Genomic DNA, 72,089 nt, shown 5'->3' with positions numbered 1-72,089 from the left:
GGTCACTGGCCAGAAAATTAGCAACTTTCAGGAAATGTTTGCTTTATGCTTTGAGAACAGTGCTGTATATACTGTATATATATATATATATATATATATATATATATATTATACTTGTATTTATCAACTGTCACCTTTAACAGTCTCATAATATCTTTACATTTATGAACTTGTTTTAACTTCCATGTGTACCTTTGATAACTTAAGCAGTAATTTGCCATCTCCACAGGACACCATGTTCATCAATGAGACTAAGTAATATGTCCTTTATGACACTGCAGGAAATCGAACGCAAGAAAAACAGACATGAGCGCAGCTGACATTTAGAATTCCCTCATCGCCTATCTGATCAGTCAACCTTACTTCCAAGTTGCTTTTGAAATACTGCAGTACATGTCCTGCATACTAATTAAAATTTGGATGCTGGCACTGATGCACCGTGTATTGATTGCCCGGCTGTGATGATGGAAATGGGCAGGATCTCAACAGACAAATCCCAAATCGCACCTCCATGCAGCTGAACTGTAAATCATACTGACTCGTTTCAGTTGCGTTTCATAATATTCCAAAATGCGTGGTTCATTTTTCTTTGTCAGGCCTTAAACTGGAGAATTGCATTTCTCCAACAAACCTTTTTGATTTAATAGCACGACAACGTATAGAAAATGATCACTTCTCTGATGAGAAAGCAGACATAAATACTGCATTTGTAGCAGGTTATATGGTGAAATATTTATCGCGGTACACTTTATGGCTGCAAAGGGATACATTTCGAAGATTAATAATTTTGACATTCCATTCAGAATAATTATTTTATCAAAGGGATTAATGTCATGTTTGCTCTGAGTGATAGGTGATAAACACCATGCATTATACATAAGGGCTTGTAAGAAGCTCGTTTTTTTATCTTACAAGATCTACCGAAAACATTAATTAGCAATTTTTTTAGCTAAACTGATTAAAGATTAGGATTTTATGGGGCTTTACTGCAAAAGCAACATAACTTATAGATTTACTGGCAGTTTCCTATCTTGCAAAAGCTTACACAATGTTTTCGTATGTATTCAAACTTATTTGTTCAATATAAAATCCTTTTGTTATTTTTTCTAGCTCTGCCAGATGTGACATTTTTACATTGCAGAAGCTGCTAACTAAACAATTAAAGCCTGCTTTTAGCAATTAAATATGAGAGATTCAATTCACTTTGTCTTGGATTGAAGTGGTTTGTGGAATTTTGTCACCATCTATATGTTCTATTGAGTAAGTGACCTGCTAAGGGTTTTCTTTGGATTCTGCTACTAATTTGTTGGAGTTTGAGTAGAATGTCATAGAATTTTACAGTATTTTCAAGCAGAGGGTGGCAGGGAATATCAGCTGGGATTCTCAAGTCCCTGGTAATTAATTGGGCCTTTAAGACTGGAGAAGATAAACTATCATGGGAAAACTTTTATGATCCAGCAAACCTGGAATGGATCTCATCATGAGTTTGCAGAAATCTGTTTCAGGTTTGCAGAAATCTGTTTCAGGTTTGCTGTATGACTCTTTCTGATTCTCCTATGATAGTCTATTTTCTCCAGTCTATCTGTTCATGGAGAGTATCCATAAATTAGACCCACCGTCCTAAGAAATTGATTGGTCTGTTGGTTAGTTTTCTTTTTTTTAATCATTTTCAATTTAATTTAGTACTAGATCAATGAATCCTTAGTCTATTTTTTTTCCTACATCATGGATGCATAAAAACGTGTTAGGCCTTCGGTGATACAGCTCGGTTGCTTAAGGTACAAACAGGGCTGGACCAGCGTCAGGTGGCATTATCTGAAAGGGAGTAGGGGGACCCTGGTGGGCCTTTTGACACCCTACTGGGGGTCTGCAGTAAGGACTGTCTCAGTGTAGTCACTAAGGCTTTGTACACATGCTAGATTTTTGTCGTTGGAAACGATCATAATTACATATACCTACCAGACTCGATCATTTCCAACGACAAAAGACTGAAAGATGAATGAACAATCGCTGTACATAGCACCGTTCTGTTCCATAGGGAAGGGAGGGGGAGATCGAGCTAATGGCACCCCGCTGCACTATCCTCCCTTCACTAGTATTGGGGTCCTTTGTTTTCAGTCATTCATGGACCAGGACAGATTCATAAATGACGTCGGATGGCTGCTGTACACGTCAGATTCTTGTCCAAGACAAGCCCTGAGGCTCGACTCAGCAAAGAATCATCTGACGTGTGTACATAGCCTAAGTCTTGTTTTGTAAAGAATATTGCCAAAAGAAATTGCACAGCCTGGAGCCATGTTGGGGTGCCATGAGTTTTTTTTTTGCTCAGGTGTGAATGTCTGCAAATGTTTGGTTGCACATGCACACATTTGTACTCTTTCTTTCTTCTAGTAAATCAGGCCAAATGAGTATTGAAAGCTAAACAAAAAAAAACAACAACAAAGTAAACAGTTAAATACATGACAGTCAAGTATTCTATCTGGCAAGATTTGTGCAGTTTCATGTGGGCTGCATAATGACATTTTAGGTGGAAATCAATACGAATTCTTTGTAGACCAATTACCAAATGATGTCAATATGGAAATCAATGAAAACTGCTTTATCTGATTTAAAGATATTTTTGTGCAGTTCCTCCTGTTTGCCCTAAATAAGGATAGCGAAATAGTGATACAGCAGCAGGAAAAACAGATCCTTTATATGTATTTAAACTGCACATTTAGCTATTAGCCTGCAGCTTTATTACAGAAATATGTTTTTGAGAAGAGCAAATCATGAGACATGCACAAAATAAAACTCTGTTGGTTAGCAACATTCCGAGTTGTATGAATGTATAATGAATATTCTTCCACTAATATGCCAATACAATATTCATCTATAGCTTCCTGTTTAAGGAATTCTCTTTTTAATCATGATAAGCAATGTCATTTCCAATGTTAACCATGGTGATTATTCAGAAATCAGATTTCAGCGTCTCTGAATGAGAAAACTAGTGAAATAATAATTTAGATTGATTGCAAAGGATATTGACCCCTGTGTATCAAATCTATTAAAATATCTGAAACATATAATAATTATTAATTTTATTGTTTCTATCAATAAATAAAGAATTGTATTCTGAAATAAGCCCCCTTGAAAGTGGTTGTCAAACATAACAAAATCATAATTGTTTTTTTTTAATTTGTTGCAAATTTCTAAGAACGTATATCAGCTTGAATACTCTTAAGACACAGGAATATTACAAAGAAAAGAAAATATGTAAGCAGTTCTTCAGCTACAGAATATCCCCAGGTTAGAAAGTTATATTGAGCTGGCGGTATCCATGGTAACCAAGTCTTACCAGTCATGGCCATTAGTAGGAGGACAGCAAAGGAATACAATAACTATTTCACCTTTTTTAAACAGAAATCTAAAATATGAATAGTATAGATAAAAGAATACTTGGCCTCAGCACTTTTTTTTGGTAATAAGTTACACAATAGTACAATGGTATGTGCTGAACTTGTTTTTTTTTCCTTTTCTGCTGGGAAAACTGTCAGTCAGACTTAACTCCGTGTAATGAGAGGCAGCTATTTTGTTGGGGTGACAGGGTGAAGCAGATCAAGTAAGGTAAATGTATAAAGAAGTTCATCCCGAAAGCCAAATAAATGATCAATTTAGTGAAACTCGTCCGCCCATGAATGTCTTTTCCATGGTGCCAAAGAGAATTCCAAACTGGAGGAGCTGGCGGTCATGCTGTTACACTTGCTAGTTACAAAGGAGGGAGACAGACTTAAAACAATAAACCAGCACCACCTAGCAAATAATTCTCCCTATGTCAGGCAGCTTTTTTTCTGCAGGGACTTGTTATCTTCTGTTTTAGTGCTTTGGTGGTTGCTGCCAATGCAGAGCTGCTGACAGAACTCCGGGATCGGCAGCTACGAGTCTCCATTATTATATATTTACTTTATTACCATTATATTGTCTGATTTAAAGGGGTACTCTTATGTGCATCTTCTGGGGCCACACCAACAAAACCTTGCTTGTTGAGCTCAACCTGAAAATGTTCATTAGCTGCAGTGAACAAATAATTACCAAATTTACTTTTTGTTTTTATTTGTATTTATGCATTCAATTTTGTAGCTTTTATTATTATTAAACTGTATTTATAATGTATGTATTTATATTTATAAAGCAGCAACATATTACACAGTGCTGTTTATTAAATAGGGGGTGCAAATGACAACAATGACACAGAAGGAGGTGGGGACCTTGCCCAAAAGCTTACAATCTAAGAGGTCTCCATCCCTCTGCAATCTGACTCCACAAGGATCTTCCCCATCCCTGATTTCTTCCTGGCATAGACTGGACAATGGGCACCGCCATCTTCTTTCGTCTTCTTCCAGGTTCTTCCTATGTCTAATGATCTCACCCTGCACAAGAGATAGGGTGACGCCTCCTGCGCATGCATGAGATTAGTACATATGGCAAAGAAGCAGACTCAAACCTCCTGGGATATGTGACAAAGTCCTCCAGGAGGCTGCAGGTTTCTCATTCAGTCTTTACCGCCGTGGCAGTAAAGACTGAAGGGGAGGAGGTCCTCCCCAAAAAAAAAGAAAAAGTATTTAAAAAAAAAAGATAATTTTCAATATTGAATAGGGTTAGCCATACTTATATATAATGTTATAGATGGCATTAAATGCCCGAGTTTACCTTAAAAAAGTTAGAATATTTGCAACCTGTGGCAGTTTTCCAAATTGTGTAGTAAATCTGTGCTCATTTCACCATATTCTAGTCCGAATTTAGAGAGTATCTTACATGCTCACACCGAAAGTGTACATGACACCTGAGCTGTCTCTCTCTAGGGACTTGGGATAAATTATGTCTGTAAAAGACAGAAAATGATGTGTTTATACCTTAGGATATATGATAGGCATTGAGCTCTGTCAGCCTCAGTTAAAAATGATTTTGTGGATTGAGGAAGCAAAAGCATCATGAACATTCTATCTGATAATGATAAATATGAAGGATCATCATCTTCAACTAGGCAGAAAAGTTGGTATGCAGAAAGGTAACTTTCTCATTGATTTGTCATTTTTTGAGTAGTAGACATACTACAGCAAACAATCATGGCAAGTACAGAAGAAAACATTTATAGATTTGTTCCCGTTCAGGCAGCAGCACAGCAATGCCATCAAACCTTTAGTTTCCTGGGCTGATGATGATAAAACCAATAATATACATTTTTTTTTTGATTGGTTCAAAAAACAAGATGGGTATTGCATTAGCCAATGGTAAAAGCAGCTAGACAATTCATAAGGCACTAAGCTTCATCCAGCAGTCCTTCTTACAAATAAACAATATCCAGGCTAAAGTCATCATGCAACTTGAGCTTACAGGTTTTAACAGACGTACATACCGCTTTAGCCTCACTTTTAGCCCAATCTGTTCTAACTCTTCAACTAAGCCCAGGGATTGGGCACATGTTTTAGTGGAAATGCTTGTCTTCTGAGACCAATTAGGTTTTTTCAAGAGTGGTGAACTGGTGTATGGATTCAGACCATGAGATATTCTCCTTTGAGCCTGCATACCAGCCGCTAGTCTCAGTGAAAGCTCTATTTGTAGTTACAAAAGGACCAAATCCTAGCCAGCTTTACTGTCGACTTTCTTTGTCTTTTGTCATTGTCTTAGTCAGAGCCCTTCTTCTGCATTTAATTTAGACAATACATTTATTAAAATGAGTTTTTTATTACTTTTCCCTGGAGATTTTTTTTATAATGAAATAGACAAAATTGTACTAAGCTCCAGGCTTCCTGTCTAGCTATAGTTCAGAATGAGCAGCCCCCTCCAAGCCTATGATTTCTGTCCACTTTCTCTGTTTCACAACCTTTTTCCTTTGGCTTAGTATTCTTTAAACCTTCATGCTGGAACAGCACAGCCCTCTAGGATGTACTGTATTGTCTTTACTGAATTATCCCTGCTTTTGTAGTTGAATCACAGCAATTATATTTAAGGGAAAGTTTAAAAAAAAGGTTTTCCTTTGTCCTAGCTAAACATAAAGAAAAGGAACCCCTACAAACATTTTATAATAAAACTTATAATTCTTTTCTTTGCTTACCAAAGTTACGTTTTAATAACCTTTCAACTTCCATTTAGTAGACAAGTCATTTTTCAATTTTAATATGTCTAATTTCCCCAGAGTAGGGTTTTAATAACAATAATTATTCAACATTTGCTGATTGAGATGACAGGGTAAATAATACCTAAGCATAGAACTGTCAGCCTCTAATTACTGGCAAAGTTATTATGAAAATCACACCTTGCATGATGAACATTTCTTTATTTTAAGTAGTTTGCCCTTGCTTTGTACCTGATGTATGACTAAATGGCTCTCAAAAAAATAAAATACACTGATAAACTACTGCAAACATGTAGAATATATATATTAGGGTCTATGAAGGTAAGGGGTGCAATTGCTCCGGAGTTTGATGTGGCTGACCTCTACCCAGAATCAATGATGTTTTAATGAAAAAAGATTTTTACTGAACAGTTATGGAACTGTTGGTAATGAATGTTGATAGCTGATATTTTATCCAGTTTTAATTCTTTTTATCCAGTTTTAATTCTTTCACGTCCTAATAAAAAGAAACTACCCCTTAAATTTAAGGAGGGCAAATATAATGTTGTTCCTAATTTCAAAATGTTTAACATTGGTAATAAACATTAAACAATCATGTTTTCTTGATGGTATAGGTGGTCCGCTAGGACTTATTTTGGCTCCCCCAAGGCTGAGTGTAAGAATTTCTGGTCTTTACCAGGAACTCCCAGATGAGTATTTGTATTCAACTGTATGATGCTTCTAGGTCTTAGCCACAGGTTTGCCCTTTACAACAACTGATGTCACATACAGAAAACCGTAGCATACAATTGACAGGCGAAAATCTGTAAGGCCATCTTGGAAAGATGACATTAATGCATATGCTTTCTAAAGATGGAAATCATTGTTGACAGTAAACAGACTGGGTTCCCACTGTGTGTGATCCATTTTTGAAAATAAACAGATGTTGCTGTTTGCAAAGGCATATATTGCATTAGAGCAGCCCATTCATTTGGGTGGCTTGTCCAAGATACCAAAAAGTACAGAAAAGTTGTGCCTGCTGGGTTGGGGTTCCATTAGGAGTTTTCTTCATGTTAAAATCAAATTGTTTATAAATATTTGGCACCACTCCCATCATCCAAGGCCAGATTTCTAGTGATAAATGCAATCCAGTATATATACATATTGTGTTAATCTTTTGTGTGTTACTAAAGGTTTAAAAAGTTCTTTTAAAATTTAGTGAAAATGACAACACAAAGACAAAAAAAATTAAAATTAATATTAGAAACAACCATAGCACCCTTGTTTGGGAACCTAGGTCCAAACAAAAATGTAATATATCATACAGGTAACTATTTAAATAAAAATTAAAATATAGATTAAGCAATGCTGAAATTACAGGTAATCTGGTGTCTGGAAGTGATGTCATATGACATATGACTCACTCTGCCAAGATTTAATATGTAAGAATAAGTATATATTCCATGGGATACTGCTACTATACTAGAGATTTACTACCACGACCTTGTCTGGCAGAGTTGGCCATAGTTGACCGTTTGAGTAGAAATTTATGGTGGCCTATTGTGCATGTGTATGACAGATTTAGAATATTTTATATACCCCTGTAGCACCATACTCACCCTATCCTGAACCCTAGAGAATCCAGCAGCCAATATTCCTGCACTGAAATCCCAGCAATAATAAGTAACCTAAAAAAGTCAACTTGCACTTAATGAGCAATAGCTCTATTGAATTTAAAATATTATTAACCAGCAATCTATAAAGTATTGTACTATATACAAATAAATGGGTGAATAATAAACGTTTGCACTGTATAAGTAGCATTTAATAAAATGAACCTTTTTTTTACTCCCACCATCACGCAGGAAGTGTCATTTTAATGAGCAGAAACAAAGTGGGAATATTTTGTGCATATTGTGCTAAAATGTAACCTTTCAGCATTGTTATTCCAAACATTCAGGCTTGTTATATGAGCATAATGAAAATCAGTGTCAACAAAGCTAGTTAATATTATTCATTGTAGCGGCAGTACAGAATGGTACCCCAGCTGATCTTTTTATTTCCTGTCTCCTAGAGGACTCCCTGGTCTCGCACTATATAAATCCGACTGAAGAAGAAAGTCTTTTCATTCATATTTATAAGCGTGGAGGGGGCTATTGTTTTATTGTACGAGACAGTTGTGGCTGACACATTGATGAAGTATGGATCAAACGTTGGCTGTAGGAAGATATACCAAAGAATAAAATAAAGATCAAAATGGGTCGGTTGGAAATGCTATGTACAAAACTTACTATAAAGCAGAGTTTCCATTTGGCTTGGCAGCAGGGAGTATAATCCAAAAGGCTGTGGTAATTCATGCTTGAAGTGAGCAGAAGGTTAAAACACTATTTTGGAATGAAGGTGTAGCATAAAACATTAACTGAAAATGCAAGCTTCTCTAAATTTCTTCTGCCATGTATCTTGTGCACTTGGCTGGCACTCTCGTGAAAATCCTACACTTAATTTCGCTGTCATTTTATATTTTTCATATAGATTTTAATATCATAAAGGTGCAGGCCAAGAGGTCTCTAGGTTGCAATTTCCACCCTAATTGACTTCACCGAAGTCTCATTCATTGGGGTGCTAAAGAAATGTAATTATTATATATATTTTATTGATTTTACTATTGATTTGGGTTGATTATATGCTTTAGCTAATAAATGACTGGTTGTCCTTTTACAGTGTTTTGAGGAGACGCTGGTACTGCCAGTGTCTGTTATAGATAATCTTGGAATTTGTGTTAATAATTGTTATCATCCAGCCTTGGTGGAGTTGGTTGAGATAATAGTAGGAATTATGCGTCCAATTAATTGTAGTAAATTTGGATGTAATGTCATGTTGATTCTTTAATGCTGATCTAATGTATCAAGAACAATATATCTTTTGGTGGCCCCACTTGGCATCTGTCTAGAATTTGGGCTAGTAGTCAGACATTCTGATCCTGCCCATTACCTTTTAATGTTTATTCTAAATAAACCCTCTAAATCATCTCACCATGGACAGAGGTATTGTTTTTCCTTATCAGGAGCATAAAAAGGAAGGTAAAAAACACAGTATCATGTTACAAAATAATTCCGCAAAGCATATACAAGTAATGTGTATAAAATTCACCGTAAAGGTAAACTAAGTGTTTTTTTTTTACTAGTCAGCTCTTTACTGGATAGCATTTAATTTCATTTCATGTTCATATTTACTGGACTTACAAAACTAATCTGTTGGGCGCAATATTGCCAAATTGTGCAAGTATGAACAGCTTATAGCAACACTTTATGACAAATGTTCCTTATAAGTGTCCTTGTAAGTGTTGTATTTGCCATCATCCTGTTCTTCCCTTGGACTGTAACTAATCATTGTACATTGTCCTTGGAATCTGGCTCATTCTTTGTATTTTACAGATTCCAGGAATGAATAGTAATAGCACATTTCATGGTGCATGAGAAAAAAAATCTCTTTCAAAATTTTTATGTTAGTTAAATGGCTTTGGAGCCGCTTAACCGAACAATAAATTTGCATGATGTTTAGGGGTTGGTTGGGGATCTAAATCATTTTTTCATTAAAAAAGTGAAGCCCCTTCTGTTTTTATCGCCGCAGCAATAAAGACAGACTAGGAGCACAGAGCCTGTGCAGAAGGAACTTTTTATTTAAAGGAGGAAAAAATGCTAATCTCAAGCATGCCCAGTGAGATCGAAACTCTTTTTTTCAATTTTACCACAGGCCACGTCACCCTATATCCCACCTGGGAAGAAGAGGAAAGAAGATGGTGGTGCCTGGAACTTCCTCTGCATCAGGATGCAGATGGATAACTGGACGGTGTGGGACCCAATCCAGGAAACCTTCACAGAGATCGAGGTATCTGTGTAGTAAAACTGAGTTTTTTTTGGTTAAGTTCTGCTTTAAGGAAAAAGGGAAGCCTTTGTTCTTCTTTAACAAAATATCTACCTACTAGCAATGTTTTCTTTTTTCCACTTTCATAAAGGCAGTAGGAATCCCCACTGTTAGCAAATACAGAACACATTTTGTTACCCTATTTGGGCTCACTGAAAACCATCTCAACCAACTTTCTCCAGCTAACCAACATATTTAAATATAAACTAGTGAGCAATTGTTTCTGGATGTTTTCCACCTAAAATATATTAGTGTACCATAAAACTGGATTTTATTACTAACTACAACTGGGTTGAAGAGATATCATGTAAGCTGTCCTGGAACAAAAGTGTCAACTCTCAACATTTTAAAGTGCAGACCGTGCTTAGCATCCACTGGTATGATAAGGTGACAATAAATACGTATTCATTTTTGAGCTTTCAAACTTGTTCTATATAAAAATAAGGATCAGTATTCTAGGCTTGCTTTTGCTAATAATGGTCTTAATGGGAGTTTCTCAACCAGGGTTCCTCGAGGGGATGCTGGGGGTTTCCTTGAGTAATCAGGATCAGTTTACGTGATACTAATGAATACTCTTTTTGGCAATCTGTAAGATTGGCATTCTTCCAATTGGCCAACAATGAAGGAAGTATTCTTCCTATTGACCACCAAGATCATGTACTGTGTCTTGTAATATAGTAAATATTACAGTGTTCTATCAAGAGGTTCTTCCATATTAAATGGTCAGGAAACATCGGTCTAAATAATAATATCGAACTTAAACAAAAAACTCCTTTGTTTCTTTTACAAATGATTTGCATTCCAGTGCACTTATAAAAGTTTTGAGACAAATAATTTTTTTTGTATTGTTTATGCATTTAAAATTTATGTTTTTAGATCTTTTGTACATTTTAACATTTAATAGAGAGTAACACCTACAATGTTACTTTGATGGCACAAAATGGATGAAGCCGTTTGCTTTCAATCCGTCTCTCTCTTTAATTGGAGCTCCATGGGAACAGGCAAGACAAGGAAGAGGAGGTGAGATGAATCGCTCCTCTGATCAGCTGTGTGGGTAAATTTGAGTTTGAGTTATTAGGATCTGGACACTGTAGTCTGCCTGCTTGAAATGTAAATACAAAATATGCATATACATGTTTCTAAGAGAGAAATAAAGAAAGGAAGAAATATTTTCAAAACATGAAATATTCCCTTTAGATGGAGATTCTCATTTTGTGGTAGTAAAATACATTACACGCACACTTTTAAATTCAGGAAAATGTAAATGAAAAATATTTTCCCTGAACAGACATCAAGTAACAGCAATGTCATGTACATATGGTGCAGTCACACTCCATGCACTTATTAACTGTAAATTATCATACTAAAGATGTTTTTATATTGCTTGTTATATTAGCTGTTAGCTAATTAGTTTACACAGCTTTCCAAAGTTTCATTCTTGAAACCAATCCATGGACATATGAATTGTCTAGGAAAATTAATGACACTGGGCTTGGTTTACTATAGTGCAAAGTGATGTAAAGGATACTTTAACTTTCCAGTCACGTTCTCGGTAAGATGAAAAATTGGAGGTTTGGTGATGAAGATTGGATGTTTGATATTTTGGTTGCCATTGAGCTCGGGAGTTTTACAGATTTTAAGACATGCAATACAAAGCTTTTTAGTAATGTTATTATTTTCATCATCTTGTATTTAAATAGCACCAACATATTACGCAGCACTTTACAAAGTCCAATATTGTATCAATCATTTCTAGGTATAGCATAAAGCTTATTTATGAGTGGTATTAATAAATCAGCATACTGAACAATGCCTGTGCTCAAGTACATTTTCAATTTTTTTCAAAAAAAATTGTATCAATCCCATTTTTAGAATCAAAAACTTTGCTCGCAACATGGCTCATCCTTATAGAAGCCTTAAATGCTGATCGTTGAGAACAAATCTAAAGGTGCTTCAGTACAGAAGACACTACAAATCAATATTGCGTTTGCCTATTGATTCTTCCTGCCCAACAAGCTCCCTAGTCTTCTGATTTCTAATAGGGACTGTCACAGCGCAACAAAGGATCAGATGATCATCCTAATTACAAGCTCTCCATAGGTATTAGAATTTGATGGTCAGCATGCTTTGAAAAATGATGGCACCAACAATCAGTGAAATGTAGACTGCGGTTTGAAAAAAAACTTTCAACATTCTGTCTATGAAAAAGCTCTTAGAAAAATATGTTGGTGCAATGGTAAGTTTGCTGTGTGTATAACACACCAGTCCCCAGGATTTATCAGTATTTATTATCATTATCTTCCTGGTGCAGATGATACCAAATAAATGAAATGATTCTGGTAAGCCAGATATGGAAGTTTTAAAATAATTACATAAATAAATATTTATAATATGGCATAGGCCCATACACATCTTGAGAACTTGTGTAACCAATGTCATAAGATTCAGCGGACCCTTTGTGGTGCTGGGGCAATGGCCGACAACAGTCATTACAGATGCAGAGAGTAGTAGTCATTGGACAGTTTGTTGGTGCAAACAAGAGCTGAATAAGCAGACTGAAGGTCAGATACAGACAGACAATATTTAGGGATCCTTGGGATAAGCAAAGACAAATTGAACGAACCCTACTAAGAGACATGTGAAGTACAAACCTAATGCAAAGCATGCACAGAGAGAATTTCGGGACAAACAGACCTTTATCAGCAAATAAATATGTAAATCAATTCCCAACATTCAAATTAACCGTTCTGGATTGAGATACATGTGTGCAGTGGTGAGACTTTAGTTGCAATGCTAAGTAATACCAGAAGACGATGAAGGCTGTCCGTCACACCAGGATGACCTGTAAAGCTATTCCAAAGTTTGACAGCTAGGTGAAGATTTTCCTGAACAAGTTGGGGATGATTTAAAGTTTCAAAAGAAAAAAGTTTCAAAGAAATCATTCAAAGCTTTCCAACCCACCTGTATATGCTGCCTGATTTATTTATTTTTTGCACTGAAAATAGAGCCCTGTGTATGGAATGCATTAGGATGGCACATACTTGCAGCTGATCTGAGTGTTTCTTGCTACAACTACTCAATATAATGGTTATCTCTTGAGCCATAAAATCCACTTGCAAGGATCGGTAATGCTTGCTATTGCACACATATATTCAAGAATGTACATTTCTTTGACTATTTAGGGATGAATTTTTTATATATAAAAAGTAAAAAGCTTTTCAGTAGAAAGAATATTAGCCAAGTTACAGTTACGAGTGAAATGTATTGTTCAATGGGGTTGTTTGTATTTTATTTACTTATTTTGTTCAAGACTAAAAAAAAAGTTAATAATTGTATTTTTGTCGGATAAATAAAAATATTGCAGTTCAATATTTAGGGGATATTTATTAGTGCGAGTGGATAAAGTAGTGCCCACCGTGGGAGGCTTAGTGCCCACAAAATTCTCTTTGCCTACTACAGAAGAGATAACTCTGTGTTTGTAGAAAACATATTATTATATCAATGGAGGAGCTAATTTTCACTTGGGGTAGGATATTTGTTGAAATTACTGAACGCATTCTTCTCGCCTCATCAACATAACGTAGGAAAAAGTGTTCTGTAGGGAACTAAAAATAACAACAGATATCAGTTATCAATTCAACGCAGTGGTTTTCGGGCAGGGTCAACTAGTATTTCTGTTGTAGGAGTCTTAGTTTTAATGCACATTTATATGCTTTTTGACAAAAATGGAGGGTACCCTGTATCGTAAAAACTGGATGAGATAGCAAAAAACTGGGGTCATTTCTGGATTCACCACCCAAAAATTAGTAAAAAAAACAAAGGTAAGATCTCACTCAACATAAAATGCGTTCCCCAGTGTTATGAATATTGCATGATTTGCTATTAACAGCTTACACAACAGCATAGTGCTAATTACCAAGTAAACACCTGCACATATTGCTGACACTTATAAATGCATCCTTACTAAATGGTTTTCCCTGGTACATGATTAGTTTCTATGAAATTAAATGATGGTGTATTGCTGAGAGTATTTCATCTGACACATATAAATAGTATGGGCTGGGCAGGGAAGGAATTTCTTTGTTAATCTGTCTGTGCATCGATAAGAGTTTATTATAAATGTGTGGGATTGGAGGCTGGTGGTCTTTCATCCCTTACACTCTGTACCCACATCAAACTATTTGTCCAGATTGGTATGTAAAAGGTATTGCACTGTGTCATGTAGGTCCCACTAGGTGCCAGTTGCTATGGTGCTGTAAAGATAGGGTTCTGCAATAAGAGCTTTTTAAACCTTTTATTGTGTCCATAATCATCTCTGATGTGTGGTTTAGGGAGGGGATTTCTGATCTATAATTTAGGAAGACATAAAAACACATTTTACTTTACAAGATGGCGTTATGTGTTTCTGTTAAGCAGTTCAATGGTACACATTTTAAAGTCCAAAGAGGAGAAATTCTGTTTTAAATAAAGTTTGATAACTGATTTTAAATTTCAGTATTTAGCCAATGATATATTATTTAGATCAAGCAAAAGATTCTACATCCCTTAACAGAGCAACAGGGAAATTTTAGACCTAACTAGTATGGGATTTTCAAGCATCAGACAGGAATGATTGGATAGTGACATACATTGTATAACCTTTAATTTAAATCATATATATAACATTACCTATACCAATTCACATCAAAAGCAACCCACACATGTTGCCTCCAAATAGAGTCCATCTGCGACCAGCTGACCAAAAACAATATACAGTGATACCTTGGCTAACAAAGATAATTCGTTCCGGAATCACATTTGTTAGCCAAAATCTTTGTTACCCGAAACCTGATTTCCCATGGGTTTCTATAGAAAATCATTTATTTCGTTCTGGATGCTGCCCACAATTTAAAGATAAGTTTTATGAAAATAGTAAAAAGCACAATATAAAAGGTCATAAACTCACCAAAGTCTCCCCCCAGGGGAGGTACATTATTTTAATAAATGCAATTAGGATAGATATTTGTCTCCACATATTTTTGGGCAGAGTGGTGTCAGTTACTGTATAAAATCCTCACTGTGAGTTAATCACAAACAAAGCAAAAAAAAGCTTTATGGAGCATAGACATTGGTCATTAAAGAGTTACAAAATGTTGCAGAAGAGCTTAGTCCTTAAAACTACTCCCAACCTCAGCTGGTTTAGCAAAAGATTTCTTCTGCAAGTCATGCAAACCGCCCCCCCCCATCAAGCCTCCATCCTGCACACAAGCAGCAGGGAAGCCCCGTTCCTATGTAAAGAATAAATGGTATAAATCACACCTACCTCTCAAATTCACAGCCACCATACTGACACTGGTATGAGAAGAGTTTCTATCTGTGGCACTCTGGTAGCCTCTCTCTATATAGGTCAAAGCATTTTTCTCTCCCACTTTTCTAACTTCTATGCACTTTTCTAACTTCTAATTTCTAACTTTCTACTTTTATGCAGTATATTATCAGGTGTCTTACTTCCTGGTTCCTGAGTCCATATTCTTTAGCCAAGTCCCATAAATAGTAAAAAAGAAATTGGTTAGCAGGGCCGCATTAGCCGAAAGTATCACTGTACAAAGATTTTCAATTATCATCTATTACAGTTTGTCAACAATCCTAAGATAGGTCAAATGTCAACAGAGACCCGATAGAACACTCCAATGCAAGAGTGGAAGGCAGAAGTGTAGTCAGATTAGCCAAAGTCAGGGCAGGCAGCAATCTAAAATAGTAAGGACAGTGCTCGGTATTTAAAAGTGTTATGATCAGTAAACGCAAACTGGGACCTTGAAACAGAGCCTGGAAAAACTCCTTGTTTAGGCAATCTCTTGTTTTTAGTCAGTTCTTGATATATGGGAAGTCTTGTGACAAAAGGAGACCGTGTGACCAGGAGAGAACAGAACCTACCACCAGAGGGGGAGCTGGAGAAGAGGCAGCTCAGGTGATGTTTGCACCTCTGCCAGCAGATGGAGAGCACAATATCCTTGTCCTTTGGTGTAAAGGGCAGCTCTCAGGGAGTCACATGGTTCAGACCAGGAAATAACTAAGGAATGGGACCCCTGAGCAGAGCTGTTGCAGGCTGGAAAGGAGTGCACAGAAGAAGGTGGGTGGGTGACACAGAAGAAGGCACCTATCCCTGGTCCATGTGATACAATATGTCTGCTTCTTTAGGAAGTCAGTACATTGCAAGTACATGTTTGATAAACTAAACTATTTAAAATATTAGAAAAAATAATCTAGACTGTTATGTAAAATGCCTTAACCCCCCTAGCGGTAATCCCAAGTGTGACTGGGGGTGGGAAATCTATGCAAAAAGTGGTAACCCAGAGTCACACTCGGGGTAACTTTGGGGGTCTCCTTTACCTTAGCCCCGCGCTCCAGCGGCGATAGGACGCGATCCAGTTGTGATGCCGGGACGCCTCTCTGTCGGCGGACGTGGCCGGGCGGGAAATTTAAAAGCAGATTACCAAGTAATTTGCTTTTAAATGCCGCCTGGGTCCCCGCCACCCCGCTGCTCGCATCTGCAGTTAGATGCGATGCACCATGCAGGATTTCATGGTAAATTCCGCTGGCATCACCCCTGGAATCTACTGCAGCTGCTTGCATCATTTTTCCTTTTATTTGTCATATTCCAAAACATGTTTTCATTCTGTCCTGGCTGTCAGACATGGTTATTTACCGTTCTTGTATATTTTTGCTCAACAAAATTCAAGTACATTTTGGAATTTTATGAAAATTGTTTATTGTTTATTGAAAATTATGTTTTTAGCATAAGAAAAGAAGTAAATAATTTAACATTTATATCTTTCTCTTGCTGCAGACATCTAAAATATAGTATCTGGACAGTGCAAATCTCTAATTATTCTAATGTCGGAAAAAGTAACACTCAGAGACTCAAAGGAAGTTTTCATAATTTGGCACCTCAAGTTATAAATGATCTGATGAGAATGGAGATGGGAGAGTAGGGCAAATGCTGGACTAAGAGAACCTTTGGTATTTTCCTTGTTGTTGACAATAGAAGTGAGTTTGTTTCAATTGTCACTGGGCCTTCTGTATGTGTCAGTGACTCTCCCCTCCCTTCTGGCTCTAGGTCTGGTACCAATGGGACTGGTGTGAATGAGGGCACTTAGGGTACTGATAAGGGTGGCTTTAGGAAACTAAAGCTGCTTACAAACGTGCAATAATTAACGTTGGAAACAAACGACTAATGACGGTTCATCTGATAATCCTTAAAAAAAAAAGTGCTCAATGACCCAGATGAATGAGGATTGTCGCTGGAAATGAACGACCATCCCGGCGGATCTGATTTGGCGAGGATCGTTCACAATCTATTGTGTGTATGGTCGTTCAGTGATCATGGATGGTTCTGCAGTACACTTACTCCATTACATGTCACTTCTTTCATCGGTCAAACGATCGTATCTAGCGTGTGTACATTATTGGTGGAATATATTTGAACAATCATATCGTTACAGCATGTACAGAATTGTGCAAAATACGATCGTTCAAAATAATCGTGCATAACTGTTGATCTGTCGTTAGTCGTTCGTTTTCTAACAATATTTATTGCACAAGTGTATCTAGCTTTACGCTCCTGCCCTACAGGTCAAGCAGGAAAACTTCTAAAAAGAATTAGACCAGACAAGACCTGAGCAGTTAGACTGCCATGACGCTAGGAGGAAATGTGCAGGAGGAGGGGGTGTGCAGAAACTGTCCTTCCTGCTGTCAATGAGGTTCCTCTTCAAAATAGATTTAGAAATTTATTAGATGGAGACATTGAGGAAGATAAAGAATCAATGGCAGAGTCAGAGGGTATTTCTTTGAAAAGTCTATGTGGTAGTCTTTGAAGTAGTCTGAATAGGGGTAATGCCAAGGATCAACTACTTCAATCATACTAAAGGCAAGTGGCAACCATTAATGTCACCAGCATCAAATCTGTGAGCAGCTTGTGACATGGCCTTATTTTTGCTCAGTGAATTTGATGTTAAGATTTTATTTTTGTAGGAGACCTGGCTCAGTTCTCGGACGATATTCATCAATCAAAAGGAGGTGCAGAGCGTCCTTCTGGAGTTACAGTTCCAGTTCCTTTAAAAAACAAGAAAGTGACTTGTCTGCTGATTATTGAAATGAATATGGGAGATATATGGTCATTGCCACCTTCTCCTCTATGCAACCAAAATGCAGATTTTGCTATACCAAAAAAATAGATTTTTTAGAAGGACAACATATATGATAAAGTTTTTGTGCTTCTTTGCCTTGTTTATTATATGTTTGATAGGATATGGTTTGTTTATGCTAAAAAATATATATCTTTAGACATGTGGCCTGTGATATTGATTAAGGCTAGGTATACACGTGCAATGGTTCTGATCCAATAATCAGCTCAGGGTTGATATTGAACGAGAATCTTGGGTTTGTGCAGTGCTCGTTGTCTGTTGTCCGAGCGACTGTCCTGGCGGATCCATATACAACGAATAGGGGTGAAGGGGGAGAGAGTGCAGCATGGTGCCCCTCCGTTATTCTCACCCTCCCTTCTTTATTGAGCAGAACGGGACTGTATATACAGCACTTGTTCACGCATTGTGCAGTTGTTTGTCCTTGGAAAGGATTGTGAAAGATCCTTTCCAACGACACTTATTGCACATGTGTACATAGCTCAAGTTTGACATTTATTTTTTTCTAGCGTATATATTGTAAATATGTTTTTATATTTGCAAGATGTTAATAAAAACACAATTGACACATTACTTACTCCAATGTTTGATGTGTGCTAGCCAGTGCAATTCAGTGAATGCATTTCTTATGCTTCTGTCAGCCTAGATATGACTATTAATATGGATGTAAATTTGTATCTTTCTTCTAATGCCATTCCTGAACATGTTATAGAACAGGAGAGCCTTGGACCAATGACAGATATTTTTTATTTAATACAATTTTCTTCCAATTTGTTTTTGTTTTGCCATCCAAATTTGCCTGTCAAAGCCAGTCTGGATTTTGTTTTAATGGCATTTTCCCTATTTAGACGTGAATAGGAGCTCCTTGCCAAAAACATAAATTGCATGCATGATGTTTACGAATGCCCATGCAAATGATATAAAACAAATCCTCTTTAGAAGGCTTGGAAACTTCCTGGATAGGTAATGGGGAAGTAAGTGTGTGTGCCTCCTTTCATATCCATATACGATCCTCTGGAATCTGGCTTGTCCAAGGTAGAAAGGGGCAAAAAGACTGTAACTCTTTTCCTTTTTTTTCCAGCAAAAATGAGACACTGGCCTGCACCCAATGTTTTTGTTGGTGCAAGAAATTCAGGTCTATAATCAGAAAGAGTAAATAGTGCAAATCCATGTAAATATGGTTTAGGAAGTTTCGATGAGCAATTTTGGAGGGCAAAAAATTTTAAAAAGGAAAAAATTGAAGTAATCCGTAAAAGTGAACCTGACAAGGAAAACATAACTGAACAAATAAAGGATTTTACCACACTTAAATCCATAAACAAAAAGTTTTAAATAGACCCCTGTGTATTGCAGTTGCTTTAATGTGACAGCTGCAGACTTTGTAAAACACTGCGGAAAATGTCACTGCTATAAATATAGAAATATAAATGCATGCATAAATAATATATGAATTAAACAGGCCCATTGAAATGGATGGGGAAGTCAAAATATGCATATATCATACACTTTTATGCAATGGAAAATCCCTATTCCGAACGTCTCTTTATCTTCATGCATAATGAATGAACATGAGTGCCATATAAAATACACATAAATACACATAAAACATCATATCCTGGTGTTAGATTGACCATTAGCTGTACAATTTGAAAAAAGGAATCCCCTTAGTGTTTTTTATCTTTAATGTAGGTTATGTTGAAATTCACTGATAACAAGATAAGTTTGTGTGGCTTCCCTGCTCTATTACAGAGGGAAGTATAGTTTGTAATAAAGAAGTAGACTAATGAGTAGGGACTTCTACCTCATAAGCTGTAGAAACCCTAATATTAAAACTCATAAACATCCTATTTGAATACTGATATGCAATCTAAAATTCAAGGTAAACTGGCGAATGTTTGTGTACAGCACTTTGCCAGTTGGTTGTCATTGGGCTAGCAGACAACTTGGATCTAACTAGTTGTATTTCTGGGTGTTCTGGCTTCCCTATAACTGATTGCATCTTATTATTTAACTGTTAAATTTGATTTTATGATTTTTGGCAGATGAGAGACATGGGGCAGATGCTAGGGGGCAGATGCTAGGATGCTGATTGGTTGGTCTTCTGCATGATCTGTAATGTTCTTTTTTTAAAACAGTATTTTGTATAACATGTAGATCATAATATGATATTTTAAAAATTATAATCTACAAAACATTGCGAATAAATTTTTTTTTTCAGAACTCCAAGGTTAATATAAAAATGAAGATGTAACTGAATATAACATGTTAACACCTTTGTTTCAACATATAATAGTGTGTATTTATTCTACAATACGACATATGCCCTCTGAATGTCTTTGAATAGCTGAATGACTTGTGATTGAAACAATGGATGGCTGAAGCCACTGATTGCTTTGTGTTCCCATAATATTACCGCTTGCCAAGTGGCTCACGGCCTCATTCAGTTAAGAAAAATTGCAGATTACAAGTTGGTTTGCTTGAGACAAGTTACTAATGCTCTATCCTGTGAGCCAGGTTAACAGCTTGCAATTCAGCAAAATTTCCCAGCTTTTAATATGAGTGGAGACAGTTCCGTTATCGGCTTCTCATTTATGTTCTCCACCGTTCTCTCCTGCATGGCTTGCTTCTGCAGAATGAGTTCTATTAACAGCTGTGCCAAACACCTTCAAAAATGTGCTGGGATGTAACTAACTGCAACTACCTTTCACATGTCTACAATGGTTCCGCAAAGCTAATGAGGTCACTTTATTTCCAGCAACAGTCGTTGTAAAAAGCATTACCCAGCAGTGATTGAATTTACCTTTTAGCAGCTTCATTACTGTAGCTTAATTGCTGAGTCTTGTGATGATTTGGTTACATAATTAATGTAAGAATGTTTATATTCCATATTTAATATTTGTAACTTGTGAAATGCGCCAATATGCTAATATGGTCCTTTGAGTTCTATTTTCAAAGTCCGGATCTGAAAGGTGCTTTTACTTTTTGCTTGGGAATATGAAAATCAGTAGGAAATATAGAAAACACAACAAAGAGCTTGTGCAGAGAACATTTTAGGCTGTGTTTTCAGGTTTAGTAGGAGAAAGTTGAATTCAGTCAATTAAGAAAATGACCCCTGGAGAGAAAATTTCTTTTTAAGATTCCAGGTCAGGTCATGCACTGTGACCTTGCTCATAGCACACATGAATAAAGCTTTACAGCTCTAGGTTTTTCTCCTTAAGGGGAAAATTTAAGTCGTAAAATATAGCCACTTGGATGTTCACATACCATTTTCAGCCAATAAAACCCGGATATTATGATTAAATAACAACAAAATATGGGTGTTCAGTGGAAAAAGTAAATCAATAGTTATAGAGATTGTCTGAAAATATCCATTGTGTTGTAAGTCAGCTCATTATCATAATATACTTTTAGAATTATGTTGTGAGGAGGGGTGAAAGTTTTGTTCTGAGCTGCACGTTTTAGCATTGGACACCAACGGATGCAAATATGAATCCAAATGCAGTGCAAGGTCTAGATCAGCCTTTCCAAAACTTTTTACCATGGGGGAATCCTTGAAATTATTTTTTTTGTCTTAGTCCCTTGCTTTAGTTACTTTATCTCCAGTTCCGAGTATATAAGCATTGTGGTGGTCAGTACAAGGAATGTCATCCTTACAAATAGTCAAACAGATTACTGGAATCAAATAAACTGACCTGGGATGTCCAAATTTCATATGGCTCATGAAACCCCTAGCAAACTGTGGAGGAAACCTAGGATTTCATGAAACCGTGGTTGAGAACAATCTAGATCATGAACCAAGAAGTCACCAGCACTCCATTTTAATAATCTATTGTGACTTAGTTACTTGTTGCTCATTGATGGGGAGGTGAGCACAAGTTCCAACATAGTTACATAGTTACATAGTAGGTTAGGTTGAAAAAAGACATAAGTCCATCAAGTTCAACCACTAGGGAAATAAACATATCCCAGATATAAAACCCTAAAAGACATAGTTGGTCCAGAGGAAGGCAAAAAAAAAAAACTACAACACTAAAACAAGATTCAGAGCATTGGCTGTCAGAAGGACCTAGGACTAGGGGACAGTTTTAGGAGACTATTGGGTGTGCACAAAAGAATGTTCAATTTGTGTACCAATGAGACACTTTGCAACATGTAGGCCTATATTGCACAAAAAATGTTAAGTCAATCTTGCATTCTGTGCTTTCTTTATTGGGTGCTTTAGGTGGGAACTCCACAGCATAAATATTAATTTAGGGATGGTGCACACAGGTACTTAAGATCAGTTTAAAACAGCCTATTTAACATTTGGGATCCCTTGAAACAACTTCCGGGTCTTCAGGGAACCCCTGCTATAACCACTTTATCCACAGCTTGCAGTATATTAATGCAGTGTTAGGAAGCAAGAGTGTCTCTTACATGGCATAAAATGGCATACTTACACATAGCCAAAAAGGTCATTAGTGTCATTTAAACTGACCTGTGAGACACAAATTGCTCAAGGAATCCCTAGCCATCTTTGCAGAAACCTTGGCTCACAAACGTGTTTTTTTATGCATTGTGGTTGCATTTCTTACACATTTACATTGATTCACCTTGAGAAGAAAAATGTACATATATATGAGTCCCTAAACATCAAACATAAGTCTTTAGATCTGGTAATATATAGCGCAACTTACTTAGATCTTGGTTATTATGGGATTCTAAGGAGCAATGCAGTAGCTTCATATAAAACAACCCTTGTCTAAATGCCTTCAGGTTTTGCTGAGTGTACTGATATACTGTCTCTTGTCATCAATAAATGAGTCAGAAAGCAGTGTTTTGAACTGATTTCAAAAGAGGGCACAGCAAACACATAAGGGAGACAAGCTGACATCAATACTGGGGAAAAGCATGAACAGTACTTTTGTCTAGCAAATGTATATAACTACATACACTTGTACAGAGGCAGATGCTACAAGACACTTTGCTTAGGTAACATTGTGCTGTTGACCTCCAAGCATAGACTAAAATAAGACAAGCAATCCTTTTTTTAAGCTTCACAGGGTATGTGATTGTAATAATGACCTCTGTGTCTGCCCTTTCCTTGCAACAAATTACCTGCTGAAACTTCAACTTCACTAGCCGTCTATAATAGTTGTGAAAAAGCTGACTTGTCATGAGCCAATGATGCTTTCTTTTCCCCATTAGTATTGAGAAGTGTACTAGCGTTAGAAATCTGCTCACTGTAAAACCAACATGATTTTTATTCTCGAAGGTTATAAAATATTCCTGCAAAGGCTCAGTAATGCAGGTAGATATTGTAGACGCGTAGGCAGCCAGGAGATTTTTAGAGAATGTTGAAAATCAGATATGTTAGATAGTTTTTTAAAGGGTTAGTCTACTAGTTAATGTTTTTAGTTATAAGAAGGGGATGCACAGCCATGAATAGAGATGGTCATGAATATATAATAATATATATATATATATATATATATATATATATATATCATGAATAGAGATGTTCAATGCAGAGATGCAAAAAAATGTACTTTCCGATTACAATACTTTCACTTTTTAATGTCCTGACCCAATCTAATCAAATGTCTTAGTGCACGTTTCTTGAGACTGTTAGAAGACAATTTTTGGCCGGTGATCCAGTGCAGTAAGTCACTGCAGTTTGGTGCGCCCAGTTTATCTCTTACGATAGCGACACAGCACTTGCACTGCATTATCTGTGGGCTCCAGGTCCTTCCCCAAACACCATCCCCTGTGCACAGAAGTCCTAGGTGCAACCGTGTGCTAGGATGGTTCAACTAGCAGTGCAGCGTTAGATTGAGGTAGTGTCTGGGAAACACGGGTGCTGCACCAGAGTCTAATAACTGTACTACAATTTCCAACTCCCTTCTGAAAATACTTGTTGCTCCTATGCTAATCCTTTGGTTTCACTGCTTTGTGAGTCAGCGATCAGATCTTTAGCCAGTCCTGGAATATTACTTATTAAGTACAGTATTGTACATGATCATCAGATCATTAGAATTTTAACAGTAAGGAATGGTGAAAAAAAGAGATAAAAACATTTATTGTACTTTTTACACATGTTGAGTGATATTTGCAAAGTAATTTTGATTTAGCTTTCACGTTTGCTTCCCTTTCCCTTTTTAATTCCCTTTACGTTGTTGTGATTTTTTCTGACTTCCTACTACATTTTTTGAGCACAAAGTAAATAAAAGTTTCCATGAGATGCAGACATCAAAAATAAGCAGACACTGGCTTTAACCTTTTATTACTTGTATTAGCTCATTTGCATTTTCCTCCTTTGCTAGTTTGGCATAGCAGAAGATTACGCCATCTCCAAAATATTCCGACATCCACCAGAACTTTCAGAATCGCCAGATGACTAATCTGGACCCTGGCTGAGAACAAAGTAGCTCCCCTGATATAGTTGCACAGGAAAAAGAAAATTTGAAAGGGTTTTTTCAGGTAGATTTAGCCCTGTATGTCTTGAAAGCAAAGAACAGTTGAAAAATGCAATTTCCTTGTAAAGTGGACCCTTGGGAATAGAAGAAATGCTGTGAGTCTCAGGAGTTTCTAATTATTTGCTCTGAAACCTATCAGAAAAGTGATAAATAGTTGCCAAGTTCCAAGTAGGATGGTTGTTAAAGAAAGAAGCATTCATTGCTTAAAAAAAAGATGAATTCTATCCAAGAAGAAATTATTTATTTGTTCCTTTTCTTTGTACAGTTGGATCAACACTGTTATAAAAGTTTTATTTATTTTTGACAAGTGGGTTGCAATCTTGTTGTTTTAATGAAAAGTGCTTCTCTTCCTTCCAGTTCAAATCTCCGGCTATTCTTCAATTATGTTTCATGGAAAATCGATTAAGAGGGTTTTTCTGTACGCCCACATACGCTCTGTACGCCCACATATGTGTAAAGCCAGCCACATCCTCATAGATGACAAAGCATCAGTGCAAATTAGAAAACAAGTTTTAAATAGCCTATCATGTAGAAAAGTAATCATTCTTGTGAATCAAAGAGCTGATGTTTTAGGTTTTATTGTGTAATGGAACATGACATGAAATCATTGCTGTTACATGTACTGAATCCATTGTTTAGAATAACATACAGTACAAAGGGTGACTTTTAAAGCTGAATGCCAAACAGCTGAATCTTTTCTTAATTCACAAAAAGTAAACACTTTACATTGTAGTGAATCAGGCACAGTGAATAGTGTAAAGAAAATGTATTTAGAGAGAATTATCTGGGCTGCTATTTTTACCAACGTGTTAAAAATGCTGTTTTCTGTCATGTTGATCCACCATTTTTTATACCCTCTGTGTGATTAGAAGTTTACCACAATCTTTATCGGAACAGCAATTTGATTACAAAGTACAGAACTAGTAGACAAAGTACTGGGTTGAATACAATGTGCCTGATTTATTAAAGTTCTCCAAGGCTGGAGAAGATACACTTTCATCAATGAAGCTGGGATAGACCTGGAATAGATGTGGCCCGGGACTGAAAACATTTGCTAACAAATAGCAAACAACTTTTAGGAAATCATGGATCACTCATCTGGTGAAAGCCTATCCTTTGCAGCCTTGAAGAGCTTTAATAAATCAGGCCCAATATACCGACGTGACAGATAGGCAAGTAACAAATTAACTTACAGATGAGGAGTTTTGATGGCTGTGCTGGTGGTAGTCCAGTACAGAGCCACACCAGAAATGTGCAATTGCTTAAAACAGAATTATAGTTCTGTATTCCAAAATTATCGGCAGGCAGAAATAATACAATGAGCTGTGCATGTGCAGTTAAGTGCTGAATGCTGGCATATGCCGGGAAAAAAGGTAAATCATCCTGGCCTGGCCATTCAAGATGACCAAGGATCTGAAAACCCAGAAGAAGAGCAGATGAAGATACGGTAGCAGTGCTTGCAACGGAGCCAGGACATATGAGTGTAAATAAAAAATTGCATTCAGGCAGATACTTTTATTTTATTGCAGGGACATTGCCTGTCCTGCTGGTTGCAATTTTTAACATTTAGTTCCACTTAAATGTGGAACTAGTGTGTGTGGATCTTTAGGGCACATGGGACAGTGTGTGTGGATCTTTAGGGCACATGGGGACTATGCATACAAAACTTGCCATGCATAATACAATCTGACTGTGCACGCTACTAGGTTTTGGTTGAATGATATACAATATATAAAAATCTTACAATCAGTGTTTATGAAACCATATTGAAAGCAGGATTGTAAAAGCAAGGACATCTTTACAGGCTGCTTACAATTCTTTATGATTTATCATGTATGCATGCATTCAGATTTGCATACTACCAATGTAATTTCCTGCTAACACACATTTGTATTTCTGTAATAGTTTACTCTGGAATTTAAATCAAACATGAACTAAATTTTTCTTTTCTTGATCTCATTGTTGCCATGTTCTACATACGGTACCTAAATAGCATGGGGTTTTATTAGTGCACAGTGTCTCGCCTGCTGCAGAGAGCTGCAGAATGCATTGTCTTTCCCCCCACGAGGCTACCATCTTCCTTGCTGCAAATTCTGACATTTCCTGTATATCTAATTATTCTGACAGTCATTCTTAAGGAGTATTTGTTTCCTGGAAGCTCCTTTATACTAAAAATGTTTTCCTAACCTTGGTGTGACTTTCTAATGCAATCTGACAACAGTACTGTCCATTTGGGCTCAATTAAACATCATAGTTTTCTTAAAAATGCTTGAAATGTTTAAATAGGAGGAATGTGTAACATTGAGCTCAGCTATACTAGCATGTATTTACACTTTATGTGATACCATTTATTGGCTGACGTAAGTTAATAAGATGTAAGCTTTTGGATAACTTACATCTCTTCTTCAAGGAGCTTTAAGCTCCAAACCTTCTGCAATAATTGATGGCAAATGCAGTACAGAATACAATTACATTGTAAAGTTGCAGGCTATTTTGTTGTATTACACTATGAATTCTTCAGCTGCTTTTTTATTTAGAACCACTTCTGATAGGGAGCTGTGTCACTAACAAGGTCTCAATTTTGGATGGAACATGGGACTTCTAACCATTATGTGTTTGCATTTGGTGTGACAAAGCCATGTTCGGGACCCCAGTGGCTTCTGATTCATCCAACCCAGGGAGCGTCTATAACCTAGTGGCTATCTCTGACCTTTTTATTTAAACCTACCTTGGGGAAGGGGAATGGTTTGTTCTGTAGTTCTATCCTAGGTAACAACGCTGTTTTTCGTGAGATACAGTATCATGAGTAACCTTAAAAACCTGAATCACCTTAGAAAACAATGTGCTTGGACAGATAAAAAGCCTGAAATAGAGGACTAATGCAATGACCACATCTAGGGACTGGTAAGCTTTAAAGTTATACAGCTTTGTTCTTGAGTTTAGACAAGAGTAGGTCCAGTTTAAATTGAACATACAAATTACAACTTGATTGAACAATCAGATTATTACCAATAAAATAAAAAGACGTCTTCATCATCATCGTTCCTTTCAATCTAAATCCATAAAGCTAGGACCTGGCTATATGTAGCTGTTATTGAGTCTTATGAAATGGTACAATTAGGAATGAAATTGGTTCAAATTCTTGTATGTTCTTAAAAAAGTTTAAGTAGTGGAGGTATAAAAACCAAGTATGAAGATTCTTTCATTTTAAACCAATCTCCTAACAAAGAAAAGTACACAACACAAAAAAAGCATTTATTATTGCTGGTTGATTGTGATGAGATGTCCACTTTTGCAGACAGATAATAAGCTCTTTATGACATTGCATGAAGTCAAACACAAAAAAGAGACATGAACATAACTGACATTTAGGATTCCCATGCTAACGACGTGATCAGTCGACCTTAGCAGCACTTGCTTTTGGAACACTGTAGTACATGCCCCAAATACTAATTAGGATGTTGAGGCTTCAGCTGCTGTGCTGTGTATTGATTGCTTAGCTGTAATGATAGAAATGGGTTGCCAAATCCCAGTTTACAACTTCCAGAAGTTAAATTGTAATCATCTTGCCTATCCTCGACATGCAATCCGCGCAATCCCAAAATAAACATTTCATTTTTCATTGTCATCCATATATAAAATGAACATAAATTCCCTCAGAAAAATATGTTGACATTATAGGGAAAGCTTTTGATTATTTCTCAGTGGAAAAAAATGGTCATAAATATTCCATTTATAGCTGGTTATTTGGTGAATTATTTATAGTGTTGCACTTTAAGTCTGCAACACGATGTATTTGAAACTGTAATAGTTTTGACATTTCTCGCTGAATAATTTCTTTCTTACAATCTTGTTCATATTCCTTAAAACAGTTGTTTCATTCTGAAAAAAAAGGACATTGCTTTGAGTTATTGTACTATGCCGAGAGCTTCGGGCTGGTAAGATGCATTTTATAACCAGCAGGAAAATTATTTTATGTAAAACATGCATATCCCTTAGCACCCCTCGCCAAGGCCATTTCTAAAAGAATTATGTTAAATATTAAAGAGGGTTGTGTCTTTATTCTTGGTGACAGGCTGCCATCCTACTTCACATAGTGATAGATTCTTTATTGGCATCTTAAGCTACAAAGTAGTGCATGCTGGATTGTCACTGTGGAACAGCAAGTGTTCATCTAAGCATTACTGCACACGAGGCTCATGCAGGCTTTTTATAATGTAACCACAATTCTCTAAGTACTCATATTTTTAAAGTTATTCTGCTTAAGCAGAAATATACCGTCTGCTATTGATAACTTCTTTCTGAAAAGACTAGCTGCCTGGCTTTTAAGCACAACAACTGGCTGTAATTCCTTCTGAGATACAGTCCTGGAAAAAGGATGAAATCCTAGTAAAGTTGTCATTTGTGTGTCTGTTTGGGGTCGGGTGTCTGAAAGTAGGGTCTGCATGGAAGCAAGGAAACTAGTATTTCTGAAAGACAAGAGCCAAAAAGCCTTAATGAATATTGTATGGTAAATTTAGTCGAAGCTCCTAGTGTGATAATTGCCAGCCCTACTCAAAAGTTCTAAATGGCCTGAGCACAAATGGGGTGGTGATCAATTACAACTCTGAGACGGTGGCCAAGTTACAGTGGCTCTAGAAACACTGGAAACCTTTGTACCTTGGTTTCCTAATATCAGTTCTTTGTGCACCCTTCATGCACTCTCACCCTTCTTCGTGCTTAACTGATGAAACATCCTTTCAGCCATGAGATGTTGAGTCTGATATATAGGCAGCTTTGTAATTTTATGTATATATATAGCCTATGTATATTGCTTGGTATATAGTTACCAATGTACAAACTAATTTTTGGATCATACGTTAATATTATAGATCTCCTGTAATTGTCCTGAAGAAGCTGATCTCAATAGTCCCCGAAATGCGTCGACAACATGTAACCCAATAATTTGGAGTTCACACAGGAGATGTTGCTTGTATAATATTCTTTTATTGTTTAAAGATGGTTGTTATATGTTTGAAATTTAAAAAGAAAGTTTTTTAAGTGATATCTTACTTGGATTGAATTTGGCCTAAAAAGTCCCAAAATCTGTCCTTCTCTGTTTCTAGTTTTTCTACTATTAAGGGATGTGGCCTATTGGCAATTTGTATAGAGGAAGTCCTTTATTGTTATATTCCTAATATCAGTTGCCACTCCATAAGCCCCCCACAGAAATCATGCTGAACTCCATAGCCCTCCTCTAATACTTTCACAATAGCAAATTATATCACAGTAACAGATAATACGACCAAGAGCAGGGGATGCATGGAAGGGTGTTTCTACTGTCAAGCAGGTTTAATTTCCCTGAGCCTGAATTTCTTAACTGTAGAAATTGTGTTCAGGGTCAACACTGTCAGTACCCAAATCTTGCAGCCTGAGCTCATTGAAATGCAATTGCATTGTAAAGTAAATGCGTTGTCTAAATATTTTTCCCAGTGGTTGGCTGCAGGCAGCTTAGGATAATTGCTTTGCTCAGTGCTGATCTGCATGTTCCTCAATGTAAATATTTTGCCCAGTGTTTGTCTGCATGCTGATCAATGTAATTATTTTGCCCAGTGTTTGTTTGCATGCTGATCAATGTGGATACTTGGCCCAATGCTGGTCAGCAAGTGGCTCAATGTAAATACTTTTTTCTCAATGCTTGTCAGCATGCACACCATGTCTCCATGTGGTTCAATGTAAATATTTTGCCCAGTGTTTGTGTGCATGCTGTTCAATGTAAATCCTTTGCCCAGTGCTCCACATGTGACATAATATAACATATGGGCACTACACATTAGGGAGTGCTCAGACCTGGGAACATGTGCGGAGTGATCCATTTAGGCATTTGTGTGTACAAAGCTGAAAATAGTAAATACAGAACTAGAAAATATTCAGCTCAGACTGACCAAACTCCAGAAATCGCAATCGTATTTATAAAACAATATTTTAGCGAGATAACTATTAAATTGACTTAGTATATTAGTAATGCAATACTGGCAATATCATCAATACATACGCACAATGCTGGCAATAGCATTAAATGCAATTTAGTTAACTTGCAACCTGCAGTGTTTCCTGAGCAGGAAAGCCATTCAATAGGGAACATCAGGATGAAAATTAAAGTCGCTTAGCAGTAGGGCAGTATGCCTTTACCCGCTATAAATAAAGAATGTGTATATGTTTCCCCCAAATCCCAGGAGATGTAACATTTTAACTCTTCTTGATAGAGTTCTGAGCTCCCCTGCCTTCCACACATCCTTTACTGGCCCATTACTAAACCTAACCAGCCAAAAGGAACATGCAGGAGGTTATGGGAATTACACAAGCTGTCAATGCTATTACAGCCTTGTCAAGTCTCCCTAAAATCATTAGAGTCACCCAATTTTCCCCGTGCTTGATGTTCCAGTAAGTACCTGAATTCTTGTGCTTTGAACTATTATTGCGGTACAAAAAGGATTTACTTGAAACCAAGTCATCCATCGATCTGAGAATAAAAATTGTTTAAATCTAAACACATAAAAGGTAGTGAATATTAACAACAGAATACTTACAAATCTTTTTATTATCACCATTAGTAATATCGTTTTAGATACCGGAATCCCCTTCCTGTTTTTCTTAACATAATTTTGCTGCTGTTTCGAAAGGAAAATCTCACACCTGGTAAGACAATATTTGCAATAAAAGCCAATAACTTTGTTTACAACAATGGTAAGCAAAGGTAGAGCAGTCTCAAGTGTGGAATTTATTGATTGCCTGTTTGCAGGTAAATGGATGTAATAACAAGACTATGGCAGCTTGTTTATATTCCGTATAACTGGAGTAGAAACAATTCAGTACATTATTATGTACAAAAATATCAACTGAGACGCAAGATGTATTTACTACTTCAGTGCCAGCAGGAATCTTTAAAAAGTCATGCATCCAATGGTAGATTTCCAAATATCCTTGTGTTGTGTAAATTACAGCCTAAATTTGTTGTTGAAGGAAGCACGTTTTCCTCTTTAGATATAAAGTAGAACTACTAACATAACGCATAGGAGACTGGTCAAAACCCTGAGAATGACTACATATTTAGGAAGTTAAATAGCAGCTTGTGATCCTTTTGAATTTTTAAACCTTAGCTGGCTTTAGTTCATATGGTGAATGTATCCATCGTGCTCTTGTGGTGACCAGGGAAGGCAAAATATGCAAAAATACATAACGGAAAGCAATTTTTTTAAATATTAAATATTATTGGTGTGCCCTATGTGCTTTGTTGCCCTATGCACATGCTGACACTTCACAGACTATCACTGTAACTGTCTGGACAAAATATGTTACATTATTACATAGACATTCATTGAGATACATGGATATGCATTGAGTTCATCTTTTTAGAAATGACCTAGCATTCATAGATACTTTAAATAAGAACTATATGAAAAGATAATGTAATAATGTTTGTCAGTAGCAATAACACAGAAGTCATTCTCTTATGTGCCCCCTGTGCAATATAATATAGTATTACCTGTTCACTCTGTCAGTAAATACCTTAAAATGCTATCAGAAAAAGAGTCTTGGTTTACTAGGTACATGGGCCATATCATGTCAAATGTCCTGGAGCAGCTGCACCATCTGCCTCCTGTGGTTTGACATATCATTGCTGTCAGACACAACTAAAGTTAATAAAGTTTGTTACACACTTTACATGAGGACACAGCACCATCTGCTGGTGGACAGCAACCATGGAAAAAAAGTAAAATCAAAGCAAGCGACCCAATATAACCAACTCAAAAGTTTAAAATACTTAACCCTCTAAAAAGTTGAAAAAATAATTACAGACTTAGCCTGTGTGAATTTGGATTGTACCTAAATATTCAAATTAAAATACCATGTATGTATTTATTAATTTTATGGCTATCTTAACTGATTAATATTTCAAATGTTAGCAGTGACAGTCAGATTTTGTGCCCTAGGTTTTACTGTATTCTCGGGGGAAAATCTGTATTTGATTTATGTTTGGATCTCTTTATAGTCAAGTAAATAAGGTTAAAGCTTTTATTTCAACATGAAAAACAAAATATTTCTGTAACTAAACTGAAATGTGTTAGCTGGAGATGGCCTTTTAGTTTATTATTCACATATGTAAAGTCTAATTTAACCTACTGCTACATTATAGCTTTTCTGTAAGCAGAGAGCTTGCGTAAGAACAAATTCATTTAGTAAAAATGTGTATAATTTGTTAGAAATTCGTATGTTGGGTGATATTTGGTTAACTGTGTTTCAAACCCATATGTTTAGTAAAAAAATACATCAAATTAATTTAATGCAAAAAACAACATTTTTCCCATTTTTGGTTAAAATTTAAAAGACGAGGCTTCTTAGAATAAATGGAAACCGTAGAGCCATGCAACAGGAAGGAGCATGTCATCTTGTAGAAGTGATCAACAGTACTTATCTATAAAAGGGAAAACATTTTATTAATTTTCCATCTTGTTTTATGGTACTTTTTTGGTTTTACATTCACATACACAGTGGCTATGAATAATTGTTTGTGCAAATGGAAACAATATGTTCTTTGCACTGCTGGAGGTCATATTGTCCTCTAATAAGTTTAGAATATGTCACTGAGATGTTTACCTTGACTTGAAGTGCAAGGAACTATGGGGTTCCTAGTTAGTATTTCTTTAGTCAGTGAACAGAATTTAGATTGAGTTGGAAGTTAGAGACTTTCAGTTGGGGGTTGACTAAAAGTGAACCTTAGCAGTGACAAAGTTCACCACTTCCATGGATTTGAGTTGAATTGTGCAGGTTTGAGATTCATGATTATTCATAGTAATCTATGTGCAGATTCACCCAGGATAATTTTTTAAGACCATAATGTACTGCCTGCAGGCATAAAACAAACAATTTTTTCTTTTGACTTAGCTATTCTTTAAACCAAAAAAGATGGAAGGGGAAGGGAACAAAGCAACTATAGTGCCAGTGCATTCAAAACTGCTGTTAGTAAAGATTTGGAAAGGTGGACAAACTACATATGGAAAAATTAGAGTGAGTTAGCAAACTTTATTTTAATTCTGATTGAGAGCCGTTTGAACAATCATCTCCTTTGTTGCAGGACTTCCCTTTAAAGAAAAGTTTGTTGTATTTTGGAGTATGTTGTTTTTGTTTAATGCTAATGAGGTCTCTTTAGACTTATAACCAAAACATCTAATACCATCTTAAATACCATAATTAGTACTGATAAAATGATGATGATGATGATGAATTAAACTTTGACTTTATGAAAAGGTCAATGGTAGGAATCTTGTATATAATGAATATCTATGAATCAGAAAGACTTTAGCAGGTAGCTGCAGAGAGGCAAAACAAGTTGGAACAGAAATGGAGAATTTATTGCCAGGTGCCTTGATATGTTGTTATATATAGGATATGAGTGAGAAGCGTTAGCACAGATGGCAGGGGTCACGATCAGGCTCATTAAGTCAGCCAAGAGAATACTCGTTAATTGGCGACCTCCAACGGACTAAAAATAGCATGTTTTAAAGGAAATCTGTAACAATTATTTTCACATAAAAAATACTCTTTTTCTATCTGGTATAGGAAGCCTTTTCATCTTTGGTTAGCCCCATTTTTTCAGCCATTCTGCTCACAAAGGATGGTATATAGCATGAGAAGTTACCATCTTACCTGTCAACACTAACCAGCAGTGCAGGCTGTCAATTACAGATATCAAAACCGATAGTAATACTAGCATGAAAGCAAAAAAAAAGTAACTGACTGAATAATACTTCCTGCTAAACAAAGAGTTAAAACTTCTGTGACTGAGGATAGGCTGAACAGGTCAGGGAAAATCCAGTGCTAAATCAGTACAGGGAGAGAGTGGCAACACTGAAGGGTTGGAGGAAAACTGTATATTCATTGAGACCATTTGGGCCACTTTAGTATTATTAACATGGGTACCTCTGACCTTACAGAGGTTCTCATAACAGACAAAGCTTTCCTTTTTACCTTATTTTGGAATTACTTGTAAAGAATAATTGGAACAGATTCCATTAGAGTAACAAAGTGCATATTACCGTGGAGCAGTATCCTTGAACACAAATATTCAATTTGTGATTTATGACCATGTAAATGTAAAGTACAGGAAATGTAGGTGCCATTTAGTACAAATAGGGAATATATCTAAAGATGTGATATTGAGTCCAGCATTAGACATGTATGCTTGTTTCTATTGGAAGATGTTATAGACAAGATGCTGAATTACATGAAAAGTACCTAGTGAAGCCCAAGATAGTGACTTTGCTAATATATTCTTTTACTTAACATTTAACATTAAAACACTGGAATTCAAAAATGCAAGTGTGTTTGGATAGAAGAAATAAGATAAAAACTAATATGAGAATAAACAATGACCCAAAAGCCAGGGATCTTGAACAACATGTATATAGAGATAGTGTAGAAGCTCTGGTAGTTGAGAAAAAAAATATCCAAAGGTTTTGTTGAAGACATACATCAAAAGAGTTGTACTACAGGTAGTCCCTGGGTTACATACAGTACAAGATAGGAACTGTAGCCATGTTCTTAAGTTAAATTTGTATGTAAGTCAGAACAGGTACATCTGTCCTAATTTAATTAGCAATTAGGACAGATGTTTGTCTCAACATATTATTAGGCAGTGTGGTGTCAACTACTGTATAAAATCCTCACTGTGAGCTAATCACAAACAAAGCAAAAAAAATATATTGAGCCTAGACATTCATTAACTTCTGGAGCAAGCTGTGCTTTGATATGCAAAAAGAAACAACTGCAGAGTTTGTTTTGGTCATTAAAGAGATACAAGGTGTTACCGATCAGCTCAGCTCTTAAGATCACCGACAACCTCAGCTGTGTTTCACAAAAATATCTTCTGCAAGTCATGCATACCACCCCTCCCTCCCATCAAGCCTCCATCTTGGACACAAGCGAGCAGGGAAGCTCCATTCATATCTAGGAGTCATCTGTATGGCAGATGTCCTGTATATGGTTTCCCTTTATGTGCCTGGGTTTTCTCAACACCCCAAATACATACTTGTAGGTTATTGCCTTTCACCCAAATTAGCCATGAACTATAGTAGGTATTTTTTGTGAGACAGTAGCATGACTATTGTAAAGTCTGTTAATTGTGTCAGTGCTATATAAACACTTAACAATAATAATAACAATTTACATTAAATGCCTAGAGGTATAACACATGGGACAAAATTGAAACATGGTCATCAATCTGCAGACAGGTATTACAAATAGATATAAAAAAAAACAACCAATATAAGAATATACTATACTAAATATGTGACCAGCAGAAGACCAAAATGTACTAACCAGTCCCACATGCAAGGAAAGAAAATTTTGGCTTGTTTGCAGATCTACTGCTTCCATGGGTGTCTTCCATATTCCACACCATTAGGTTTGACCCTGGATACACTAGTGATATGGCAGGTGACAATGAACCCAAAGAATGCAAGTGTCAAATGCTAATGATACCAGTAACCTAAAGGGAGTAAAGAGAGCACTAGTCTGTATGTTCAACATAATTTTTCTTTTTCGGTACACTTTTTATGCTCCACAATCAGGCAACAATAATAATATTAACAAAACAAAACACACCTAACCAAGGGCAATTCGTAAGCATGAAAAATACGCTAAGTACACATTCCTAGCAGCTTAAGTATCCTAAGTATCCACTTCTTCAAATATTTTTTTACATAGGGCTATCCATCATATGATATTATCATATCATCAAAATGTATTACAAATGTCATGGCTAATGGACAGTGTGTTTTTGAGTTATAGGAATGTGTCTTTTGTAACATACAAATACAGTACAAGGTATGTTGACAGTTTGTAAGAGAAACCTTCTGAACGTTTCCTCCAAATATTTGGCCCAACAGGGGCATGGTTTCAAACATTTCAAATAAGTTCTCCGTAGGTAAGAAAATGTAATGACAGTAAAGTAATTTTTGTGCATGGTTGGAGGACCAAAATTAACATTTTTTTTTAAATGTGATCCATGTTTTGTTGTAAATTGTTTTTTAATAATATTTGAACTTTTAATTGGCACTCATATGAAGTTTTCTACAGTTACTTAAAATGCATACATATTTACATTTTAATTTTGTGCAGGGTTTTTCACATTTTAATGGTTCTAATACTGGCAAATGTGAATAAATATCTGCATGGTTTCCAGCTTCGAAAACATGCTTTATCACAGTGCCACAGGTGTCAGAGTTGATTATGCACTAGCTACGACCCAAACTAACTCATTGTAAATCCTGAACACATAACTGGGCCGCAGACTAATGTAGGAAATGCTCCCATATAATACACTATTTTCTTCTCAATTTTCCTCTCCATCCACATTATTAATGTGGTCAGGTGCCCTAATTTAGCAATACTGCTATCATAACTAATTTATGTAGGTGGATTTAAATTTAATACACTTTTGACCTTTGATTGCATTAAATACGACAAAGGTGATCTTCTGCTTAATATAACTCAAAACATGTAGACAATTTAAATGCATAAAACTTGCAATTTAATTTGATCCCTGAACATGTTATGCATACTTATTATGAGGTCAGCGCAAGATTGGGACAAAAATATATGACATGAATTCCAATTGAAAATGTTGCTTCTTTCTTCATGTATACATGTTCAACTTGTAACTCCTAAAGCCTGATTTAACTATTCTGGAACGATGACGTTCTTTAGCCAGCCATTATAAGTTCTGTATACAAAATTGATTCCTGTCTTGGTCCTTACTGCTTTTGCAGTATTGTTGTGCCCAAGCAGAACTGTACTGGTTTTGTTGGCCACCCTGGGGGAATGTAGCTACGTGGATCTGTTTAATAATGCAACAAGCTATACAGGTAATGTTCAGTTGGATTTTAACTTTTACTAATATGACTACAGTAAACTGAAACTTTGTGTTGGACTAAACAGTTTATGTTGTTATGTGCATGCATGCAGTTTTTTGTGTTTTTAATGTGCTAGAATGAGTTTGCATTTTTGTGCATTAATATAATCATTATGCCATGCATTCCAGCTTGTCATATGTTACAGTACACTAAAATTCGGTAAAATGTCCCTGTTTTCTTTCCTGTGCTCTTGTAATTTCTTACATGAATGCAGTTGTGTTATCTTCTTCACAGTTTCAAATTCTTCTTCTTTATGATGATTGCATTGTATTGTATTTTTTTTACTAAATATAAAATAGGGTAAAATGTTCCTACTAGAGGTGCATATTTAAAATACATCAAATTTTTGGTAGATATTGGCCCTTACAACAACATGCACATATTATTGTATTATTAAAAGAGAACTATTACTGAAACAATTAAAAAATGTAATGAATTATCAATGTATAAAAACAAAATGTACAGTGTTATACATACATAGTCCATGTGCCACATTGCAAAGCCATTTTGAAGATTTCCATAGAATCATAAAAAGATCATTAATTAAAAAGTTATATGTGATTGTACGGGAATATTAAATATCCACAAAATCAAGTATATAGTCTCCTTTCATGTTTCATGGCCCAATGTCTGCTGCTTTAGTCTTTGAGATTGGATACAGACTATATATAAAAGAAGTAAATGTGTGCATCTATCAACATCTCATATGTATCCTATAATCAGATATTGGTGGATATTTGGATGCTGGTGCATGTTTTTCAATAAAATGTACTATATGTGCCTTATTATTTCTTGCTATGTGTCCCGAAGTACAGAGTGACACAGAATAATTCATGCCGGCTGTGCTTTCCATAATAAACTGCAGTACGGAGATGTGAATCTGCTTGACTGGTTTTATAACAAGCCTACTTTTGCTGCGGTTTCTCACCATCACTGAATGCTTAGATGTGAAAATGGCTGTTCTGAATACATTTTACAGGATGCTCTGTTTGATGGACTTATTCCTAAAATAGCATTATCTTTGCCAAAAAATAAAAAATAAAACAGTTCCCTGCAGAATAAGAGGTGTTATATGTATCTGTCTATGCTATGTGTTTCCAATCTTGCTCTTTTCAGAAGTTTACGAGTGGCAGATGTCTATATTCCTCAGTGCTGTATGTGGTTCATTATTCCAGCCCTTATATTACTGCAGTATTAGCCACAGTACTGGCGCAGGTCAGCATTTGGAATTTTGGGGATAGTACCCAGTATGAGCAATATTATTTAATTGGTGTGAATCTTATCATTTTGTTATGGGATACTACATTGTGCATTACCTCTCTTTGCATTGTTATTTTTTAAAGATGGCTCTGTGAACAGAAATATTCTGCAGACATTTATGTCTTAAGCTTCCCAATAACAACAGACAAAATATGAATATTGCTTTCTGGCAATACTTACTGGAACAAAACTTACAAAAAAGGAATATACAATGTTGACAATTTCACTGCCCTGTTTTTTATTATGAGGTTTCTCAGAATAAAGAAGTCAAACAACAAATGACCATTACTTGATTTGTATAGCAACGGTTAGAGATAAATGAGCAGCATGAAATCATTTGTGTCTTGTCATGCTGGTTGATCTGTGCTAAATAATAAAATTAGACAATTACACATATATTTATGGGACAGCCATAAAAACTAAGTTGGAGGGACCCTAAAGCCTAATTATTTGGAAGGGTTGTCTATCTACTTGCCCCTCCAAATGGAACCACCCAGCATTGGGCACAGGGCCTTCATGTTCAGGGGCTTGTAAGCCGGTGTTCTACCTGCATAAGAGGCTGCATGTTCATTGCTCCTTTGCCTTTGGGATTCAAGCCTGCATGCCTTGTTTTATAAAGTTTTCCAATAAAAAAATAGTGACGTTACTTATACTAGTGCTGTTTCAGCACCATGGAAAGCAATCATCCAGAAGTGAAGGAAATGATTCTGTAAAGCCAGCGCTCACCAGACTCCAGTCACTGTACTATAGCAAGCATCTGCTCAGCTTTGGGAAGTTATTGCATTGCCCCAGCGCACAGTTGTCCCCAGGACTTTGCACTTAGGATAGTGCCTGGGGAAGGACTGATAGGGGACCAGGAACCCACAGATAATGCAATACTGGAGAGTACAGCAGCGGCAAGTCTAGAAAACAGAGCCAGAAGCCATACACTGATAATCCATCTGCCAAACAAAGTACCCAAGGGTTAAGTCAGAGTCAATGCCATAGACAAAGCTAGGTCCAGGCAGTATACTATCTCACAGTCAGCAACAGCAAATCCAACAAATAAAAACACCAGCAGCATAACATTACCACAGAAAGGCTATAAAGTCATAGCAGCTAATGGCAGGGCGTAATTGTGTACCAGGGAATAATCTGCTCCCAAATCCCCTTCAGCTGTACACAGCCACAAAGTGTGCTGGGGATGCTGAGAAGGTAAAGATCTGGCTGCACCGCTACGGGGAAGCAGGAGATGCTGCAAGCTGCTGATCAGAGAACAGACAATTATTAACGTATTAAATACTATTATATTATTAACGTAATTAAATTATTGTTCTCTTTGCTGCTACAAGTGACACCTCCTGACAGGATAAACGGGTTGTGATAATGTCGTTGTGTGCAGCATGGGATTACCAACCAAATCTTGTAACCAAGTATCTTGTAACAGATTCCTGATATTTAACAAGATTTTTCCCTGAACAATCTCTCAAAGGGCCTGATTTATTAAAGCTCCCCAAGACTGCAGATAATACACTTTCATCAGTGAAGCTGAATGGTCCAGAAATCCTTGAATTGACCTGGTCCAGGATTGAAAACATTTACTTATAAATATCCATTCCAGGCTTGCTTCACTGATGAAAGTGTATCCTCACCAGTCCTGGAGAGCTGGTGAATCCCATCTAGGATACTTGCAGAGTATCCCTGGCCAAGTCAGTGCAAATTACACATGATTTGTCAAATAGCTTCATCATCTCTATAACTATATTTCAAACAAACAAAAAACAATAGTTTGATATACTTTAATTCTTACAGAAAATAAATAATAGATTAATTGGATGCTTGGGGCTTTTGCCATTTTTATTGAGTCTAATTTCTCATTTATAAACAATGTATTTGCTAGATCAGATCAGTTATCCTCTGTAAACATGCTAAGTTGCAAATGGTAGATATTTTTAGAAGATTAACTTTATGCTAAATGTACCTTTAAATCAAGTTTTTATTTTCTTTATATTTTAGGTAGGCATTTATTGAGCCTGAAAAGCACGCAGTCACAAACAGATGCTTTATGAGCTTTTTTTAAGAGGGCAATAATTATGCAGTATTGTTATCTGAATTGTTATGCCCGATATTGCCTTGCATTGTGTATGTTCATCAAATTAATTATACTAATAGTTCTTCTAACACACGCAGTAGCATTTTACAAGCACTCCCAGGCTTGATGTGCATTATAAGCTATGTAAATTTGCTCCTATATTCTGGTAATAAAAGACATTGTTGTATTTGCTTTAATGTCAGTGAGGGAGTAAAGTGACTGCTCTGATGTACTGTATATGTGCTGCTTGGCATTACTTTTTCTATTACTGTGAATAAATTTATTTTCTAAATATCAGCTAAGGCACGTTTGATTCTATGCAGTCTAGGGAGGCTAAAGTGAAGCTGACAGTGAATTACATTCGCTAAACGAAAACATAATGAGCAGAGGCAAATCTAACAACAAATCATCCAAGTGTGGCCCAGAAATCTACTAAATCTGCCTGGAATATGTGATGCTGAGATAGTAAAGTTCATTAAAATCCCTTGCTGTTCTGTCCTTGGGCTCCTCATTGAAGGTGCCAGTTTTGTTACTCTTTATATCAAATCAGGTACAACAATTTGGCCTGGTTTGTTTTCTATATTAGGACTTCTCTTTTTTCTTTTTGAACTCCAATATTAGAACACAGGAGGCTGTCTGATCCTCGAAAATGGATAATTGGAAAAAATACTTTTTTACAGTATTGTTATACACTGTACATTTCCTACTACCATAGAGGGTATTGATGGCAATATGTGGATGTTTAAATGGTAATGAAATCTCCCAAATATTTCATCCATGACTTTTCCTACTGTATGTCAGGAAGAAGTTGGTTGGAGAATGCATTGACATTACGTGCACTTAAGCTTCCATCATATGTTTCTACATCTCAGAAATCTATGTTAGCTTAGGATGGTCATATATTCAGAATATATCCCTCAATTTGGAAGCAACATGTTTTATTGAGAAAAGGCCTGATTTATTAAAGTTCACCAAGGCAGGGCAGGATACACCTTCATCAGTGAAGCTGGGCGATCCAGCAAAACTTGAAATAGATCTGGTCCAGGATTATATAAAAATATTGAAGACAAATAGCAAATTAATTTTAGGAAGGCTATTCCAGGTTTGCTGGATTACCCAGCTTCTTTGATGAAAGTATATATTCTCCAGCCTTGGAGACCTTTAATAAATCAAGGCTAAATCTAAGGGATTAAACCATGTATTACATTTATAAACACTGGAACAAATTTGAGCCTTCAGTGCAACCACATACATGCATGGGCAAAATTCAGAAAAAAGTGCACCACATTTTGGAATTGAGCTCTACAAAACTATACTTAGATTAGACTAATCTGCTATCTGCTAAACTTACAAAAAAGGAATATACAATGTTGACAATTTCACTGCCCTGTTTTTTATTATGAGGTTTCTCAGAATAAAGAAATCAAACAACAAATGACCATTACTTGATTTGTATAGCAACTGTTAGAGATAAATGAGCAGCATGAAATCATTTGTGTCTTGTCATGCTGGTTGATCTGTGCTAAATAATAAAATTAGACAATTACACATATATTTATGGAACACCCATAAAAACTAAGTTGGAGGGACCCTAAAGCCTATTTATTTGGAAGGGGTTGTCGATCTACTTGCCCCTCCAAATGGAACCACCCAGCATTGGGCACAGGGCCTTCTTGTTCAGGGGCTTGTAAGCGGGTGTTCTACCTGCATTAGAGGCTGCATGTTCATTGCTCCTTTGCCTTTGGGATTCAAGCCTGCATGCCTTGTTTTATAAAGTTTTCCAATAAAAAAATAGTGACGTTACTTATCCTAGTGCTGTTTCAGCACCATGGAAAGCAATCATCCAGAAGTGAAGGAAATGATTCTGTAAAGCCAGCGCTCACCAGACTCCAGTCACTGTACTATAGCAAGCATCTGCTCAGCTTTGGGAAGTTATTGCAGTGCCCCAGCGCACAGTTGTCCCCAGGACTTTGCACTTATGATAGTGCCTGGGGAAGGACTGATAGGGGACCAGGAACCCACAGATAATGCAATACTGGAGAGTACAGCAGCGGCAAGTCCAGAAAACAGAGCCAGAAGCCATACACTGATAATCCATCTGCCAAACAAAGTACCCAAGGGTTAAGTCAGAGTCAATGCCATAATTTTTTTGTCCATTACTGGCCTCATTTCAGTCACATAACACATGTAGTGGGTGGATTTACAGTTTGGAGCACTCCATCAGAAAAAGATACAAAAATTATCAATGCTGCCTGTAACATCCAAATACACAGTTGATATCATATTGTGTACTAAAGTAGAGCAAAGTAACAAAATGTATATTGCGTTACTCCTACAGAAGTGAATGTTTGTGATAAACAATAAACATACATCTATTTCCCTTAAAACTTTACCGTTCAAGGACAAATTTCAAAGAAAAGATCTTTGCATGTCATCCAAACCAACCAAATACAACAAAAAATACGAACAGACACAAACAGTAAAAGTATTTTTTATAATACAAATAAAGTTCTCAACACTATAAAGCAGGAAAGGGAAAAGCCAACATATTATTAAAAAATACAAAAAAATAAAAACACGTTCCAATATACGTAAACAGAAACTATTGAAGACAGAACTCCAGGCAGATATGAAGGACATACATTTATGCAGATCTTTTTAATACACCAGGAAATAATTTTAACTTGACTCTGACAGCAGAGTTCAGATTTTCTCTGTGTAATACTCTTTGCCTTTCACCATTAGCTCTGCCTCCCACTGATTGTACACCTAGAGTCCTAACTTTTGGGTCATGTTCACACCGGCTATGAGGTTGAGGTGCGGTTACTCATGTCAGTGAGATGTTTCTCTTGCAGCAGCCCCATAGAAAATGAATGGGGGCGGCCATGAGCGGTACCAGCACTGCTTACTGTTGCTAGTTGGTAAATGTGCAGATGCTGCTTCTTTAGGTATTAGCACTGTGGTGCAAGTGACTGGCAGGGTGCACAGGATCCCAAGGTAAGTATGAACCTGGCCTTAGGCTGTAGATCACTAAACAATTGCTAAACACACTTTTCTAGCATCTCAGGCAACATTTATCCATCATATGAACATTGCTTTTCATTTCAGAAGTACTGCTCTGCCTTCCAGTACTAACCTCCTCCTAGGAATAAGTGGGAAAGTTGCAGAGACTGTTAAAAAAATCTAAAATTAAAAGAATGGTTCTATCAATAAGGCTCAGTAAAAAGAACTGCTGATGTTTTCTGTAGAAAAAGGACAATGGAATGTTCCCAGGCAAAGGTGGTTAAACACCACTGCATGTACTGTTCACTATGGGGAAAAGTGCCAGATGGCATACCGGACTGTACAGACTAAGTATTAATATAGACAGATGTGTTATCTTTTAGAACCACTTGCAAATTTAACAATACAGAAAATTCCCCAAACGCTCTGCAGCTAGTCAGAACAAAAATCCTAATTAAACTGCCTCAACAATTAAGGTTAAAGGCTTTTACTGCATTGATTTGTTAATACATGTGAAGCCATAGTGCCCATCAATGCACCTTTCCAAAGTGTGTTTCTATTATTAATATTATTTTTATTATTAATAATAAACAGGATTTATATAGCGCCAACATACTATGCAGTGCTGTACATTAAATAGGTTTCTATAGTTCCTAACTATAAGCCTCTGACATGAAGGAACTAAGGGCAAATTTAAAGTGCATACAAGGGTAAAATAATAGGCAGAACTGTCACCATTTCTTGATATTTTAGCCTAACAAAAGCTCTGGGGCTAATTTACTAATACAATAACGAATTTTCATTGTTATCTAATTAGATGAAAAGTACATTTCTATATACTTATTAATCATTTTTTGTTCATGTGACTGGGTATTTAAAGTGAACAGGAATTTTCTACTGATCAGCCTTTAGGAAAAATGGGGGCTATGTATTTAACATTGCCAAAGTTATAGAGCTGTATACATTCTGTATGGATAGAACCATAAAGAATTAAAGGCTTCCGGTACAGTAGTTGTTGCTCATCTACAGAAAACCTCATCTTAAAAATGGTATCAACATATTACTGGATGATCAAGATATTATTACTTTTTAAGTAGAAATTAATATAAATTGAAAATTTAGATCCTTAATACAAAATAACAAATATAAATCTTTATTGTGCAATCTTGCTTTTTGGTTTTATTCATTAAAATATTCTGAATATGTGAATATGCTTCCAGACATAATAAAAGTCTAAATGGACATTTAAATTCAAAACCTGGCCAAAAAGAGAACTAAATAAATAATTAATTAGGTTTGTATCCAAGTAGCAATGATATATAATTACTATGATGGGAAGACTGAGAGCTGAATATGTGAATTAATTTCAATTTAGATTTCCAAAAGGATATGTGTAGGCCACGTACTTTAATGCTTTGGATTCATCAGAAGACAACATCAAAAATTATAATGTCCTCCAATACAAAAGTATTCAGACAATCAGTGAAATAAAATCTAATTAAAGTTCAGATCTAGATGGCTTCAAGGAATTTTTATAAACCAGCTAAAATGAACTTACAGGTTATGGAACTTGAGTAAGTTAATTAAAGCTCCACAAAATATTATTTCAGTTGTAATAATATACTATGCTATAGTTTCAATGTTTCCAACGGTAACAAAATCAGGCTTGTTCATTACCTTACAATTAGAAGGCAACTGCAGTTCAACATTGCCTAAAACAATTTATAATATACAGTATATATAATGCCACTACACTAATTTTATGTCCTAACTTTTAGGCATTTATATTGTAACATCATCAGATGTCCCAATCGGGCTTAAGTAATGTTCTGTATATGCAGATTACAGACTTAATTATAAAAGATTTATACTAACCCCCTTACTAAGTAGAACCAAAAACAGTCATCAGTGGGCACTTTGGATTATTTAGATCTTCACTCTGGAATAAATATAAATGTACAGTCTTACATAAATTACTTATTTTCTTATATTGCATATTTGTGGTGGCAACATCAGGCTAATACTAGACATGCAGTTCTCTTGATAATATTTTCAGTTTATATTACAATTATAGAAATATGATGAATTGATCTTGATACTTGCAATTGATTACACGTTTTCAATGTACCATCCACTTGTTTAATAATTGATCTAAATTATGACTGATTTTACCTATATATCTATTAGCAAAATGGATTGTAACACAATATGACCAAATACTGATCACAAATACACTGATTAATGATTCGTTTGTGCTCAGAACAGAAATGTTTTAGTAAGCCGTACTCTACCTGTCAATGATGGGTATAGTACGGCTTGGATAGTCCAGCTGGTGGACTATTGATGGACTATGGCAGGTATCTGACAGACTGATTGGCCAAGCCATGCTATGCACGTGAATAAATGTAATAAAATCAAATTGGATTTTCATCAATTCCTAGTTTCAATTGGAGGTCAGAATAGCTCCGATCCAAGTCAGAAGCAACTATCTGACCACGACTAGTCTGTTTAAGGCTGTCTTATCTTCTGTGTGAATGAGGTGCTGGTAACAAATACTCACATTATTAGTCATATGAACATAGTGTTAGACTCTCAAAATTTCATATTAGAATTTTTTTTTTTACCACCTCCGCAGCCTGAATAGAAAGTCTTTCCTGCCATGAGCCTAGGAGGAGAAATCACTAGGTCTTAAGCCTTGTGCTGACATTCCAAAACTCTCACTTGGAATGATTATTAGTAATTGTTGAGGGTAGAGCTAGGTACACACTTGCAATAATTATCATTAGAAAACAAACGACTAGCGATTATGCACGATTATTTTGAACGATCGTATTGTGCACAATTCTGTACATGCTGTAATGATACGATCGTTCATTTATAATCCACCAATAGTGTACACATGCTGGATAGGATTGTTTGAACGACACAGGAAGTGATGTGTACAGGACAAAGTGTACTGCAGAAACATCCACGCTCACTGAACGACCGTACACATAATAGATAGTGAACGATCTTCACTCAATCAGATTCGCCGGGATGGTCGTTCCTTTCCAGCGAGAACTCTGGTTCGTCAGGGTTCTCTGATTGTCTGAATACTTTTGTATTGGAGGACATTATAATTTTTAATTATAAATTATGTTGTCTGCTGATGAATCCAAAGCATTAAAGTACGTGGCCTACACATATCCTTTTCGAAATCTAAATTGAAAATAATTCACATATTCTGCTCTCAGTCTTCTCATGGTTCGTCAGCGTCCTTGGTCAGTCGTTGTGCACTTTTTTGGTAATGATTTTTGGAAGATCAGTCGTTAGACGTTTGTTTCCAATGATAATTATTGCAAGTGTGTACGCAGCTTAAGAATCTTATGAACAATTGCTATGTAAACAGTCTGCTTGGCAGTGGTCATTCTATGTAAGGGGAAGAGGGGGATGAGGAGGAGGAATCCCGCTGTATCCCCACTATTATTAAAACAACAGCTGCCAATAGGTCCATTGTTTAGTGATTCTTCAGAATAGAATGCTAAATGACAATGTTGGACACATGTACTAACTCCAGATTTATGCCAGCGCAATAACAACTATTCATCAGGAATTACAAAAATGTTGTGTCTATATGGACCCTTATAGTCTAATATTGATCTGATTTGGTTAACTTGGTTAAAACACTCCACAATGTTAGTAACCAATGGACCCTGGAAACAAGAATAAACTCCCAAAAATATACCATTAGGGTATTAGGATCTAACAAAGAGTTCAATAATAATACAAACAAAGCATAGATAATACAAATTGTTCATCATGTAAAACAGGTTCCTAATATGTATTTCATCTGTGTATTTAGTTGTTTACCTGGAGTTCATTTTTAATTACTGTATAAACATCATGCATAAAAAAGTTTTTTAGATTTATTATCAAGCTCTTACAAGGTACAACTTCAATAACATCAAACTTTCCTACTCCACATGGCAATACTCACAGCAACAAAGAGCTTTACTTTAGCCCAGTGCTTTGAATGATAACATCATCAAACATATTTAAAAAAAAGTAAAGAAGAAACCAAAGTATGAGTTACAATAGCATTAATTTGTACTGCACGATAGAAAAAGACATACACAACCTGAGAACACAGTCTGTCAAAGGGATTGCGGAACACGCACTTGTAACTAAAATTTATGCAAAAAGCAGAAAGCTAGTCTCAGGATGAGAAGCTTGGCAGCACAGATAAATTAAACAAGGTCTCTGGTGCAGCTTGGCAGCACAGGCAGATTGAATATACTTTAATTAGGAAATTTGTCCTTACGATTTAGGAAGACAGTCAAAATCCATTATATAACTCAATGTATAGTATGTGTTTGATTCACACTCTTGTTTATTCCTTATTGCTGTATTCATACAATGGAAGCAAGGCGCAAGAACATTGATGGGAAAATTGTCAGTTTTATAAGTGAATATGTGCCAGCTTGCATGAGTCAGATGTTTAGTTTGCAAATAAAATGGTGTTAGTTTACAAAGCCGTCCAACAAACACTTCAGTTTGTTAGATTGGTCAACAGGGGCACAAATTCTAATAGGAATAATGATGATAAATGATCTCTGCATATTTAACTAATAGGGGTTCTTCAACAAAAAACCCCATAAATGACCATTTGTGGTGACCTTTGCATGCTATACATGGCCATGAAACCTGTCCTGTCTTTTGTATTAGTTAGATCAGTATTAAGACTATTGCATGGTTTTTGTGTGCAAAAAAATTCGCAACACTAATAAATATATATCATACAACCTATGGTTAAGTGCAAGACTTGAGTGCAACATTGAGTGAGGGAGGTTAGAGCCCCGGTCTGTGTTGGGTAAAATAGAAGACGTGATGGGTAAAGATGAGTTTGTTATGAACACTGATTCCCATCTCCTGGCAAATGCTTTGATAATTTCAAAGAGTTGCCAAGGTAAATATTGGCATTGAGATGGTTACAAAGGCACACGGTCAGAAGCATATCCTTTAGCTGGTGATTGTCAGGGGTGGTTCATTATAAACTGAAATTAAAGCACGCATATTCCCTAAGAGTCTTTGGTGGACTGGTGGTTCAAAATACAATCCTTATGTCCTATGGGCCCAGGCTGTGTCCAGCCAAGCAAAGCGACACTTGTTACTGTGCCTAGCCATTTCTGTGCAAAATCTGTGGATGGAGCAATCTGCTACCCAACAGACCCAGCAAGGAGAAGTCAGAGCAAAGTATTTTCTGCTGACACTGACCTCCTATTAGGATCTAAAATTTTTCCACTACCCCAATGAGCACATATTTTCTCCCCAACCCCTGCTAGGCACTATGGCTGCATAGACACGTGCAGTAATTGTCATTGGAAAGGATCTTTCACGATCCTTTCCAATGACAAACTACTACACAATGCATGAGCGGTCTTCTCTATGGAGAGGGTAGGGGGAGAACGACGGAGCGGCACCCCGCTGCGCTCTCTCCCCCTTCACTTCCATTAAGATTCATTCATCGTCCATGGATCCGCCAGGACGGTGGTTCAGACAATGGACGCTGTACACACCCCAGATTCTCGTCCAATATTGGCCCTGAGCCGATTATCGGACGAGAACCATTGCAAGTGTGTACGTAGCCTATTGTTCCCCCAACTCCCTGCTGGGAACTAATGTTGACTCCATCACCCTCTTGGTATTATTGTCCCTTTCCTGCAGCCCCATAGAAAATGAATTGGGATTGTTTTAAAGAACCAGCACTGCATTGCAAATGGCAAGGTACAGCTACTGGGAGCCTTGTGGGATCGCTTGATCTCAAGGCCTGTGCTAACTTTTCTTGTAGTAGTATTGTAGGGATGGTAAAAAAAAAGATTGAAATTAAAACTTTTCCTCACTGCATCCAAAAAATTGTTAATGGGGTTAGGCTTTAAAATAATATTAAATGTTGAATGTGTTTGCAAACATATATATATTTATTTGGCACCAAAGCAATAACATTTTTTTTTAGGGGAACATATGTATACAATCTAAAAACTTTACTGTCCTGTAATCAAATGGCTTTGTCTAGACAAACATTCTGCTTAATCTCATTGAGATTAATTTGGAAGTTTTGCATATAGTTTGTAAAGGACTTCAGAATTGAGAATAGTACACAGTGTCTATGCAGAGGCCTTTGATTTATAGCCCTCTATTTGGTTGTTAGCATGTAATATTAGTCTTTTATTCTGCAAAGCTGACAAATCATGTCTGGATCACTTAAATCTCCCTTTCAGAATTTAGCACCAGATGCAAGGACCATAGGTACTCACCCATACAAATTGACAAAGATAAATGATCTCTAATGGACTTCAACAAAATGCTTGTTGTTGTGCAATTAATAACAGTATCGTTGTGCCATGAAAAATGACTCCTTTGCATAAACACACATATCTAGCTCTGTTAAAATGATATATTCCAGGTGACATACACCACAACTAATGGCTTTCTTTCCTATAGATTTGTCCCACAGTTGATTGATTCACTAACCTTTGTTTTAGCTTGTCTCCTTTCAGTGTTTGACTTTTGTTTGTTATTACAGTAGCTGTGATAGGTAGGTGAAAGTTGAAGTTGAATGTCTAAAAAATAGTTAATGTAATTTGGCTTGATCTCAGTTATGAAATATAGTAATATTATAATATATAATATAGTAATAAAATATATATATAGAGTTTGGATATATTCTTCTTCATTTACTAGCTGGAGAACATCCAGCATAATCTAGCCCTTTCATTCTCAGCTTGACTGTCTCCGACCTGCTCCTTTCATTCTTTGGATTACAGTTCATTTATTTGTGGAGGATTGTTATTGCACGAGGGTATTATATAGGGTGGTCTGTATGCAAATAATGTCTGCTTGCAAATGGCCACTTCTTCATATTGTCTGAAGTTGAGGTAGAGGCTTACAGCTAGAGACTGCCGGAGTTTGTGGGTGCTCTCAATGACTCCATGTGGGTGCAATGGACAGTGATGTGCATAGAACTCATGAAGAGATCTGAAGTCACCGTTCAAAACCAAGAACTTACAAGTTTATTGGTAAAAGCTGGTACTGTGGATGGTATTTTCCTAAAGGCACATAGTGTCACTCAATCCACCCATCAAAGCATTTTGATATTTTCATTCCAAGTGCCACTCCACTGTTTTCATCTGGGCTGAAGAATTTTAGGAGTACCGATTGGTAAAGCAGAAATTTGCCAACAGCTGAATCCCATCCTTCTCATCATTCCCCACCCCATAGTCAACGCAATGTCTGGTCACACTCCAATCCAATTTCCCAACAAGTCTCATCACTCTTCCTGCATATTTTCCTAATCAAACCAGTGTCCCTGCACCATTTCTTTCCTTTGTCCCTATAAACATACCATCCTAATCCCACACCCTTGTGTCTTAAAACAGAAATAAATCTCTAATAATTCCCCAGAAAGGTTTTGCCCATCGTAGGTGCATTACCGTACACTGTAATTACTGTGTTACTGTAACAAATGTATCATTTGTAAGAGATACATATATTACAATGTCAAGAGGTTCCCCTGTACCGGGCATCTTCTCAATGATTGCAGCTGTGGCAAGAGTGAGAAGAGTGTGCGATCCCTGGGCACTAGATGTTAATTTATCTCTAGTACCCGGGGAACTGCATCATGCAGCCCTGGAAATCCTACTGTTTGCGCGATCCCTGGGCACTAGAGGTTAATTAATCTCTAGTGCCCCAGGGATCGGAAACAGGAAGATTTCCAGGGCTGAATGCAGCTCTGGGAATCCTCCTGTTTTAATTTTCTCTTCCGATCGGTTTGATGAAATTCCGTGGAACCATTGGAAGTTCAATGAAATTTTTGCGAGAATGCCAGAGGCATCCCTAATTGTAACATACAAATATTGAATTTATATTTACAAATTATGGGTACATTCTGTATATACAGAAAACAACCCGTTGCTTGAATTTAATGTCCCTGTAAATGCACCTAACAATTATTTAAATCTCGGCCACCAGCCTTTCTATTTCTTCCCTGTGATTTACAGAACACCAAGCCCCCATATCATGAAGATAAGGACAGGGAGAGGGGTGTTTCTAACAACACTTCTTGTTCCAGCACCAACAGCGCTGCTCCAATGATGCCATACAGCGTGTGGGTGTTGTGCCCTGAGACAGGACGTATAATATTGGCAGGGTTGATGGGTGAAGCTTGAAAAAACTAATGGCATCTTCATATTTAAAAACTGGATGACTGAAAAATGTTATTTTTTTTTCATCAGTGTAGATAATTTTGATGCACATGCATTGTAAGAATTATTGCCTTTTTAGAGTGAAAAAAAAAATCAATTCTTACTGACAAAAATAGCTTTTCAATCAACAGTGAAGCTCCATCTGAGAAAAGATGAATATATTTAGTACTAACCAGTGATGATTCTTAACCCTTACATGATCTGATATGATTATTTCCTGCAATTGTGTTGTAGTAAGAAATATTATTAATCCCTCCTTTTTTATAATAAACCAATGCAAAAAGCATAGGATGGTAGTGAAATATGATCTGTGATTGGTTGATAGTGGTTACTTCTGGCAGAATTATGTTGAATAAACTTTAAAAGGAAATGCAAATCAAGTTGCTTAAGGGCTTACCTATCAAAAAAACACGTCTATTATTTCTATGTTTAGCGTTGAACAATCATTACAGCAAAGCTCAGCTCAGTTATAAAACCTTCTTCTAAATTTATTTTATAGGATACAATGTAAAGTAAAGCTCTGTTGGGAAAATGCATCTGCATCTGTTTGACCCCATGGTTCCATTTGTTTAATCTATGGTTTTCACAAGTCTGTTTTATTCCGTTGATGCCTCATGTATTAATTATTCTGTGCTTGGAAAAACTAATCTGTGATACTTACCTTTCTCCCTGGAGTGAGATTCAGCACAAAAAAAGTACAATTGAATTATTGCAACTAAACGCTATTACTACATAGAAGTTAAGACTTTACGTTTCTTAAATTACTGAACTGATACAATGGGAACACTTAATGTTTCTGCAGATGATTTAAATCCCTTAGATGCAAAAGGGCCAGCTAGTTTAATAAACTGTCTAGAACTCTGAAATTACCAGGCTGATATATATCAGACAATACATTTTTTTGCAAGGGTTCATCTGAGCAAATAATTAATTTGGCCCAAATTACAATACACAGTTCCATTTCATTATCAGAATCGAGGTGCTGGGTTGTGAATGTTAATATTTTGGTTTTGTCAGTCTATTACTATAAATTTCACTGTCATTGGGCTACCTAAGGGATGAATATGAAAATGTGTAACTGACAAATAGCTAATCAAGTGTAATATATTGCAATAAAAATACAATTCATTTCTTCTACCGCAGGGTCAGTCCATCAAACTGTGCTGTATTATCGGCAAGGTAAGACAGAAACTCGTGACATCTGATGTTTAAAAATGCAAGTAAATAGTAAATTAGGAAGAAATTTCAAAGGAAAGATTTTCTGCAGTTGCCGTAATGAAAGAAAATTGTGCTGACTTTCTGAAATGTTAGCTGCTTTTGTGGCTGTGCTGAATTTTTGACTTTAGTTATTTTGAGCAGAACAAAGCATGCAGAGAATGAATTGAAAACTCATCTGTAAAATAGTTTTGGGGCAATGGTTCTGGAAGCGTTACAGCTATAAGTGTGACATGACAGCCAGGTGATGAGCTTTTTCAGAAATTGAAGCCAGTAATTGCAGCTTCCCAATAGCTCTTGTTGAAAATAATTCTAAATTAGGAAAAAAGTAAAAAGAAAGGTGGATGAATTGGCAGCTACATCTGTGCTTGTAGTTGACGTGGTCTGTGTGTGTATGTAGAAGTTTAGGGACACATCATTTTTTAGGGCTGTTCTTAACATTGTAAGGCAAGTCTGATAGATGCATGCTAGGCCATTGGTCTTGCTTCACATGGAAAACTAATTTAAAGAAAAATGACCAAGACAATGACACCAGAAATAATAATTACAGAAACTAGATCATTCCACTAGGATTCACCATCCAAGTCCATAGTTATGAAGGGTGAATGGTGCTGGAAAGATGTTAAAGCATTACATGGATTGTACACATATATCTGTTATTATATAAAGGGGATATAAACCCTGACTATAAATTTACTTAAAAAGCCACTGACAAAATTATCTGTTTTATTAATACCTGTTGCTCATTCCTGAAATCTTGTCAGCTTTCAGTGCTTTCTGCAAATGCTGACTTTTATCATAGTAAAAGATTACTGTAGTCCTCTGCTAAGGTGACCATGCTGTCTCCTTAATTAATGTACTATGTGGACTTTATTCACAAAAAGGAACACCACAGGTTTGTGCAATGTACTTTTATTGTTGTTGTTTTTTCATACTTGCTAGTTTTAAATCAGAGCTAAAGTCTGAACAATATTGTTTCCAATTGTGGAAGCTCAAACAATAGGGAATATGGCAACATTTATATCAACTATGCTTACACTATAATAGAACAATTAATTCGAGCTATGATGTTCAAGAATTTTCCAAATGATCCCAAAATGTTCCCATTTTTGAAGGAACAAGGACATCTCAAGGACATTGCAAAATTTAGTAACAAAAGTAAATGCTCCCCAAATTAAATATCAAAGACTGATTAAAGGGATCATAGATATAATAAAGTTACAGGCTAGTTTCAACACCTGAAGTTACTTGCCTTAATGAAAAACTTTAATGATGTGTGAGGTTATACCTGGAACTGTTTAGACCAGGTATTCTTGATGGTCCTGTTGGTTGTATACAGTAAAAAATTCACCCAGCCATGCAAAGCCAGGTCAATCAAATGTCTAGTTGCAGATTTATATGCAAACCCAAATGCTTGGGTAATATTCTGAATATGTGTCATATTTTCATTCCTTCCTCATGTGGGAGCTTGAGTATGAATATCTGAGTACCTCAAACAGGGTTCCTCCAGAGGTTTGTCAGGGGTTCCCCCTATGTTTAAAAGGTTGAGAAACACTGAGCTATATCATTTTCACATTGGACAGCATGGATTAGACCTCTGGGTATCATATCTTTTTCAACATCGTTTTGATTTTATTCCTGCAAACAGAGGAATCAGAGCAACAGTCTAAAAAGTTGTAAAACTTTCAGGCCTCCACCGCGTGCCTTGAATAAGCACTATTGTAGGAAAGCAAAGTGTTTCAGTCAGTAGGTTCTGTATACGAGGTAGTGACCCAAGTATTGCCAACATACAAACACACACACATTTAGATTAAATGTAATTCCTAGTAATAACCATAATGATTTGTTTACCAAACCAGGCAAGCCCTCCTATCAATGAAGCAATATATCTTTTCTATTGGTGTACTTCTCTTTGGAAAAGATTAAGGAAACAATACATCTCTCTTCTAACGGCTACATTTTATGAAGAAATTACCATATGTCAATACACATGTATTGGTAGGCATCAATGTACATTTAATTGTGTTTATGTGTTTTATTCAGTTGCATCCAAAATGCAGCTTCCAAGCATTTTTGCATAAAACACTACAACTCAATGGGGTCAACAGATCATCTTAAAGGGAATGCAAATTCCTTTGTCAATGCATATTATTACATTCAAAGATGCAAGACTAATAGCAAAGTATTTGATGAACGCAACCTTTAAGAAATGTTAAGCTGCGGATTATCTGCTTCTTATTATTTGCTGACATTAGGAGGAGAATTCACAGTACAACATTCACTGTACAGTTTTGCATATTATGTCAGTATTATAGAAATACAAGAAACAATCATGATAGAAACACCATAAAGTGACATCATATACTGTTTGGTATTTTATAGTACAGTCTCAGTAATTCCTTCGAGCCTACCATACCTGACAAAGAACAGATCTCTAACACAATATCCTTCAGTTTACATATTTTAGAGTATTTCTTAGACTTTTTGTCCATTTTAAAATAGCAATATATACAAAGCTAATACATCAGTGTGACTTTCATGTAGTAAATATCTATGCATTAAAAGCTATTGCTTCATCTAACATTTTAATGATTTGAAATTAATGAGTTTTCTTGCAAGGTTACTAAGAAACAAAGTATGATCTGAAACATCACAGAGCAAAATCTATTTTAATATTTCTATCCACAAGATGAATTACTCAGCCTATTGTGAAACTTTAAAGGAAAGTTGTAAAGTTGCATTTAGTTAATGTTATGTCAGTATATCAGTTTTCATTTCGGTCCTTTTAATCACATACTGTGTATTAACTTCTTGTCGGTAGTTTTTTTCCTGTCTTTTGACAAGCATTCTTGTAAGAAATGGACAAATGTACAAGCATTTCAAGTGTTGTTCTTTCATTGCAGGGATCAAAAACAAACCTATATTATAATTTATACTTCATTAATTAGTTTCTAAATGAAGTCATAGCAAAGATTACCTACACTGATTTATTTCAAAATGGAATTTATAAATCGCTGACAGCTTATTAATGTTCCTGCTTTTGAAATGTAAAAAAAGTAATACCTAAATTAGAAACAAACTTTCTGTCACGCTTGGGATGACCTCTGGGGGTGTTACGTCTTCCACAATAGGGGTGTGAGCACTGAGAAGGGCCACAGTGCAGAATCAAAGCAGCAGCCAGGTCTTCTCCAGAGCCTCTAGTGGTGAGGATGTTGCGCTGCTGGCTGCTGCCAGGTTGTGGTCCTTGGGCACACTAGGGTGGGCCGGAAAATGCATGGTACCAAATCACTAGGCAAGAGAATGGTCAAGTAGGCTGGGGTTAAGATAGGCAGCAGGCAAGAGAGGTCAGGAACATAGCCAGGGGTCAAAAACCAGAAGTCCAGGAAATAGACATTGGTGAAAGGGGGGGGGGGGTCACGGCAGACATAGGGGAGCAAAGGAGACACAGGAAGTGACAGGAGGCACAGGTGACATGGGAGACGTGGGGGTCACGGCAGACAGGGAGGAACACTGGAACAAGGGAACAGGGGGAACAGACAGGGAAACAAAAGAGTGGGTAACAAGTGGTTAACACAGTAGCTGGACTGGGAAAGCACTGAAATATTCAACAGGTGTAGAGGAAATGCTCAGCAGAGCTAGGGGGCTCAGCACTAGTGGAGACATATTGCACAAACGCAGAGTGCTGTGTCTGAGCTAGCTAAATAGCCAAGGGAGATTAAGAGGCTATTTCCTGATTGGTGTCTGTGCTTTAGCGGGGAAGAGGTAAGTGTGACACTCTCCCTGCTCACTTGTATCCTACTTACAGTCATGAGAAAAAGAAAGTACACCTTTTTTTATTTACAAGGCTTTTTTAATCAGGCCATAATAAAAAAAAAATCTGTTCCTTTGCAGATTCTAAAAGGATCTAACCTCAGGTGTAAAACAACACACAAAAAATTCCACCATATCAAAAGTTTACAAAAATCAGACCTGCAAAGTACTCCCAATGATTCAGTAGCTTGTAGAACCACCTTTAGCCTCAGTAACTTAAATTGTTTTTTGTATGACTTCAGTCTCCCTCATCATTTTGGAAGGAATTTTGGTCCACTCTTCTGGACTTTGAATGAGCCATTGGAGTTGCTGGATCCAATTGTGACCAAGTTTTAGCTGTGGCACACATGGCCTTATTTGACTATGGAATTCTTTGGTTTACATAGAAGTACCTGTTTGACTCTGACTTCAAGTTTAAATATACATGGGACCTTTCCACTGTGCCACATCCCAAGATACAACAACCAAATATAAAAAAAATAAATTGAAAGGGACTTTTCAGGTATGGATTATTCTTGGAACACACATATATATATATATATATATATATATATATATATAAATTGCACTTTATTCCATCAATACCAAACAAGATATCCAATAACCAAGGTATTCATAGATTCCAAAGTTTTTCTCACTTCACAACGTGTTTTACTTAGACTTCTTCTAGAGAGTGAGACTCCAAATACAAAATTAGTTGAAAATTATGCTCATGGATGTTACAGATACCAATGAATGCTGGACTAAGGTTTCAAGGTGCACAATCAACATCACTTGGACTGGTCCTTGCTCCTTGTACTTACCTTCCACACTCCATAATCAACGTCTATCACCCACAGGGCTTGTTTTGCTTGCAAGGTGCCAAGAAAAACAAGCCCAAATCATTACCCTGAGATGATATTGGTGGTTGGGTGAAGAAGGATATCTCCTTGTATTGCTAGTAAATTGGTGGAGAATGTCTCCTTATATTAGTGGTCAGGGGAAAGATTAATGAAAAAGAGATCACTTAGATCACCTGTGGAACACAGGAGGCACTGGCTGCCAATCATGGCTACAACAAAATTTTGTGGCTATAGCTAGTTTTCGGGGTATGTGTGTCAGTTTGTTGGGATGGCTTGCTTCCTTACTGGATGTATCTGACCTGTCCCAGAAGCAGATAATAACATCTTTTACTTTTTTACCATTCCCTGCCTGGAGCTTAGAGCAAGTACCTGGTACTTCAAGATATGGAGGAGCATGTCCTAGTCTATATTTTCTTCTATGAAACCAACTGTGATTAGCTCAGTACTGTCACATTGGGAAAATGCTCTACTCTGTGTTAGCTTCCATTACAGGGACTCAGAACCGTTGCAGAAAACTTCCTTTCCAAGGCCCTGATGTATAAATGAAACAGTGGGGGAGTTAAAAGACTGCATGCATGTTCTGCTGGGCAGGGTAATATTAAGGGAATTCTGTAAATTCTCCCTATATGGATGAAGCACAGGTTAATTTTTTTCCTTGATTTAAAATTTTGGCTGATGTATGAGATTTTTTATAAATATGTTTTAACTGATTTCATTAAAAAAAAAGTTGTTATACTCGATGTAGATATATTTACATCTAGACTAAATATATTTGTTGCTTGGAGACCTTCTTTAAAATACGGCAGATTTGCTCAACATCATTTACATTTATTTCCTGTCTGCATAATGTCTTTTCCCCCAAGCGATTCCAGAAGACATAACTATTGAACAGACAAATTCCCTTTTTTTAACATTAAAAGCTTTGCCTCGCATGCAAAACTTTTGTATACATAACATGTGCCTCGAGGACACACAGCAATTGCTACGCGTTTCAGATACCTATTTTTACAGTAGCAGAATAATTGCAGAACATTTGAAAAATAACAATTTGAATGACATATACTGTATATTTTTAAACGCATATCACATGCAAAAAACAAATTGGGTATTATATTACATTAAAGAAGTATTTTTTTTTATCAATGACAATCCTTATTTGTAATTAGTGTTCCTTACCGGCAGTGCATTGCAAAGACAAACGAGAATCGAACTGCTGGTGGCATCCAGTGTAAGTCAATCTCTAGGGCCAACCAAATGATGGAATCCCCTTGTGACATCAAAGAACACTGGTTGCTCTTTAATGACTGCACATCAAACATGTTCACAAGTAAAGCTGTCGGTACAAAATCTGATCAGTAAATTGACAGGTATAGTAATGCTGCGGGACGATGACAGCTGTTCCTTGCTCAACCCGGACTGGTTGAACAATGACAGGAGCTCAAACGCTCAGTTAAAAGTAGTAAAGGTATACAAAATAAGTAAGTATATTTATAAAATAAACTAGTAAGTTATATAAAATACATACAGAAAACAATTTCTGAAAATACTTTATAATAATAATCTTTGGGCAGTAGTATGTGGCCCTTGACCTCCTCGTGCGCAGACCTCTTGAAAGTTTATTTTGCTCTCTTTGCAAGTTGTAACAATGTATAAAAGAAAAATACCTAATAATTTGCAGCACAACTGCTTTATACTGATTTCTGTTGCACATCAATACTAACTTATTTGGTATTGTTGGTGCAACTCAATGGTCCACGGCATTGCATTGCAAGGATTGTAAAAAGCCTGATGTTTTCTTAACAGTACCAGAGACACACATACAGTATAAACGATAGGGCAAACAATATATATTTTTTTTAAATGCCCACGCTCCAATGCCCCACTGCCTGGGCCTGGTGACATATTACCGTAGTCATCTATTGGCAGTAATCTTCGGTTGCTGGTTTAAAGGTATTGGGTCTGGTTTAATAAAGAATATGTGTACATTGCAACCCATTGATGACTCAATATTATACTTTTGCAAATTTGTTATGCACCCATTGTCATAATATTGCCCAGAGCTCACTTATGTTTATCGTCTTTAGTAATTTTTAGTCTTTGCTTACAGCTGTAATAGGAGATTATTAAAATAATGCCTGCAAGGGGGAAATGGGTGCCTGTGAGCGATTAGAAATTGCAATATTCTGAAGTGTATATAAAAGTGTATTACACCAATTCACCTCCTCTAATGTATAGTGTGCTACATACCCTGGTAAGTATATAGTAACAAATAAATAAAGACAAATAAAAAAGACAGTGTATTCAAAATGCAGCAATATATTACAAATCAATAGTAGATTGAACATGTACAATGTTATATTTCACAATTTTCTTTTATACATGTAAATTCATCATAGATTGTTTCCCGCTGGTCAAAATGGAGTGGGAAGTGTAGGAGGCTAGACAACTGATTCTTTTGTGAATAGAACAAGGTATGGAAAAAAGGTGAATGTCGTGTCCCAACGTGTTTCACCTATACTGGCTTCCTCAGGGGACTTGTGGACATCAGAGAGTAACTGCATACAGAAAATCAAATTTTGACTGACTAAGTACATCTGCAAAATAAATATTTTACAATACTGGATAATAGTGATATTGTAGCAAGTTTGATAAACATTTCTGATATTTTTACTAAGGTGCACATAATATTTGCTATAAGAATGTATTTGCCACTTTTTGATGGCAAATACATTCTTGTATACCCCTGAGGAAGCCAGTATAGGTGAAATGTGTCGGGACACAACATTCCCCTTTTTTATATACCTTGTTTGTAGATAATTGTCTAGCCTCCTACACTCCCCACTCCATTTTGGATAGCAGAAAACAATTTACAGGAAATAATTTACATGTATACAATTGTGAAATGTAACATTTACATGTTCAATCTACTATTGATTTGTAATATATTGCTGCAATTTGAATACCCTGTCTTTTTCTTCATCTTTTTTTATTTGTTACTAGAAATTGCAATAGCTTCAGTTTCTATTGGGTGTTTATGACTTAAGCAGTCCTGGCCATTCTGAATAAATTACGTAGATTTTTGCAGTGAACAGTGTAAAGATTACAAATATGTGTTCAACAGACGTTAAAGAATATGGTGAGAGGGTCTCATTTAGCTTACTAGAAATATGCCATGATTTTCAATTAAAACTTCAGCAGGCAGAAGAATCTGTGTAATGTTGCTCTAAAAAAATAAACTTTCAAAACTAGGTCATCCATGAAACACCTTTGCACATATTTCTTGTGGAAACTTTATCTAAATTTTCAGTCTGTTCTTTCCTCGATTGGACAAGCATCAAACATTTTATTAATGAGCTTTTGAAAAAAGGTCATTTCATTAAGTCAACCACTGTGACAGTTTAAGTCTAGGCACCATATATTCATAAAACTGCAAGTTCTGTTCCTGCTGTTCTACTGAGATAATTAAGCACAGACATTCACTCTTGTGAACTTTGATAAACAAAGTACCTCATTAGCAACATACCTTTATTAAAAATAGTCTGATCCAAAATTAAAACGTTCATTTTCTGATATGAATATTATTGAACTTTAATCTGCTGTTATTAATTAAATTGTTTGTTTTATTTTCAAGAAAATTTCCCATTGGATTAGCTAATAGTTTACAGAGGGTCACCTCTAAAAACTAGGAATCTGAAGTGTTATCTGTTGCAACCAGATTCCAAACAACTTCCCGAACCTGGTGATAAGAACTTGACTGTTCCTGATACAGATGAGAAAATTGATTTTAAAGTTTGAAATGGGGTCAATTCATGTATATCAGCCAAACAGAACACAACACAACTATTCCTTCTGCAGTATCATTCTCAGTAAATTATATCATACAGGTACCATAGTTTCCTAAACATTTGCAGCTTGTGTCATGTAGTAAGACGCTTTTAAATTATGCATAGAAATCATAACAATTCTCCACATTTTACATGGACGAATGGAAGAAAAACATGTTTATTGAGTTTATACAAAACAGCTAAATAAATTATTAAACAGAAAAAAGAAACCACAAGAACTCTGCAGATGATTTAGAAAAACAAAACTCTTGGGGCCCTATTTACAAGGTTTACATTTATGGTGTGTCAATGCATTTAACCCAACATAGGCAAAATTGTACGTGGTTCTTTTTTTGTAATAAAATACGTGTCAATGCAATACTGTGGCAGCATACTACAAATGTGTTACCTTGAAGCTATATGCACATTGTGTGCGGCAAATGACATTGGGCCTGATTTATTATAGCTCTCCAAGGCTGGAGAGGATACACTTTCATCAGTGTAGCTGGGTGATCCAGCAAACCTGCAATAGATTTCTTCAAAGTCATTTGAAATTTGCTAGCAAATGTTTTGAAACTTTGACCAGATGCATTCTCAGTTTCTGGATCACCCAACGTCACTGCTGAAAGCATATACTCTCCAGCCCTAGAGAGCTTTAATAAATTAGGCCCATTGGGTCTGATTTATTAAAGCTTTCCAAGACTGGAGATGAAAGACTATCATAAGAGAACCTGGGCAATCCAGCAACTTGGACTGGATAAAAAAATATTTATAAAAATATATAATTTGCTTTAAAATATACCAATCGCCCAAATCTTTAGTGCAAAAGCACCAGCTGTTGATCCACCACGGCACCTACTTAATGTATATGTACTCTCTGATCTCTCATTCGACTTGTGCTATTGTTTATTGACTGTTCAACATTTGGTTTAGTCTCTCAGCAGAGTAAGTGTTCTGGGCAGCACGGTGTACATTGGGGGTGAATTAATCTGGGGTCCACGCTAGCTATGGGATCCTGGTCAACTGCCCCCTTTGTTCCTTTTTAGATACGGCTCTGAATCTGGCATAAGAGAATATAGGAAGGACAACTAATATGTCTGCGATACATTATTAGGTATAAGTGTTTGTAGCTTTTACATTTAAAATACTGTGAAAAAGAAGCTTTTATCGTAAGGTTAAACTGTGGAACATGTGGACCATAAAAACTGTAAGGTTAAACTGTGGACCATAAAAAAAACAGATATATTTGGTATATTTGTATGGTGTGTTTTTTATAGTATAGATATATTTACTGATTGTAATTTTTTTCATATTTGTTAAATTTTTTTTGTATTGCATATTATATACATTATTTCATAAAAACACTAAACCCTGAGGCTTTGTTCTCACAGTGTCTGGTCCTATGAAAGAGCGAAAGGAACAGATGTAAATATATTGAAAGCTCAACAACCGCCAATCAAACACTCAGGTAGTGGCATGAAACCCACAATTTAGAATATGGCCTTAGGCATGGTGAGTGAGATTTGCATCACTTGTTAAGAAGATATTTATCCTTGACGACACAAACTGATATCAAGGCAGTGAAAAAGATGCAACTATCAATAAATATGTACATTTCTTTATCTTTTTTTCTAGCCCTGGTCTTTTATTTTGGTTTTCAAATCTTAATTTAGCAAAAATGAAAAAAAAAATTTAAGAATCCAACCTGATGGATTTTTAAATAAAAACGTTACTTTATTTTTTTAATGATTCCAATTTTAAATGCTTCACTGTTCTACTTTTTGTTTTATATGCTCTGAAATCACTGATATTTACCTAGAAAAAATGACATTTGCTAAAGGTTTAAAAATATCTTTGAGAAAGTGCTAAATAAATAGAAAGCTTTAATAAGAAAAAAGTTCTAGTGATAATTTTCACCAATAACAAAGTACATGATGGTGAAATGTTAGCATAACACTCATTAGACCCAGGAGGCCTTGGTGAGTTCGGTATTTTGGCAAAAAACAAAAATCTCATGATTTTGTGTATTTTTGCTTTGTATTTTTGGGAAACAAGTTAAAAAATATTTAAAATGCACACCAGACCATCTAATACATAAACACAATAGGCAAAACTAATTTATGTTTTTTTTTGGGGGGGCATTTCCTCCTAATATTATTATTATTTTTAAACAGGATTTATAAAGCGCCAACATTACGCAGCGCTGTTCCTCTTATTTTCAATTGGTAATCCTGTAAATAACACATGCCCTGCACTTGGGTGGCTACACTCCATTACCATATTTAAGGAGGAAGCCATGGTTGCCCTCCAGGCTTAACTACTGTTATGTTTCCTTCTCTTCGTCTTCATTACATGGGGATGGGAAGATCAAAAGTTTACATAAGAAAGATAACATTTGCTTTCAGTAACAGCTTATTCAGACTAGCAGTAAAAACAAGCAGCTTGTTAGCATTGAATCGCATATAAATAAGAAAGAACTGCCAAGCTCGCCTATTATCAAATGGTTGACAGTGTTTAATAGGTGGTGCAGTTCCAATGCAGTTTTTGCTAAGACAATAGTGCGCAATGTCTCATGGAAAGTCGGCTCCTTAACTATCCTTAAACTTTCAAAGAGAATGTTTTCCAAACGCCTGCTATATCTTTTTTAGGCATTTGAACTATTTGAATGCATTTGGAAGTGTTGCGAGAAAGAAGTACAAACAAATGATGTGTTTCTGCTTATCATATTCCTCCAGTTCCTGTTCTAGATGACCACAATGCTAGAAGATCGCCCCTAGTCTAACTCTTCTAAATCCTACTCTTTGAGCCTTACTTGGTCATGTGTGCTATTACTACTAATTCCAGCTGGAATTCCCAAGGTATATCTTTTCATCTGCTCAAAAATTTGCCAGAAGCAAACTATAAGTATTTTAGAGATTATTATACAGTTGTCAACACTAAAACATGACTTAATTTTTAATTACATTTTAAAATTGCATTGAGGCATCACAAAACACCATTACATTTAAATAAAGTATATACAATTGTGAACAACTGAATACCAATAATTGTATACATCACATTTCAGAGAAACAAATAGCCGCGCCACTAACTGCAAAATGTTTTAAACAAAAGCAAGTCTATACGAAATTTATCCTTAAAGAGGAACTAAACCCAAAAGTCCCTAAAACAAAAAAATGCACTTACCTTCAATCCTGCAGGGCAGTCTGAACCCTCCGGAGGTCTCTTGCATCCTGTCCCACTTCGTTCCGGTATCTCTCCAGGCGTCGCCATCTTCTCCTCTTCTTCCTACATCACCCGACCAATGCCTCACATAGCTATCCCTGGAGGCTTTGCGCTTTGCGCTCCCTCTTCATTCTCAATCGCCCAGGCTAGGGGTGCCCAACAGGTGGATCGCGATCTACCGGTAGATCGCAAAGGCAACGCGAGTCCTGCCCTTGAAAATAAACTCTACCGTGCACAGGAGTCCAAGTTTTATTTGTTGGTAGATCACTTTGACTTAGTCATTTTAAAAGTAGCTTGCAAGCCAAAAAAGTGTGGGCACCCCTGGCCTAGGCGGTCGAGAATTAGGGAGCGGTGCTGCGCCTTTTTTTTATTAAAAAAAAGATGTTGCACTTAAAAAAAACAAAAAAAAAGAATTTTCACTTAACATAAAATGGTTGTCTACCCTTTTTGTACGATTGTACACACTACAGCCCCATAATCTTTGCACAAACATAATAAATGAATAAGATAGCAATACCATTTCCTAAACAAAAGTCAGTTCTTAGGAATTGTCAGCTAGGATTGGCAGGTTGTTTTTTTTACATTGCTTCTGGTTCTGCATATCATATGTTCAAACACCTGCCTGTTTTGCAAACAATAATCCAGGGTTATGATATAATTATTTTCAATGCAACCATCCCTGGTTCCCTAAGGCTTACTGTGGCCTCCTGCCAAGAGTTTTAACTCACTTCTTTTTTTAGTTTTAATAGACAACTGACCAATAAATTACATCAGTTCAAAATGTTTGGAGACACATTTCCCAAAACAACTGTGATTTTAATTTACACGCAACAAAATTATACTAGTGATTTTTTTAATCTTTTAATATTATTATAATGTGTGCATTTTTAACCATGACAATCAATTGTAGCTGTACATAGGTTGATATGAAACTGTAAAGTGCAGTAGAACATAAGAATAACACTTATATTTGGACACTATAAAAAATAGGCATAATATTATAGCTAATATCTGATAGCTACTTAGATGGACAAAACATAAATGTGGAAAAATCTAGCATGCTGTACAGGCATTTTTGACAGTCCGCTCTTTTTTACTTTTCATACATTTTCGACTACTGTTATGGACTTCCTTCAGAAAACATTGAATGATAAATTTATATATCCAGATTACTTCTTTAGATGGTATAGTTCCTTTCAGTATGTTCATATTTTCTTTGTGGAGGCCTGATATTGTAGTACATTTTTCTGCAGAATTCCCCCTGAAATATCATCCAAATGAGTGTAGTAGATATACACATGGACAACACAGAGAGCAGCAGATGTTGTTGAATTTAGTATTTTTAGAAATTCTTTATATTTTTGGTCTGTGAATATTTGAATAGTCAATGGGTCTTGGTGGTCTCCAAACAGAAAAGAAGATGCTTTATAGTCAAACAAAATATTAAACTATCAATTAGCACATTACCAGTTCAACAGGCATTCCATAACATTCTAGAAAGTAAGTAAAAGTGTAGTGCTCATCGTCAGTTTGTACCCAGGTCCGTCCTGGTTGGTTAACATAAACTCATGCAGGATGACAGAACTGTTTTTTTGGTGAAGCCCAAGAGCGGGTGAGGTCATCAGAACATCAAAACCACAGTTCACTTTCTTGCAGTATATTATGGTACCAATACAATTGAAGTTCACATATACAGTAGCTCCAATGGGAATAGCATGAGTGATTCTATCCCTACAGTTCCAGTCCTGAGTTTAGAACACTTGCAGGATCCTGTCCCTAGGGATGAAGCTTCAGACCTCAGCCAAGCCAGGACTCGGAGAACCTTAAGGCCACCGGCCCTGATCACCCTCCACCAGCATTCTATAGCTCCAGGGGTCCCTGCAATTCTCCCCAAAGTTTCAACTCTCCAGCTATTTAAGCACCTAAAGGCTACCTACCCAAAAAGGCACCAAAATATCCCATAGGCCCCAAATGTAGTGCATTAGAGCAGTACCACATATGCACCAATAGACAACCAACCATCACACCCTGTTGAGGACTATGTTCTTAAAGTATCTAGAATACGCAAAATTTACCCCTAATTTCTTGTGACCCTGCTATACTAAAGGGGTACTAAACAAGATTTAATTATTGCAAAAAACATGTTTTGTTCTAGATGTTTCTGAGAGTTTACTTTCCTCTGGAGGGGGCTGTGTTAGTCACATCCATTTTATCACATATTCAAGGCTGAATAACACAATGCACAGTATACAAGCAAAAAAGGGCAAAAACCTAAAACAACCTAAACCTATTTCCCCCATTGTTTTCAGTTTTATGGTTCTGTCCTTCATTTTCATTTATTGAAAAGTCTAAGTTTTGCACAGTTTTACCCTGTATAGCTTCATCTGGAAGGACATTTTTTATAAAATATCACATACACAGTATTTGATAATGTGTATCAAAATGTTCCGTTCACAAACAATAAATATTGCATTTGTGTGAAGATTATTTTTCCCACTTTAAAATACTTTTTAACAAATGAATGTCTCTATTGATCATATTAATGTGTTGTTATTTTATCACTTTTGCGGCTCTCCACAGTAAACAGAACATAAAATCTCATTACCACAAGCTAAAATCTAGTCACATATATATGAGCAAAAATAAATTTTTGTGAACAGACTTTTACATACAAAACACCCCGAAGATCGTTAATATAAGACACATGCAGTAATCACAGCAGATCTTGGCTATAAAAATTTTATTTAAATGAAAAATGTGAAAAATAAATTAGCAAATAATGCACAGAAATGAAATTTGCATTAGGCCTTTGTGAATTATTGCTGTTACCTGTTTGTTCCTACCTGCCTCATAATAACACCTAGACCTAGAAGGCACAAAATCTATTGTCCTACATGTGCTTCTTATATATTTCCGATCTTTGAAGAAGCAATTAATGCATGTACGATTTTGTACAGATACATATTTCATAGTACAGGATATACAGTATTGAACAGAGCTTTATTTCTGTTCAAATCCAAAGGCATTTTTGTCGCCAGAATATTCTCAACATCCAAAACATGGCTGCTTGCCATTGCTAGATATAATTTTCATCTAATTGGAGCCACAGGGAACGGTGTAGATGCTGAAAGGCTTACAAGAGTCTTATTTTTTGCCTCAGAGCTGGCAAGTCGGTAAGGATGTGTGAGCTTATTAGAATCAGATGCAATACTACTTAGAAATGCCGCACAGTCTAAAAGAAATAGATTTACTTTAAATTGGTCATACTTGTGAAACTAAATCTTATTATCACTTTTCCATAGGTGATTATGTTCTCATGGGTTGCTATTATTTGGGAGAGTTGAAACATTTAATGCAATTTTAATATTGATGTTATATTGGAACAAAAGCATATGACTTTTGGTGTCACCTAACCGTAGCTCAAATGTCTCTGTATTTTATCCAGGGGCAAATTTAAAGGTTGTGATTAAATTGTAGGACCTAATGACCCCATAGGGCACACCAGCCAATTACCTAAAATAGAGTAAGTAGATGTGATACAGGAAAGATACCTTATGTGTCATTCTGCACTTCTTCTTATTAGCGCCTTGTGTTTAGAGGTACTCTAACAGTAAAATTCTGACCTGGATCAATCTGGTCAGATTGGTTGAGAACTCTACCTGGATTTGGAAATTCCAAGTCAGAATTGGTATATTTTTAATGAGCTGTACTATACTTGTTGATGATGTGTATATTACAGGTCAGGTAATCCAGCCACTGGACAAAGACATTGACTCCTGTTCATGACAGGTATAATGGGATCAGGGGCTAGCATTCTTGCACAGGACACTATCTTCAAAGAGTTTGCATGTTCTCCCTGTGTTTACATGGGTTACCACTGGGCACTCCAGTTTATGTCCACAATCCAAAAACATGCAGTTAGGTTATTGGGCTTCCCCTCAAAATTGGCCTTGAATTGTGGTAATGACATATAACTATGGTCGGGACATTAGATTGTGGGCCCCTTTGACGGAAAGTTAGTGATATGACTTTGGACTTTGTAAAGAGCTGCATAATATGTTGATGCTATATAAATATTTAAGTAAATAAATATATCAAATATGGCCAGCCCGGCTGCTGAATAGTGATAGCAGTCATTGTGCAGGTTTAGTAATGTTGGATTGGAACTCAAATTGCTCAAATTTCCATGGTCCAAATACCAAGAGTCTGGTATATAATGCATTTAAATTAAATTTAAATTTAATACCAAATTAGCATACGCTGAGCTGCAATAAAGCATAAACATACTGACCTCCCCTTGTTGTCTTCAGTGCTTTCACTGTAACCCGTTCTTTTTCCAGATTCAGCCATCTTGATTGGCCAGGTTGGAATGATGCAACTACCGCACTTGTTGGCTGGAGCTCATTTATTCAGGCACAAAGGTATATATTCACAGCTCAGTGTACATTCTACAGGAACTGCAAACAGTCAGATACATGGGTTTAGCAAAAGGGACATTGAATGTTTCTTTTGCAATAAATAACTGCCTGCCTGCATTATTTTTACTTTAATTCCACTTTAATATTTGTGTTGTTTATCTGTTTGGAGTTCAGCTTTTTGAACATTTTTAGGGAACAAAAACTGTCAATCAATCATGAATGTGTCTTGTGAAAGGTCCACCGGTATAAATTAGCAATCCTTTAAGTGTGGACCCTATAAGTATTACCTAAACCAGGATCTTTTTCTGTGTTAGTACAGTAGAGCTGCATATTTTTCTGCGCAATCAAGCTCCAAATAATTTATAACTAGAAAGCCTTAGCCAAATGATATATTCCAAGCACTGGCCCTTTCTGCATTTAAATTTGGATTTGCATAATACTTTATTCTTATTTGAATTTTGCACTTTATCAACTTTGTTGGAAGACATTCAAATTTACACCCTCTGCCTGCTGCAATTAAGTCTTGCAGTGTTAGCAGAGATAAGTGTCTATAGCTGGAAGTACTGCATTAATTGTAAAACACAAACAATGATTAGTTAATGAGTTTGTCGTTTGAACTCCAAAACTCTAGACATAAAAAAAACAAAGTCAACTAGTTTTTAGAACTATTCTTATCCACAGGATGTCACCATTGTACAGTTTCCCCACGTAAAGGTATTTTTAATCTACATTATTCCTGCCGTTGTCACTCTCTAGGGTTTAAGGGTGTCATGCATCAACTTTACTTGTAACATCTCTTTCTTTTACTGACATGAAAATAATTATTGAGACTTTTCAAGTCTTGTACGAATTCTCTTGTGGCGTTAAAAAAAATCTTTCACGTTTAAATGTAGATAATTAACTATACTCGGTGACAGCCTAATTTAGGATCAGTGCCTGGTTTAATTTTCTTCCAGATAATGCCTTTAACTGATTTTTTACTACTGGCACTGTGCAAGAGGACACATATAGTACTTAAAATAAACTCTAGGCTATATATATATAGTATATTTCAAGGTATTTTGCAAATATTATTGCAGATTCTTACCTGTAATAATTTTTTTAGATGTTCTGTATTTGCTAAAAGTAAGTGTTAACTGAGACAGACAGTATTGGCTTGTATTGCACTTTCACTGCCCTAAACTATCCTGGGGTTTCTGATATTTTACCTTTTGAAAATAAGGTTGTGGTGTTTAGGCACTAAAGCCCTACAAACTCTCGTTAAATGGAGCAAAGAAAACTCTGAGATTGGAAGATTTAGGAGAGCTGGTTACGTGTTTGATAGATCACACAAATTGGCTCTCTTCTATTCCTGGAGCACTCATTGATCCAATGATAAAACAACTCTGTGGGTACCTGTTTTTGTTTTCTAAATTACAGTAGAACTCTAGTCCCAGATAAACAGTTTATTAGCATATGTAAATCTATTTTTGTGCAACCAGTTCTGGCCTTTTTTTAGACTTGTGGTTAGTGGCTCCTGGGCCCATAACAAACTGGTGTGTGTTTGCATTTGCAGTGGCAGGGAGGTTCTTCCTCTAGAGAAAGAAAGGCAACTGAGTGGGTGGAAACAACATGTCGCTTCCAGGAACCTTACCAGAACTGAAGGAAGCAGCTGAGCAGTACTTTGGGAGTGGGGGGAGGTAATTGTCTTGCATTGCTATTTAACCCTCCAAAAATGATTCCATTGAAGTATGAAATCATTATACTGTGCCATACAAGAGCATAATTAGCTCCGGAGTCCTGAAATGTACTGACAAACTGAATATTACTATGTCCAAGGCCCACTATTTCCAATCAGTAGAACTCAAGGGGATGTAAGCATCAACCTCCTTTATGAGTTTGGAATTCTCAAAGGGTGTCTTGTGTCACCTTATTGGTGCTTCAGGGGAATACAAGGGAACAATTGCTGCAAAGGGTTTTCTATGGAAAGTTGGGGAATACTGGTAGGAGACTTTTTTGGAAAAAGCTGTTGGGGGAGACAAGCAGGGAGTTTGTTGGGGAAAGTCAGGGGTGTTTTTTTAGAGCAATAGGGATTTGTGTCTGGAAATAGAAATATTTAGCCATACATTGACACAATATTCTACTTTCTGAATAATGTCACTGTCCATTTAAAGTCCATATATTTGCACAGCGGCCTATATATTGTTAAGAAATGTTTTTTTCTTGACCACATATTGCCACAATTATCAAATTGTCACAATCGCCTATTGCTTCCATATAGCCACAGTTTTTCCTTTTTTTGCCTACTTATTATGCATATGTTGTCTGTGTATTGTCACAATTAATTTAGTCGCTGGTAAGCTATTACCACGAATAACACTCGAGGTTTAATTTTTTTTAGCATGCTGTTATTTTTCACCTTAATGTGGTGAAAATGCTTCTGGGGGGTTTTCTTTCTCAAGATTCTTGACCTTGGTGAGCATGGCGTAGAGAGTATGTAAGTCCAGGTAGTTAAAATGATACTACAACCCTTAAAAACAAAAAAGGTTGTAATATTTTGTCTATGTAACCACCATGAATTTTGCCTTAATATTGT

This window comes from Pyxicephalus adspersus, chromosome 10 (assembly GCF_032062135.1).
Source record: "Pyxicephalus adspersus chromosome 10, UCB_Pads_2.0, whole genome shotgun sequence".
Classification (NCBI taxonomy): domain Eukaryota; kingdom Metazoa; phylum Chordata; class Amphibia; order Anura; family Pyxicephalidae; genus Pyxicephalus; species Pyxicephalus adspersus.
Note: the sequence above shows the minus strand (reverse complement) of the source record.